The 72,089-nt window shown below is 35.2% G+C and overlaps 1 pseudogene; it reads left to right on the top strand.

The window, feature by feature from the left end:
• Window positions 1-44,482: 44,482 nt before the first annotated feature.
• Window positions 44,483-45,313, top strand: LOC148789155 (organic cation/carnitine transporter 1 pseudogene; annotated as a pseudogene).
• The last annotated feature ends 26,776 nt before the right edge of the window (window positions 45,314-72,089 follow it).

Raw genomic sequence — 72,089 nt, 5'->3', positions numbered from 1 at the left:
ACAAGTTACTATAAAAGGGAAACAAACTTGTTTTAATATAACCGTGAAAACTGCTAAATTTTGAACGTTCTCAGAATTCGACGAAACTTGACCCAAACGTTGGTCTAGACCCAAGCTGTGTTGTAAATTTGCTAAGCGTAATAATAACTACAAGTTAGTATAAAAGGGAAGCAAACTTGTTTTAATAAAACCGTGCAAAACAGTTAATTTTTGAGCATTCTCAGCATTGGACGAACTTGACCCAAACGTTGGTCTAGACCCAAGAGTTTGTGTGTTTAATTTTCTAAGCGTAATAATAACTACAAGTTACTATAAAAGGGAAACAAACTTGTTTTAATAAAACCGTGCAAAACAGCTAACTTTTGGACGTTCTCAGAATTCAACGAAACTTGACCCAATCGCAGGACTAGACCCATCCATTTGTGTTGTAAATATGCTAAGCGTAATAATAACTAGAAGTTAGTATAAAAGCGAAACAAACTTGCTTTAATAAAACCGTGCCAAATAGCTAAATTTTGAACGTTCTCAGAATTCGACGAAACTTGACCCAAACGTTGGTCTAGACCCAAGCATTTGTGTTGTAAATTTGCTAAGCGTAATAATAACTACAAGTTAGTATAAAAGGGAAACAAACTTGTTTTAATGAAACTGTGCAAAACAGCTAAATATTGAGCATTCTCAGAATTCGACGAAACTTGACCCAAATAGGTCTAGACCCAAGAGTTTGTGTGTTAAATTTTCTAAGCGTAATAATAACTACAAGTTACTATAAAAGGGAAACAAACTTGTTTTAATATAACCGTGAAAACAGCTAAATTTTGAACGTTCTCAGAATTCGACGAAACTTGACCCAAACGTTGGTCTAGACCCAAGCATTTGTGTTGTAAATTTGCTAAGCGTAATAATAACTACAAGTTAGTATAAAAGGCAAACAAACTTGTTTCAATAAAACCGTGAAAACAGCTAAATTTTGGACGTTCTCAGAATTCGACGAAACTTGACCCAAACGTTGGTCTAGACCCAAGCATTTGTGTTTTAAATTTGCTAAGCGTAATAATAACTACAAGTTAGTATAAAAGGGAAACAAACAAGTTTTAATAAAACCGTGCAAAACAGCTAATTTTTGAGCATTCTCAGGATTGGATGAAACTTGACCCAAACGTTGGTCTAGACCCAAGGGTTTGTGTGTTAAATTTTCTAAGCGTAATAATAACTACAAGTTACTATAAAAGGAAAACAACCTTGTTTTAATCAAACCGTGCAAAACAGCTAACTTTTGGACGTTCTCAGAATTCAACGAAACTTGACCCAATCGCAGGACTAGACCCATCCATTTGTGTTGTAAATTTGCTAAGCGTAATAATAACTAGAAGTTAGTATAAAAGCGAAACAAACTTGCTTTAATAAAACCGTGCAAAATAGCTAAATTTTGAACGTTCTCAGAATTCGACGACACTTGACCCAAACGTTGGTCTAGACCCAAGCATTTGTGTTGTAAATTTGCTAAGCGTAATAATAACTACAAGTTAGTATAAAAGGGAAACAAACTTGTTTTAATAAAACTGTGCAAAACAGCTAAATATTGAGCATTCTAAGAATTCGACGAAACTTGACCCAAACGTAGGTCTAGACCCAAGAGTTTGTGTGTTAAATTTTCTAAGCGTAATACTAACTACAAGTTACTATAAAAGGGAAACAAACTTGTTTTAATGAAACTGTGCAAAACAGCTAAATATTGAGCATTCTCAGAATTCGACGAAACTTGAACCAAAGGTCGGTCTAGACCCAAGCATTTGTGTTGTAAATTTGCTAAGCGTATTAATAACTACAAGTTAGTATAAAAGGTTAACAAACTTGTTTTAATAAAACCTGTGCAAAACAGCTAATTTTTGAGCATTCTCAGCATTGGACGAAACTTGACCCAAACGTAGGTCTAGACCCAAGATTTTGTATGTTAAATTTGAAGCGTAATAATAACTACAAGTTAGTATAAAAGGGAAACAAACTTGTTTTAATAAAACCGTGCAAAACAGTTAATTTTTGAGCATTCTCAGCAATGGACGAACTTGACCTAAACGTTGGTCTAGACCCAAGAGTTTGTGTGTTTAATTTTCTAAGCGTAATAATAACTACAAGTTACTATAAAAGGGAAACAAACTTGTTTTAATAAAACCGTGCAAAACAGCTAACTTTTGGATGTTCTCAGAATTCAACGAAACTTGACCCAATCGCAGGACTAGACCCATCCATTTGTGTTGTAAATATGCTAAGCGTAATAATAACTAGAAGTTAGTATAAAAGCGAAACAAACTTGCTTTAATAAAACCGTGCAAAATAGCTAAATTTTGAACGTTCTCAGAATTCGACGAAACTTGAACCAAACGTTGGTCTAGACCCAAGCATTTGTGTTGTAAATTTGCTAAGCGTAATAATAACTACAAGTTAGTATAAAAGGGAAACAAACTTGTTTTAATGAAACTGTGCAAAACAGCTAAATATTGAGCATTCTCAGAATTCGACGAAACTTGACCCAAACGTAGGTCTAGACCGAAGAGTTTGTGTGTTAAATTTTCTAAGCTTAATACTAACTACAAGTTACTATAAAAGGGAAACAAACTTGTTTTAATATAACCGTGAAAACAGCTAAATTTTGAACGTTCTCAGAATTCGACGAAACTTGACCCAAACGTTGGTCTAGACCCAAGCTGTGTTGTAAATTTGCTAAGCGTAATAATAACTACAAGTTAGTATAAAAGGGAAGCAAACTTGTTTTAATAAAACCGTGCAAAACAGTTAATTTTTGAGCATTCTCAGCATTGGACGAACTTGACCCAAACGTTGGTCTAGACCCAAGAGTTTGTGTGTTTAATTTTCTAAGCGTAATAATAACTACAAGTTACTATAAAAGGGAAACAAACTTGTTTTAATAAAACCGTGCAAAACAGCTAACTTTTGGATGTTCTCAGAATTCAACGAAACTTGACCCAATCGCAGGACTAGACCCATCCATTTGTGTTGTAAATATGCTAAGCGTAATAATAACTAGAAGTTAGTATAAAAGCGAAACAAACTTGCTTTAATAAAACCGTGCAAAATAGCTAAATTTTGAACGTTCTCAGAATTCGACGAAACTTGAACCAAACGTTGGTCTAGACCCAAGCATTTGTGTTGTAAATTTGCTAAGCGTAATAATAACTACAAGTTAGTATAAAAGGGAAACAAACTTGTTTTAATGAAACTGTGCAAAACAGCTAAATATTGAGCATTCTCAGAATTCGACGAAACTTGACCCAAACGTAGGTCTAGACCGAAGAGTTTGTGTGTTAAATTTTCTAAGCGTAATACTAACTACAAGTTACTATAAAAGGGAAACAAACTTGTTTTAATATAACCGTGAAAACTGCTAAATTTTGAACGTTCTCAGAATTCGACGAAACTTGACCCAAACGTTGGTCTAGACCCAAGCTGTGTTGTAAATTTGCTAAGCGTAATAATAACTACAAGTTAGTATAAAAGGGAAGCAAACTTGTTTTAATAAAACCGTGCAAAACAGTTAATTTTTGAGCATTCTCAGCATTGGACGAACTTGACCCAAACGTTGGTCTAGACCCAAGAGTTTGTGTGTTTAATTTTCTAAGCGTAATAATAACTACAAGTTACTATAAAAGGGAAACAAACTTGTTTTAATAAAACCGTGCAAAACAGCTAACTTTTGGACGTTCTCAGAATTCAACGAAACTTGACCCAATCGCAGGACTAGACCCATCCATTTGTGTTGTAAATATGCTAAGCGTAATAATAACTAGAAGTTAGTATAAAAGCGAAACAAACTTGCTTTAATAAAACCGTGCCAAATAGCTAAATTTTGAACGTTCTCAGAATTCGACGAAACTTGACCCAAACGTTGGTCTAGACCCAAGCATTTGTGTTGTAAATTTGCTAAGCGTAATAATAACTACAAGTTAGTATAAAAGGGAAACAAACTTGTTTTAATGAAACTGTGCAAAACAGCTAAATATTGAGCATTCTCAGAATTCGACGAAACTTGACCCAAATAGGTCTAGACCCAAGAGTTTGTGTGTTAAATTTTCTAAGCGTAATAATAACTACAAGTTACTATAAAAGGGAAACAAACTTGTTTTAATATAACCGTGAAAACAGCTAAATTTTGAACGTTCTCAGAATTCGACGAAACTTGACCCAAACGTTGGTCTAGACCCAAGCATTTGTGTTGTAAATTTGCTAAGCGTAATAATAACTACAAGTTAGTATAAAAGGCAAACAAACTTGTTTCAATAAAACCGTGAAAACAGCTAAATTTTGGACGTTCTCAGAATTCGACGAAACTTGACCCAAACGTTGGTCTAGACCCAAGCATTTGTGTTTTAAATTTGCTAAGCGTAATAATAACTACAAGTTAGTATAAAAGGGAAACAAACAAGTTTTAATAAAACCGTGCAAAACAGCTAATTTTTGAGCATTCTCAGGATTGGATGAAACTTGACCCAAACGTTGGTCTAGACCCAAGGGTTTGTGTGTTAAATTTTCTAAGCGTAATAATAACTACAAGTTACTATAAAAGGAAAACAACCTTGTTTTAATCAAACCGTGCAAAACAGCTAACTTTTGGACGTTCTCAGAATTCAACGAAACTTGACCCAATCGCAGGACTAGACCCATCCATTTGTGTTGTAAATTTGCTAAGCGTAATAATAACTAGAAGTTAGTATAAAAGCGAAACAAACTTGCTTTAATAAAACCGTGCAAAATAGCTAAATTTTGAACGTTCTCAGAATTCGACGACACTTGACCCAAACGTTGGTCTAGACCCAAGCATTTGTGTTGTAAATTTGCTAAGCGTAATAATAACTACAAGTTAGTATAAAAGGGAAACAAACTTGTTTTAATAAAACTGTGCAAAACAGCTAAATATTGAGCATTCTAAGAATTCGACGAAACTTGACCCAAACGTAGGTCTAGACCCAAGAGTTTGTGTGTTAAATTTTCTAAGCGTAATACTAACTACAAGTTACTATAAAAGGGAAACAAACTTGTTTTAATGAAACTGTGCAAAACAGCTAAATATTGAGCATTCTCAGAATTCGACGAAACTTGAACCAAAGGTCGGTCTAGACCCAAGCATTTGTGTTGTAAATTTGCTAAGCGTATTAATAACTACAAGTTAGTATAAAAGGTTAACAAACTTGTTTTAATAAAACCTGTGCAAAACAGCTAATTTTTGAGCATTCTCAGCATTGGACGAAACTTGACCCAAACGTAGGTCTAGACCCAAGATTTTGTATGTTAAATTTGAAGCGTAATAATAACTACAAGTTAGTATAAAAGGGAAACAAACTTGTTTTAATAAAACCGTGCAAAACAGTTAATTTTTGAGCATTCTCAGCAATGGACGAACTTGACCTAAACGTTGGTCTAGACCCAAGAGTTTGTGTGTTTAATTTTCTAAGCGTAATAATAACTACAAGTTACTATAAAAGGGAAACAAACTTGTTTTAATAAAACCGTGCAAAACAGCTAACTTTTGGATGTTCTCAGAATTCAACGAAACTTGACCCAATCGCAGGACTAGACCCATCCATTTGTGTTGTAAATATGCTAAGCGTAATAATAACTAGAAGTTAGTATAAAAGCGAAACAAACTTGCTTTAATAAAACCGTGCAAAATAGCTAAATTTTGAACGTTCTCAGAATTCGACGAAACTTGAACCAAACGTTGGTCTAGACCCAAGCATTTGTGTTGTAAATTTGCTAAGCGTAATAATAACTACAAGTTAGTATAAAAGGGAAACAAACTTGTTTTAATGAAACTGTGCAAAACAGCTAAATATTGAGCATTCTCAGAATTCGACGAAACTTGACCCAAACGTAGGTCTAGATCGAAGAGTTTGTGTGTTAAATTTTCTAAGCGTAATACTAACTACAAGTTACTATAAAAGGGAAACAAACTTGTTTTAATATAACCGTGAAAACAGCTAAATTTTGAACGTTCTCAGAATTCGACGAAACTTGACCCAAACGTTGGTCTAGACCCAAGCTGTGTTGTAAATTTGCTAAGCGTAATAATAACTACAAGTTAGTATAAAAGGGAAGCAAACTTGTTTTAATAAAACCGTGCAAAACAGTTAATTTTTGAGCATTCTCAGCATTGGACGAACTTGACCCAAACGTTGGTCTAGACCCAAGAGTTTGTGTGTTTAATTTTCTAAGCGTAATAATAACTACAAGTTACTATAAAAGGGAAACAAACTTGTTTTAATAAAACCGTGCAAAACAGCTAACTTTTGGACGTTCTCAGAATTCAACGAAACTTGACCCAATCGCAGGACTAGACCCATCCATTTGTGATGTAAATATGCTAAGCGTAATAATAACTAGAAGTTAGTATAAAAGCGAAACAAACTTGCTTTAATAAAACCGTGCAAAATAGCTAAATTTTGAACGTTCTCAGAATTCGACGAAACTTGACCCAAACGTTGGTCTAGACCCAAGCATTTGTGTTGTAAATTTGCTAAGCGTAATAATAACTACAAGTTAGTATAAAAGGGAAACAAACTTGTTTTAATGAAACTGTGCAAAACAGCTAAATATTGAGCATTCTCAGAATTCGACGAAACTTGACCCAAATAGGTCTAGACCCAAGAGTTTGTGTGTTAAATTTTCTAAGCGTAATAATAACTACAAGTTACTATAAAAGGGAAACAAACTTGTTTTAATATAACCGTGAAAACAGCTAAATTTTGAACGTTCTCAGAATTCGACGAAACTTGACCCAAACGTTGGTCTAGACCCAAGCATTTGTGTTGTAAATTTGCTAAGCGTAATAATAACTACAAGTTAGTATAAAAGGGAAACAAACAAGTTTTAATAAAACCGTGCAAAACAGCTAATTTTTGAGCATTCTCAGGATTGGATGAAACTTGACCCAAACGTTGGTCTAGACCCAAGGGTTTGTGTGTTAAATTTTCTAAGCGTAATAATAACTACAAGTTACTATAAAAGGAAAACAAACTTGTTTTAATCAAACCGTGCAAAACAGCTAACTTTTGGACGTTCTCAGAATTCAACGAAACTTGACCCAATCGCAGGACTAGACCCATCCATTTGTGTTGTAAATTTGCTAAGCGTAATAATAACTAGAAGTTAGTATAAAAGCGAAACAAACTTGCTTTAATAAAACCGTGCAAAATAGCTAAATTTTGAACGTTCTCAGAATTCGACGACACTTGACCCAAACGTTGGTCTAGACCCAAGCATTTGTGTTGTAAATTTGCTAAGCGTAATAATAACTACAAGTTAGTATAAAAGGGAAACAAACTTGTTTTAATAAAACTGTGCAAAACAGCTAAATATTGAGCATTCTAAGAATTCGACGAAACTTGACCCAAACGTAGGTCTAGACCCAAGAGTTTGTGTGTTAAATTTTCTAAGCGTAATACTAACTACAAGTTACTATAAAAGGGAAACAAACTTGTTTTAATGAAACTGTGCAAAACAGCTAAATATTGAGCATTCTCAGAATTCGACGAAACTTGAACCAAAGGTCGGTCTAGACCCAAGCATTTGTGTTGTAAATTTGCTAAGCGTATTAATAACTACAAGTTAGTATAAAAGGTTAACAAACTTGTTTTAATAAAACCTGTGCAAAACAGCTAATTTTTTAGCATTCTCAGCATTGGACGAAACTTGACCCAAACGTAGGTCTAGACCCAAGATTTTGTATGTTAAATTTGAAGCGTAATAATAACTACAAGTTAGTATAAAAGGGAAACAAACTTGTTTTAATAAAACCGTGCAAAACAGTTAATTTTTGAGCATTCTCAGCAATGGACGAACTTGACCTAAACGTTGGTCTAGACCCAAGAGTTTGTGTGTTTAATTTTCTAAGCGTAATAATAACTACAAGTTACTATAAAAGGGAAACAAACTTGTTTTAATAAAACCGTGCAAAACAGCTAACTTTTGGATGTTCTCAGAATTCAACGAAACTTGACCCAATCGCAGGACTAGACCCATCCATTTGTGTTGTAAATATGCGAAGCGTAATAATAACTAGAAGTTAGTATAAAAGCGAAACAAACTTGCTTTAATAAAACCGTGCAAAATAGCTAAATTTTGAACGTTCTCAGAATTCGACGAAACTTGAACCAAACGTTGGTCTAGACCCAAGCATTTGTGTTGTAAATTTGCTAAGCGTAATAATAACTACAAGTTAGTATAAAAGGGAAACAAACTTGTTTTAATGAAACTGTGCAAAACAGCTAAATATTGAGCATTCGCAGAATTCGACGAAACTTGACCCAAACGTAGGTCTAGATCGAAGAGTTTGTGTGTTAAATTTTCTAAGCGTAATACTAACTACAAGTTACTATAAAAGGGAAACAAACTTGTTTTAATATAACCGTGAAAACAGCTAAATTTTGAACGTTCTCAGAATTCGACGAAACTTGACCCAAACGTTGGTCTAGACCCAAGCTGTGTTGTAAATTTGCTAAGCGTAATAATAACTACAAGTTAGTATAAAAGGGAAGCAAACTTGTTTTAATAAAACCGTGCAAAACAGTTAATTTTTGAGCATTCTCAGCATTGGACGAACTTGACCCAAACGTTGGTCTAGACCCAAGAGTTTGTGTGTTAAATTTTCTAAGCGTAATAATAACTACAAGTTACTATAAAAGGGTAACAAACTTGTTTTAATATAACCGTGAAAACAGCTAAATTTTGAACGTTCTCAGAATTCGACGAAACTTGACCCAAACGTTGGTCTAGACCCAAGCATTTGTGTTGTAAATTTGCTAAGCGTAATAATAACTACAAGTTAGTATAAAAGGCAAACAAACTTGTTTCAATAAAACCGTGAAAACAGCTAAATTTTGGACGTTCTCAGAATTCGACGAAACTTGACCCAAACGTTGGTCTAGACCCAAGCATTTGTGTTGTAAATTTGCTAAGCGTAATAATAACTACAAGTTAGTATAAAAGGGAAACAAACAAGTTTTAATAAAACCGTGCAAAACAGCTAATTTTTGAGCATTCTCAGGATTGGATGAAACTTGACCCAAACGTTGGTCTAGACCCAAGGGTTTGTGTGTTAAATTTTCTAAGCGTAATAATAACTACAAGTTACTATAAAAGGAAAACAAACTTGTTTTAATCAAACCGTGCAAAACAGCTAACTTTTGGACGTTCTCAGAATTCAACGAAACTTGACCCAATCGCAGGACTAGACCCATCCATTTGTGTTGTAAATTTGCTAAGCGTAATAATAACTAGAAGTTAGTATAAAAGCGAAACAAACTTGCTTTAATAAAACCGTGCAAAATAGCTAAATTTTGAACGTTCTCAGAATTCGACGACACTTGACCCAAACGTTGGTCTAGACCCAAGCATTTGTGTTGTAAATTTGCTAAGCGTAATAATAACTACAAGTTAGTATAAAAGGGAAACAAACTTGTTTTAATAAAACTGTGCAAAACAGCTAAATATTGAGCATTCTAAGAATTCGACGAAACTTGACCCAAACGTAGGTCTAGACCCAAGAGTTTGTGTGTTAAATTTTCTAAGCGTAATACTAACTACAAGTTACTATAAAAGGGAAACAAACTTGTTTTAATGAAACTGTGCAAAACAGCTAAATATTGAGCATTCTCAGAATTCGACGAAACTTCAACCAAAGGTCGGTCTAGACCCAAGCATTTGTGTTGTAAATTTGCTAAGCGTATTAATAACTACAAGTTAGTATAAAAGGTTAACAAACTTGTTTTAATAAAACCTGTGCAAAACAGCTAATTTTTGAGCATTCTCAGCATTGGACGAAACTTGACCCAAACGTAGGTCTAGACCCAAGATTTTGTATGTTAAATTTGAAGCGTAATAATAACTACAAGTTAGTATAAAAGGGAAACAAACTTGTTTTAATAAAACCGTGCAAAACAGTTAATTTTTGAGCATTCTCAGCAATGGACGAACTTGACCTAAACGTTGGTCTAGACCCAAGAGTTTGTGTGTTTAATTTTCTAAGCGTAATAATAACTACAAGTTACTATAAAAGGGAAACAAACTTGTTTTAATAAAACCGTGCAAAACAGCTAACTTTTGGATGTTCTCAGAATTCAACGAAACTTGACCCAATCGCAGGACTAGACCCATCCATTTGTGTTGTAAATATGCGAAGCGTAATAATAACTAGAAGTTAGTATAAAAGCGAAACAAACTTGCTTTAATAAAACCGTGCAAAATAGCTAAATTTTGAACGTTCTCAGAATTCGACGAAACTTGAACCAAACGTTGGTCTAGACCCAAGCATTTGTGTTGTAAATTTGCTAAGCGTAATAATAACTACAAGTTAGTATAAAAGGGAAACAAACTTGTTTTAATGAAACTGTGCAAAACAGCTAAATATTGAGCATTCTCAGAATTCGACGAAACTTGACCCAAACGTAGGTCTAGATCGAAGAGTTTGTGTGTTAAATTTTCTAAGCGTAATACTAACTACAAGTTACTATAAAAGGGAAACAAACTTGTTTTAATATAACCGTGAAAACAGCTAAATTTTGAACGTTCTCAGAATTCGACGAAACTTGACCCAAACGTTGGTCTAGACCCAAGCTGTGTTGTAAATTTGCTAAGCGTAATAATAACTACAAGTTAGTATAAAAGGGAAGCAAACTTGTTTTAATAAAACCGTGCAAAACAGTTAATTTTTGAGCATTCTCAGCATTGGACGAACTTGACCCAAACGTTGGTCTAGACCCAAGAGTTTGTGTGTTTAATTTTCTAAGCGTAATAATAACTACAAGTTACTATAAAAGGGAAACAAACTTGTTTTAATAAAACCGTGCAAAACAGCTAACTTTTGGACGTTCTCAGAATTCAACGAAACTTGACCCAATCGCAGGACTAGACCCATCCATTTGTGTTGTAAATATGCTAAGCGTAATAATAACTAGAAGTTAGTATAAAAGCGAAACAAACTTGCTTTAATAAAACCGTGCAAAATAGCTAAATTTTGAACGTTCTCAGAATTCGACGAAACTTGACCCAAACGTTGGTCTAGACCCAAGCATTTGTGTTGTAAATTTGCTAAGCGTAATAATAACTACAAGTTAGTATAAAAGGGAAACAAACTTATTTTAATGAAACTGTGCAAAACAGCTAAATATTGAGCATTCTGAGAATTCGACGAAACTTGACCCAAATAGGTCTAGACCCAAGAGTTTGTGTGTTAAATTTTCTAAGCGTAATAATAACTACAAGTTACTATAAAAGGGAAACAAACTTGTTTTAATATAACCGTGAAAACAGCTAAATTTTGAACGTTCTCAGAATTCGACGAAACTTGACCCAAACGTTGGTCTAGACCCAAGCATTTGTGTTGTAAATTTGCTAAGCGTAATAATAACTACAAGTTAGTATAAAAGGCAAACAAACTTGTTTCAATAAAACCGTGAAAACAGCTAAATTTTGGACGTTCTCAGAATTCGACGAAACTTGACCCAAACGTTGGTCTAGACCCAAGCATTTGTGTTGTAAATTTGCTAAGCGTAATAATAACTACAAGTTAGTATAAAAGGGAAACAAACTTGTTTTAATGAAACTGTGCAAAACAGCTAAATATTGAGCATTCTCAGAATTCGACGAAACTTGACCCAAACGTAGGTCTAGATCGAAGAGTTTGTGTGTTAAATTTTCTAAGCGTAATACTAACTACAAGTTACTATAAAAGGGAAACAAACTTGTTTTAATATAACCGTGAAAACAGCTAAATTTTGAACGTTCTCAGAATTCGACGAAACTTGACCCAAACGTTGGTCTAGACCCAAGCTGTGTTGTAAATTTGCTAAGCGTAATAATAACTACAAGTTAGTATAAAAGGGAAGCAAACTTGTTTTAATAAAACCGTGCAAAACAGTTAATTTTTGAGCATTCTCAGCATTGGACGAACTTGACCCAAACGTTGGTCTAGACCCAAGAGTTTGTGTGTTTAATTTTCTAAGCGTAATAATAACTACAAGTTACTATAAAAGGGAAACAAACTTGTTTTAATAAAACCGTGCAAAACAGCTAACTTTTGGACGTTCTCAGAATTCAACGAAACTTGACCCAATCGCAGGACTAGACCCATCCATTTGTGTTGTAAATATGCTAAGCGTAATAATAACTAGAAGTTAGTATAAAAGCGAAACAAACTTGCTTTAATAAAACCGTGCAAAATAGCTAAATTTTGAACGTTCTCAGAATTCGACGAAACTTGACCCAAACGTTGGTCTAGACCCAAGCATTTGTGTTGTAAATTTGCTAAGCGTAATAATAACTACAAGTTAGTATAAAAGAGAAACAAACTTGTTTTAATGAAACTGTGCAAAACAGCTAAATATTGAGCATTCTCAGAATTCGACGAAACTTGACCCAAATAGGTCTAGACCCAAGAGTTTGTGTGTTAAATTTTCTAAGCGTAATAATAACTACAAGTTACTATAAAAGGGAAACAAACTTGTTTTAATATAACCGTGAAAACAGCTAAATTTTGAACGTTCTCAGAATTCGACGAAACTTGACCCAAACGTTGGTCTAGACCCAAGCATTTGTGTTGTAAATTTGCTAAGCGTAATAATAACTACAAGTTAGTATAAAAGGCAAACAAACTTGTTTCAATAAAACCGTGAAAACAGCTAAATTTTGGACGTTCTCAGAATTCGACGAAACTTGACCCAAACGTTGGTCTAGACCCAAGCATTTGTGTTGTAAATTTGCTAAGCGTAATAATAACTACAAGTTAGTATAAAAGGGAAACAAACAAGTTTTAATAAAACCGTGCAAAACAGCTAATTTTTGAGCATTCTCAGGATTGGATGAAACTTGACCCAAACGTTGGTCTAGACCCAAGGGTTTGTGTGTTAAATTTTCTAAGCGTAATAATAACTACAAGTTACTATAAAAGGAAAACAAACTTGTTTTAATCAAACCGTGCAAAACAGCTAACTTTTGGACGTTCTCAGAATTCAACGAAACTTGACCCAATCGCAGGACTAGACCCATCCATTTGTGTTCTAAATTTGCTAAGCGTAATAATAACTAGAAGTTAGTATAAAAGCGGTACAAACTTGCTTTAATAAAACCGTGCAAAATAGCTAAATTTTGAACGTTCTCAAAATTCGACGAAACTTGAACCAAACGTTGGTCTAGACCCAAGCATTTGTGTTGTAAATTTGCTAAGCGTAATAATAACTACAAGTTAGTATAAAAGGGAAACAAACTTGTTTTAATGAAACTGTGCAAAACAGCTAAATATTGAGCATTCTCAGAATTCGACGAAACTTGACCCAAACGTAGGTCTAGATCGAAGAGTTTGTGTGTTAAATTTTCTAAGCGTAATACTAACTACAAGTTACTATAAAAGGGAAACAAACTTGTTTTAATATAACCGTGAAAACAGCTAAATTTTGAACGTTCTCAGAATTCGACGAAACTTGACCCAAACGTTGGTCTAGACCCAAGCTGTGTTGTAAATTTGCTAAGCGTAATAATAACTACAAGTTAGTATAAAAGGGAAGCAAACTTGTTTTAATAAAACCGTGCAAAACAGTTAATTTTTGAGCATTCTCAGCATTGGACGAACTTGACCCAAACGTTGGTCTAGACCCAAGAGTTTGTGTGTTTAATTTTCTAAGCGTAATAATAACTACAAGTTACTATAAAAGGGAAACAAACTTGTTTTAATAAAACCGTGCAAAACAGCTAACTTTTGGACGTTCTCAGAATTCAACGAAACTTGACCCAATCGCAGGACTAGACCCATCCATTTGTGTTGTAAATATGCTAAGCGTAATAATAACTAGAAGTTAGTATAAAAGCGAAACAAACTTGCTTTAATAAAACCGTGCAAAATAGCTAAATTTTGAACGTTCTCAGAATTCGACGAAACTTGACCCAAACGTTGGTCTAGACCCAAGCATTTGTGTTGTAAATTTGCTAAGCGTAATAATAACTACAAGTTAGTATAAAAGGGAAACAAACTTGTTTTAATGAAACTGTGCAAAACAGCTAAATATTGAGCATTCTCAGAATTCGACGAAACTTGACCCAAATAGGTCTAGACCCAAGAGTTTGTGTGTTAAATTTTCTAAGCGTAATAATAACTACAAGTTACTATAAAAGGGAAACAAACTTGTTTTAATATAACCGTGAAAACAGCTAAATTTTGAACGTTCTCAGAATTCGACGAAACTTGACCCAAACGTTGGTGTAGACCCAAGCATTTGTGTTGTAAATTTGCTAAGCGTAATAATAACTACAAGTTAGTATAAAAGGCAAACAAACTTGTTTCAATAAAACCGTGAAAACAGCTAAATTTTGGACGTTCTCAGAATTCGACGAAACTTGACCCAAACGTTGGTCTAGACCCAAGCATTTGTGTTGTAAATTTGCTAAGCGTAATAATAACTACAAGTTAGTATAAAAGGGAAACAAACAAGTTTTAATAAAACCGTGAAAACAGCTAAATTTTGGACGTTCTCAGAATTCGACGAAACTTGACCCAAACGTTGGTCTAGACCCAAGCATTTGTGTTGTAAATTTGCTAAGCGTAATAATAACTACAAGTTAGTATAAAAGGGAAACAAACTTGTTTTAATGAAACTGTGCAAAACAGCTAAATATTGAGCATTCTCAGAATTCGACGAAACTTGACCCAAACGTAGGTCTAGATCGAAGAGTTTGTGTGTTAAATTTTCTAAGCGTAATACTAACTACAAGTTACTATAAAAGGGAAACAAACTTGTTTTAATATAACCGTGAAAACAGCTAAATTTTGAACGTTCTCAGAATTCGACGAAACTTGACCCAAACGTTGGTCTAGACCCAAGCTGTGTTGTAAATTTGCTAAGCGTAATAATAACTACAAGTTAGTATAAAAGGGAAGCAAACTTGTTTTAATAAAACCGTGCAAAACAGTTAATTTTTGAGCATTCTCAGCATTGGACGAACTTGACCCAAACGTTGGTCTAGACCCAAGAGTTTGTGTGTTTAATTTTCTAAGCGTAATAATAACTACAAGTTACTATAAAAGGGAAACAAACTTGTTTTAATAAAACCGTGCAAAACAGCTAACTTTTGGACGTTCTCAGAATTCAACGAAACTTGACCCAATCGCAGGACTAGACCCATCCATTTGTGTTGTAAATATGCTAAGCGTAATAATAACTAGAAGTTAGTATAAAAGCGAAACAAACTTGCTTTAATAAAACCGTGCAAAATAGCTAAATTTTGAACGTTCTCAGAATTCGACGAAACTTGACCCAAACGTTGGTCTAGACCCAAGCATTTGTGTTGTAAATTTGCTAAGCGTAATAATAACTACAAGTTAGTATAAAAGAGAAACAAACTTGTTTTAATGAAACTGTGCAAAACAGCTAAATATTGAGCATTCTCAGAATTCGACGAAACTTGACCCAAATAGGTCTAGACCCAAGAGTTTGTGTGTTAAATTTTCTAAGCGTAATAATAACTACAAGTTACTATAAAAGGGAAACAAACTTGTTTTAATATAACCGTGAAAACAGCTAAATTTTGAACGTTCTCAGAATTCGACGAAACTTGACCCAAACGTTGGTCTAGACCCAAGCATTTGTGTTGTAAATTTGCTAAGCGTAATAATAACTACAAGTTAGTATAAAAGGCAAACAAACTTGTTTCAATAAAACCGTGAAAACAGCTAAATTTTGGACGTTCTCAGAATTCGACGAAACTTGACCCAAACGTTGGTCTAGACCCAAGCATTTGTGTTGTAAATTTGCTAAGCGTAATAATAACTACAAGTTAGTATAAAAGGGAAACAAACAAGTTTTAATAAAACCGTGCAAAACAGCTAATTTTTGAGCATTCTCAGGATTGGATGAAACTTGACCCAAACGTTGGTCTAGACCCAAGGGTTTGTGTGTTAAATTTTCTAAGCGTAATAATAACTACAAGTTACTATAAAAGGAAAACAAACTTGTTTTAATCAAACCGTGCAAAACAGCTAACTTTTGGACGTTCTCAGAATTCAACGAAACTTGACCCAATCGCAGGACTAGACCCATCCATTTGTGTTCTAAATTTGCTAAGCGTAATAATAACTAGAAGTTAGTATAAAAGCGGTACAAACTTGCTTTAATAAAACCGTGCAAAATAGCTAAATTTTGAACGTTCTCAAAATTCGACGAAACTTGAACCAAACGTTGGTCTAGACCCAAGCATTTGTGTTGTAAATTTGCTAAGCGTAATAATAACTACAAGTTAGTATAAAAGGGAAACAAACTTGTTTTAATGAAACTGTGCAAAACAGCTAAATATTGAGCATTCTCAGAATTCGACGAAACTTGACCCAAACGTAGGTCTAGATCGAAGAGTTTGTGTGTTAAATTTTCTAAGCGTAATACTAACTACAAGTTACTATAAAAGGGAAACAAACTTGTTTTAATATAACCGTGAAAACAGCTAAATTTTGAACGTTCTCAGAATTCGACGAAACTTGACCCAAACGTTGGTCTAGACCCAAGCTGTGTTGTAAATTTGCTAAGCGTAATAATAACTACAAGTTAGTATAAAAGGGAAGCAAACTTGTTTTAATAAAACCGTGCAAAACAGTTAATTTTTGAGCATTCTCAGCATTGGACGAACTTGACCCAAACGTTGGTCTAGACCCAAGAGTTTGTGTGTTTAATTTTCTAAGCGTAATAATAACTACAAGTTACTATAAAAGGGAAACAAACTTGTTTTAATAAAACCGTGCAAAACAGCTAACTTTTGGACGTTCTCAGAATTCAACGAAACTTGACCCAATCGCAGGACTAGACCCATCCATTTGTGTTGTAAATATGCTAAGCGTAATAATAACTAGAAGTTAGTATAAAAGCGAAACAAACTTGCTTTAATAAAACCGTGCAAAATAGCTAAATTTTGAACGTTCTCAGAATTCGACGAAACTTGACCCAAACGTTGGTCTAGACCCAAGCATTTGTGTTGTAAATTTGCTAAGCGTAATAATAACTACAAGTTAGTATAAAAGGGAAACAAACTTGTTTTAATGAAACTGTGCAAAACAGCTAAATATTGAGCATTCTCAGAATTCGACGAAACTTGACCCAAATAGGTCTAGACCCAAGAGTTTGTGTGTTAAATTTTCTAAGCGTAATAATAACTACAAGTTACTATAAAAGGGAAACAAACTTGTTTTAATATAACCGTGAAAACAGCTAAATTTTGAACGTTCTCAGAATTCGACGAAACTTGACCCAAACGTTGGTGTAGACCCAAGCATTTGTGTTGTAAATTTGCTAAGCGTAATAATAACTACAAGTTAGTATAAAAGGCAAACAAACTTGTTTCAATAAAACCGTGAAAACAGCTAAATTTTGGACGTTCTCAGAATTCGACGAAACTTGACCCAAACGTTGGTCTAGACCCAAGCATTTGTGTTGTAAATTTGCTAAGCGTAATAATAACTACAAGTTAGTATAAAAGGGAAACAAACAAGTTTTAATAAAACCGTGAAAACAGCTAAATTTTGGACGTTCTCAGAATTCGACGAAACTTGACCCAAACGTTGGTCTAGACCCAAGCATTTGTGTTGTAAATTTGCTAAGCGTAATAATAACTACAAGTTAGTATAAAAGGGAAACAAACTTGTTTTAATGAAACTGTGCAAAACAGCTAAATATTGAGCATTCTCAGAATTCGACGAAACTTGACCCAAACGTAGGTCTAGATCGAAGAGTTTGTGTGTTAAATTTTCTAAGCGTAATACTAACTACAAGTTACTATAAAAGGGAAACAAACTTGTTTTAATATAACCGTGAAAACAGCTAAATTTTGAACGTTCTCAGAATTCGACGAAACTTGACCCAAACGTTGGTCTAGACCCAAGCTGTGTTGTAAATTTGCTAAGCGTAATAATAACTACAAGTTAGTATAAAAGGGAAGCAAACTTGTTTTAATAAAACCGTGCAAAACAGTTAATTTTTGAGCATTCTCAGCATTGGACGAACTTGACCCAAACGTTGGTCTAGACCCAAGAGTTTGTGTGTTTAATTTTCTAAGCGTAATAATAACTACAAGTTACTATAAAAGGGAAACAAACTTGTTTTAATAAAACCGTGCAAAACAGCTAACTTTTGGACGTTCTCAGAATTCAACGAAACTTGACCCAATCGCAGGACTAGACCCATCCATTTGTGTTGTAAATATGCTAAGCGTAATAATAACTAGAAGTTAGTATAAAAGCGAAACAAACTTGCTTTAATAAAACCGTGCAAAATAGCTAAATTTTGAACGTTCTCAGAATTCGACGAAACTTGACCCAAACGTTGGTCTAGACCCAAGCATTTGTGTTGTAAATTTGCTAAGCGTAATAATAACTACAAGTTAGTATAAAAGAGAAACAAACTTGTTTTAATGAAACTGTGCAAAACAGCTAAATATTGAGCATTCTCAGAATTCGACGAAACTTGACCCAAATAGGTCTAGACCCAAGAGTTTGTGTGTTAAATTTTCTAAGCGTAATAATAACTACAAGTTACTATAAAAGGGAAACAAACTTGTTTTAATATAACCGTGAAAACAGCTAAATTTTGAACGTTCTCAGAATTCGACGAAACTTGACCCAAACGTTGGTCTAGACCCAAGCATTTGTGTTGTAAATTTGCTAAGCGTAATAATAACTACAAGTTAGTATAAAAGGCAAACAAACTTGTTTCAATAAAACCGTGAAAACAGCTAAATTTTGGACGTTCTCAGAATTCGACGAAACTTGACCCAAACGTTGGTCTAGACCCAAGCATTTGTGTTGTAAATTTGCTAAGCGTAATAATAACTACAAGTTAGTATAAAAGGGAAACAAACAAGTTTTAATAAAACCGTGCAAAACAGCTAATTTTTGAGCATTCTCAGGATTGGATGAAACTTGACCCAAACGTTGGTCTAGACCCAAGGGTTTGTGTGTTAAATTTTCTAAGCGTAATAATAACTACAAGTTACTATAAAAGGAAAACAAACTTGTTTTAATCAAACCGTGCAAAACAGCTAACTTTTGGACGTTCTCAGAATTCAACGAAACTTGACCCAATCGCAGGACTAGACCCATCCATTTGTGTTCTAAATTTGCTAAGCGTAATAATAACTAGAAGTTAGTATAAAAGCGGTACAAACTTGCTTTAATAAAACCGTGCAAAATAGCTAAATTTTGAACGTTCTCAAAATTCGACGAAACTTGAACCAAACGTTGGTCTAGACCCAAGCATTTGTGTTGTAAATTTGCTAAGCGTAATAATAACTACAAGTTAGTATAAAAGGGAAACAAACTTGTTTTAATGAAACTGTGCAAAACAGCTAAATATTGAGCATTCTCAGAATTCGACGAAACTTGACCCAAACGTAGGTCTAGATCGAAGAGTTTGTGTGTTAAATTTTCTAAGCGTAATACTAACTACAAGTTACTATAAAAGGGAAACAAACTTGTTTTAATATAACCGTGAAAACAGCTAAATTTTGAACGTTCTCAGAATTCGACGAAACTTGACCCAAACGTTGGTCTAGACCCAAGCTGTGTTGTAAATTTGCTAAGCGTAATAATAACTACAAGTTAGTATAAAAGGGAAGCAAACTTGTTTTAATAAAACCGTGCAAAACAGTTAATTTTTGAGCATTCTCAGCATTGGACGAACTTGACCCAAACGTTGGTCTAGACCCAAGAGTTTGTGTGTTTAATTTTCTAAGCGTAATAATAACTACAAGTTACTATAAAAGGGAAACAAACTTGTTTTAATAAAACCGTGCAAAACAGCTAACTTTTGGACGTTCTCAGAATTCAACGAAACTTGACCCAATCGCAGGACTAGACCCATCCATTTGTGTTGTAAATATGCTAAGCGTAATAATAACTAGAAGTTAGTATAAAAGCGAAACAAACTTGCTTTAATAAAACCGTGCAAAATAGCTAAATTTTGAACGTTCTCAGAATTCGACGAAACTTGACCCAAACGTTGGTCTAGACCCAAGCATTTGTGTTGTAAATTTGCTAAGCGTAATAATAACTACAAGTTAGTATAAAAGGGAAACAAACTTGTTTTAATGAAACTGTGCAAAACAGCTAAATATTGAGCATTCTCAGAATTCGACGAAACTTGACCCAAATAGGTCTAGACCCAAGAGTTTGTGTGTTAAATTTTCTAAGCGTAATAATAACTACAAGTTACTATAAAAGGGAAACAAACTTGTTTTAATATAACCGTGAAAACAGCTAAATTTTGAACGTTCTCAGAATTCGACGAAACTTGACCCAAACGTTGGTGTAGACCCAAGCATTTGTGTTGTAAATTTGCTAAGCGTAATAATAACTACAAGTTAGTATAAAAGGCAAACAAACTTGTTTCAATAAAACCGTGAAAACAGCTAAATTTTGGACGTTCTCAGAATTCGACGAAACTTGACCCAAACGTTGGTCTAGACCCAAGCATTTGTGTTGTAAATTTGCTAAGCGTAATAATAACTACAAGTTAGTATAAAAGGGAAACAAACAAGTTTTAATAAAACCGTGCAAAACAGCTAATTTTTTAGCATTCTCAGGATTGGATGATACTTGACCCAAACGTTGGTCTAGACCCAAGGGTTTGTGTGTTAAATTTTCTAAGCGTAATAATAACTACAAGTTACTATAAAAGGAAAACAAACTTGTTTTAATCAAACCGTGCAAAACAGCTAACTTTTGGACGTTCTCAGAATTCAACGAAACTTGACCCAATCGCAGGACTAGACCCATCCATTTGTGTTGTAAATTTGCTAAGCGTAATAATAACTAGAAGTTAGTATAAAAGCGAAACAAACTTGCTTTAATAAAACCGTGCAAAATAGCTAAATTTTGAACGTTCTCAGAATTCGACGACACTTGACCCAAACGTTGGTCTAGACCCAAGCATTTGTGTTGTAAATTTGCTAAGCGTAATAATAACTACAAGTTAGTATAAAAGGGAAACAAACTTGTTTTAATAAAACTGTGCAAAACAGCTAAATATTGAGCATTCTAAGAATTCGACGAAACTTGACCCAAACGTAGGTCTAGACCCAAGAGTTTGTGTGTTAAATTTTCTAAGCGTAATACTAACTACAAGTTACTATAAAAGGGAAACAAACTTGTTTTAATGAAACTGTGCAAAACAGCTAAATATTGAGCATTCTCAGAATTCGACGAAACTTCAACCAAAGGTCGGTCTAGACCCAAGCATTTGTGTTGTAAATTTGCTAAGCGTATTAATAACTACAAGTTAGTATAAAAGGTTAACAAACTTGTTTTAATAAAACCTGTGCAAAACAGCTAATTTTTGAGCATTCTCAGCATTGGACGAAACTTGACCCAAACGTAGGTCTAGACCCAAGATTTTGTATGTTAAATTTGAAGCGTAATAATAACTACAAGTTAGTATAAAAGGGAAACAAACTTGTTTTAATAAAACCGTGCAAAACAGTTAATTTTTGAGCATTCTCAGCAATGGACGAACTTGACCTAAACGTTGGTCTAGACCCAAGAGTTTGTGTGTTTAATTTTCTAAGCGTAATAATAACTACAAGTTACTATAAAAGGGAAACAAACTTGTTTTAATAAAACCGTGCAAAACAGCTAACTTTTGGATGTTCTCAGAATTCAACGAAACTTGACCCAATCGCAGGACTAGACCCATCCATTTGTGTTGTAAATATGCGAAGCGTAATAATAACTAGAAGTTAGTATAAAAGCGAAACAAACTTGCTTTAATAAAACCGTGCAAAATAGCTAAATTTTGAACGTTCTCAGAATTCGACGAAACTTGAACCAAACGTTGGTCTAGACCCAAGCATTTGTGTTGTAAATTTGCGAAGCGTAATAATAACTACAAGTTAGTATAAAAGGGAAACAAACTTGTTTTAATGAAACTGTGCAAAACAGCTAAATATTGAGCATTCTCAGAATTCGACGAAACTTGACCCAAACGTAGGTCTAGATCGAAGAGTTTGTGTGTTAAATTTTCTAAGCGTAATACTAACTACAAGTTACTATAAAAGGGAAACAAACTTGTTTTAATATAACCGTGAAAACAGCTAAATTTTGAACGTTCTCAGAATTCGACGAAACTTGACCCAAACGTTGGTCTAGACCCAAGCTGTGTTGTAAATTTGCTAAGCGTAATAATAACTACAAGTTAGTATAAAAGGGAAGCAAACTTGTTTTAATAAAACCGTGCAAAACAGTTAATTTTTGAGCATTCTCAGCATTGGACGAACTTGACCCAAACGTTGGTCTAGACCCAAGAGTTTGTGTGTTTAATTTTCTAAGCGTAATAATAACTACAAGTTACTATAAAAGGGAAACAAACTTGTTTTAATAAAACCGTGCAAAACAGCTAACTTTTGGACGTTCTCAGAATTCAACGAAACTTGACCCAATCGCAGGACTAGACCCATCCATTTGTGTTGTAAATATGCTAAGCGTAATAATAACTAGAAGTTAGTATAAAAGCGAAACAAACTTGCTTTAATAAAACCGTGCAAAATAGCTAAATTTTGAACGTTCTCAGAATTCGACGAAACTTGACCCAAACGTTGGTCTAGACCCAAGCATTTGTGTTGTAAATTTGCTAAGCGTAATAATAACTACAAGTTAGTATAAAAGGGAAACAAACTTGTTTTAATGAAACTGTGCAAAACAGCTAAATATTGAGCATTCTCAGAATTCGACGAAACTTGACCCAAACGTAGGTCTAGACCCAAGAGTTTGTGTGTTAAATTTTCTAAGCGTAATAATAACTACAAGTTACTATAAAAGGGAAACAAACTTGTTTTAATATAACCGTGAAAACAGCTAAATTTTGAACGTTCTCAACATTCGACGAAACTTGAACCAAAGGTCGGTCTAGACCCAAGCATTTGTGTTGTAAATTTGCTAAGCGTATTAATAACTACAAGTTAGTATAAAAGGTTAACAAACTTGTTTTAATAAAACCTGTGCAAAACAGCTAATTTTTGAGCATTCTCAGCATTGGACGAAACTTGACCCAAATGTAGGTCTAGACCCAAGATTTTGTATGTTAAATTTGAAGCGTAATAATAACTACAAGTTAGTATAAAAGGGAAACAAACTTGTTTTAATAAAACCGTGCAAAACAGTTAATTTTTGAGCATTCTCAGCAATGGACGAACTTGACCTAAACGTTGGTCTAGACCCAAGAGTTTGTGTGTTTAATTTTCTAAGCGTAATAATAACTACAAGTTACTATAAAAGGGAAACAAACTTGTTTTAATAAAACCGTGCAAAACAGCTAACTTTTGGATGTTCTCAGAATTCAACGAAACTTGACCCAATCGCAGGACTAGACCCATCCATTTGTGTTGTAAATATGCTAAGCGTAATAATAACTAGAAGTTAGTATAAAAGCGAAACAAACTTGCTTTAATAAAACCGTGCAAAATAGCTAAATTTTGAACGTTCTCAGAATTCGACGAAACTTGAACCAAACGTTGGTCTAGACCCAAGCATTTGTGTTGTCAATTTGCTAAGCGTAATAATAACTACAAGTTAGTATAAAAGGGAAACAAACTTGTTTTAATGAAACTGTGCAAAACAGCTAAATATTGAGCATTCTCAGAATTCGACGAAACTTGACCCAAACGTAGGTCTAGACCCAAGAGTTTGTGTGTTAAATTTTCTAAGCGTAATAATAACTACAAGTTACTATAAAAGGGAAACAAACTTGTTTTAATATAACCGTGAAAACAGCTAAATTTTGAACGTTCTCAACATTCGACGAAACTTGAACCAAAGGTCGGTCTAGACCCAAGCATTTGTGTTGTAAATTTGCTAAGTGTATTAATAACTACAAGTTAGTATAAAAGGTTAACAAACTTGTTTTAATAAAACCTGTGCAAAACAGCTAATTTTTTAGCATTCTCAGCATTGGACGAAACTTGACCCAAACGTAGGTCTAGACCCAAGATTTTGTATGTTAAATTTGAAGCGTAATAATAACTACAAGTTAGTATAAAAGGGAAACAAACTTGTTTTAATAAAACCGTGCAAAACAGTTAATTTTTGAGCATTCTCAGCAATGGACGAACTTGACCTAAACGTTGGTCTAGACCCAAGAGTTTGTGTGTTTAATTTTCTAAGCGTAATAATAACTACAAGTTACTATAAAAGGGAAACAAACTTGTTTTAATAAAACCGTGCAAAACAGCTAACTTTTGGATGTTCTCAGAATTCAACGAAACTTGACCCAATCGCAGGACTAGACCCATCCATTTGTGTTGTAAATATGCGAAGCGTAATAATAACTAGAAGTTAGTATAAAAGCGAAACAAACTTGCTTTAATAAAACCGTGCAAAATAGCTAAATTTTGAACGTTCTCAGAATTCGACGAAACTTGAACCAAACGTTGGTCTAGACCCAAGCATTTGTGTTGTAAATTTGCTAAGCGTAATAATAACTACAAGTTAGTATAAAAGGGAAACAAACTTGTTTTAATGAAACTGTGCAAAACAGCTAAATATTGAGCATTCTCAGAATTCGACGAAACTTGACCCAAACGTAGGTCTAGATCGAAGAGTTTGTGTGTTAAATTTTCTAAGCGTAATACTAACTACAAGTTACTATAAAAGGGAAACAAACTTGTTTTAATATAACCGTGAAAACAGCTAAATTTTGAACGTTCTCAGAATTCGACGAAACTTGACCCAAACGTTGGTCTAGACCCAAGCTGTGTTGTAAATTTGCTAAGCGTAATAATAACTACAAGTTAGTATAAAAGGGAAGCAAACTTGTTTTAATAAAACCGTGCAAAACAGTTAATTTTTGAGCATTCTCAGCATTGGACGAACTTGACCCAAACGTTGGTCTAGACCCAAGAGTTTGTGTGTTTAATTTTCTAAGCGTAATAATAACTACAAGTTACTATAAAAGGGAAACAAACTTGTTTTAATAAAACCGTGCAAAACAGCTAACTTTTGGACGTTCTCAGAATTCAACGAAACTTGACCCAATCGCAGGACTAGACCCATCCATTTGTGTTGTAAATATGCTAAGCGTAATAATAACTAGAAGTTAGTATAAAAGGGAAGCAAACTTGTTTTAATAAAACCGTGCAAAACAGTTAATTTTTGAGCATTCTCAGCATTGGACGAACTTGACCCAAACGTTGGTCTAGACCCAAGAGTTTGTGTGTTTAATTTTCTAAGCGTAATAATAACTACAAGTTACTATAAAAGGGAAACAAACTTGTTTTAATAAAACCGTGCAAAACAGCTAACTTTTGGACGTTCTCAGAATTCAACGAAACTTGACCCAATCGCAGGACTAGACCCAAGCTGTGTTGTAAATATGCTAAGCGTAATAATAACTAGAAGTTAGTATAAAAGCGAAACAAACTTGCTTTAATAAAACCGTGCAAAATAGCTAAATTTTGAACGTTCTCAGAATTCGACGAAACTTGACCCAAACGTTGGTCTAGACCCAAGCATTTGTGTTGTAAATTTGCTAAGCGTAATAATAACTACAAGTTAGTATAAAAGGGAAACAAACTTGTTTTAATGAAACTGTGCAAAACAGCTAACTTTTGGACGTTCTCAGAATTCAACGAAACTTGACCCAATCGCAGGACTAGACCCATCCATTTGTGTTGTAAATATGCTAAGCGTAATAATAACTAGAAGTTAGTATAAAAGCGAAACAAACTTGCTTTAATAAAACCGTGCAAAACAGCTAAATTTTGAACGTTCTCAGAATTCGACGAAACTTGACCCAAACGTTGGTCTAGACCCAAGCATTTGTGTTGTAAATTTGCTAAGCGTAATAATAACTACAAGTTAGTATAAAAGGGAAACAAACTTGTTTTAATAAAACTGTGCAAAACAGCTAAATATTGAGCATTCTCAGAATTCGACGAAACTTGACCCAAACGTAGGTCTAGACCCAAGAGTTTGTGTGTTAAATTTTCTAAGCGTAATACTAACTACAAGTTACTATAAAAGGGAAACAAACTTGTTTTAATATAACCGTGAAAACAGCTAAATTTTGAACGTTCTCAACATTCGACGAAACTTGAACCAAAGGTCGGTCTAGACCCAAGCATTTGTGTTGTAAATTTGCTAAGCGTATTAATAACTACAAGTTAGTATAAAAGGTTAACAAACTTGTTTTAATAACACCTGTGCAAAACAGCTAATTTTTGAACATTCTCAGCATTGGACGAAACTTGACCCAAACGTAGGTCTAGACCCAAGATTTTGTATGTTAAATTTGAAGCGTAATAATAACTACAAGTTAGTATAAAAGGGAAACAAACTTGTTTTAATAAAACCGTGCAAAACAGTTAATTTTTGAGCATTCTCAGCATTGGACGAACTTGACCTAAACGTTGGTCTAGACCCAAGAGTTTGTGTGTTTAATTTTCTAAGCGTAATAATAACTACAAGTTACTATAAAAGGGAAACAAACTTGTTTTAATAAAACCGTGCAAAACAGCTAACTTTTGGATGTTCTCAGAATTCAACGAAACTTGACCCAATCGCAGGACTAGACCCATCCATTTGTGTTGTAAATATGCTAAGCGTAATAATAACTAGAAGTTAGTATAAAAGCGAAACAAACTTGCTTTAATAAAACCGTGCAAAATAGCTAAATTTTGAACGTTCTCAGAATTCGACGAAACTTGAACCAAACGTTGGTCTAGACCCAAGCATTTGTGTTGTAAATTTGCTAAGCGTAATAATAACTACAAGTTAGTATAAAAGGGAAACAAACTTGTTTTAATGAAACTGTGCAAAACAGCTAAATATTGAGCATTCTCAGAATTCGACGAAACTTGACCCAAACGTAGGTCTAGACCCAAGAGTTTGTGTGTTAAATTTTCTAAGCGTAATAATAACTACAAGTTACTATAAAAGGGAAACAAACTTGTTTTAATATAACCGTGAAAACAGCTAAATTTTGAACGTTCTCAACATTCGACGAAACTTGAACCAAAGGTCGGTCTAGACCCAAGCATTTGTGTTGTAAATTTGCTAAGTGTATTAATAACTACAAGTTAGTATAAAAGGTTAACAAACTTGTTTTAATAAAACCTATGCAAAACAGCTAATTTTTGAGCATTCTCAGCATTGGACGAAACTTGACCCAAACGTAGGTCTAGACCCAAGATTTTGTATGTTAAATTTGAAGCGTAATAATAACTACAAGTTAGTATAAAAGGGAAACAAACTTATTTTAATAAAACCGTGCAAAATAGTTAATTTTTGAGCATTCTCAGCATTGGACGAACTTGACCTAAACGTTGGTCTAGACCCAAGAGTTTGTGTGTTTAATTTTCTAAGCGTAATAATAACTACAAGTTACTATAAAAGGGAAACAAACTTGTTTTAATAAAACCGTGCAAAACAGCTAACTTTTGGATGTTCTCAGAATTCAACGAAACTTGACCCAATCGAAGGACTAGACCCATCCATTTGTGTTGTAAATATGCTAAGCGTAATAATAACTAGAAGTTAGTATAAAAGCGAAACAAACTTGCTTTAATAAAACCGTGCAAAATAGCTAAATTTTGAACGTTCTCAGAATTCGACGAAACTTGAACCAAACGTTGGTCTAGACCCAAGCATTTGTGTTGTAAATTTGCTAAGCGTAATAATAACTACAAGTTAGTATAAAAGGGAAACAAACTTGTTTTAATGAAACTGTGCAAAACAGCTAAATATTGAGCATTCTCAGAATTCGACGAAACTTGACCCAAACGTAGGTCCAGACCGAAGAGTTTGTGTGTTAAATTTTCTAAGCGTAATACTAACTACAAGTTACTATAAAAGGGAAACAAACTTGTTTTAATATAACCGTGAAAACAGCTAAATTTTGAACGTTCTCAGAATTCGACGAAACTTGACCCAAACGTTGGTCTAGACCAAAGCTGTGTTGTAAATTTGCTAAGCGTAATAATAACTACAAGTTAGTATAAAAGGGAAGCAAACTTGTTTTAATAAAACCGTGCAAAACAGTTAATTTTTGAGCATTCTCAGCATTGGACGAACTTGACCCAAACGTTGGTCTAGACCCAAGAGTTTGTGTGTTTAATTTTCTAAGCGTAATAATAACTACAAGTTACTATAAAAGGGAAACAAACTTGTTTTAATAAAACCGTGCAAAACAGCTAACTTTTGGATGTTCTCAGAATTCAACGAAACTTGACCCAATCGCAGGACTAGACCCATCCATTTGTGTTGTAAATATGCTAAGCGTAATAATAACTAGAAGTTAGTATAAAAGCGAAACAAACTTGCTTTAATAAAACCGTGCAAAATAGCTAAATTTTGAACGTTCTCAGAATTCGACGAAACTTGAACCAAACGATGGTCTAGACCCAAGCATTTGTGTTGTAAATTTGCTAAGCGTAATAATAACTACAAGTTAGTATAAAAGGGAAACAAACTTGTTTTAATGAAACTGTGCAAAACAGCTAAATATTGAGCATTCTCAGAATTCGACGAAACTTGACCCAAACGTAGGTCTAGACCCAAGAGTTTGTGTGTTAAATTTTCTAAGCGTAATAATAACTGCAAGTTACTATAAAAGGGAAACAAACTTGTTTTAATATAACCGTGAAAACAGCTAAATTTTGAACGTTCTCAACATTCGACGAAACTTGAACCAAAGGTCGGTCTAGACCCAAGCATTTGTGTTGTAAATTTGCTAAGTGTATTAATAACTACAAGTTAGTATAAAAGGTTAACAAACTTGTTTTAATAAAACCTGTGCAAAACAGCTAATTTTTGAGCATTCTCAGCATTGGACGAAACTTGACCCAAACGTAGGTCTAGACCCAAGATTTTGTATGTTAAATTTGAAGCGTAATAATAACTACAAGTTAGTATAAAAGGGAAACAAACTTGTTTTAATAAAACCGTGCAAAATAGTTAATTTTTGAGCATTCTCAGCATTGGACGAACTTGACCTAAACGTTGGTCTAGACCCAAGAGTTTGTGTGTTTAATTTTCTAAGCGTAATAATAACTACAAGTTACTATAAAAGGAAAACAAACTTGTTTTAATAAAACCGTGCAAAACAGCTAACTTTTGGATGTTCTCAGAATTCAACGAAACTTGACCCAATCGAAGGACTAGACCCATCCATTTGTGTTGTAAATATGCTAAGCGTAATAATAACTAGAAGTTAGTATAAAAGCGAAACAAACTTGCTTTAATAAAACCGTGCAAAATAGCTAAATTTTGAACGTTCTCAGAATTCGACGAAACTTGAACCAAACGTTGGTCTAGACCCAAGCATTTGTGTTGTAAATTTGCTAAGCGTAATAATAACTACAAGTTAGTATAAAAGGGAAACAAACTTGTTTTAATGAAACTGTGCAAAACAGCTAAATATTGAGCATTCTCAGAATTCGACGAAACTTGACCCAAACGTAGGTCTAGACCGAAGAGTTTGTGTGTTAAATTTTCTAAGCGTAATACTAACTACAAGTTACTATAAAAGGGAAACAAACTTGTTTTAATATAACCGTGAAAACAGCTAAATTTTGAACGTTCTCAGAATTCGACGAAACTTGATCCAAACGTTGGTCTAGACCCAAGCTGTGTTGTAAATTTGCTAAGCGTAATAATAACTACAAGTTAGTATAAATGAGAAGCAAACTTGTTTTAATAAAACCGTGCAAAACAGTTAATATTTGAGCATTCTCAGCATTGGACGAACTTGACCCAAACGTTGGTCTAGACCCAAGAGTTTGTGTGTTTAATTTTCTAAGCGTAATAATAACTACAAGTTACTATAAAAGGGAAACAAACTTGTTTTAATAAAACCGTGCAAAACAGCTAACTTTTGGATGTTCTCAGAATTCAACGAAACTTGACCCAATCGCAGGACTAGACCCATCCATTTGTGTTGTAAATATGCTAAGCGTAATAATAACTAGAAGTTAGTATAAAAGCGAAACAAACTTGCTTTAATAAAACCGTGCAAAATAGCTAAATTTTGAACGTTCTCAGAATTCGACGAAACTTGAACCAAACGTTGGTCTAGACCCAAGCATTTGTGTTGTCAATTTGCTAAGCGTAATAATAACTACAAGTTAGTATAAAAGGGAAACAAACTTGTTTTAATGAAACTGTGCAAAACAGCTAAATATTGAGCATTCTCAGAATTCGACGAAACTTGACCCAAACGTAGGTCTAGACCCAAGAGTTTGTGTGTTAAATTTTCTAAGCGTAATAATAACTACAAGTTACTATAAAAGGGAAACAAACTTGTTTTAATATAACCGTGAAAACAGCTAAATTTTAAACGTTCTCAACATTCGACGAAACTTGAACCAAAGGTCGGTCTAGACCCAAGCATTTGTGTTGTAAATTTGCTAAGTGTATTAATAACTACAAGTTAGTATAAAAGGTTAACAAACTTGTTTTAATAAAACCTGTGCAAAACAGCTAATTTTTGAGCATTCTCAGCATTGGACGAAACTTGACCCAAACGTAGGTCTAGACCCAAGATTTTGTATGTTAAATTTGAAGCGTAATAATAACTACAAGTTAGTATAAAAGGGAAGCAAACTTGTTTTAATAAAACCGTGCAAAACAGTTAATTTTTGAGCATTCTCAGCATCGGACGAACTTGACCCAAACGTTGGTCTAGACCCAAGAGTTTGTGTGTTTAATTTTCTAAGCTTAATAATAACTACAAGTTACTATAAAAGGGAAACAAACTTGTTTTAATAAAACCGTGCAAAACAGCTAACTTTTGGACGTTCTCAGAATTCAACGAAACTTGACCCAATCGCAGGACTAGACCCATCCATTTGTGTTGTAAATATGCTAAGCGTAATAATAACTAGAAGTTAGTATAAAAGCGAAACAAACTTGCTTTAATAAAACCGTGCAAAATAGCTAAATTTTGAACGTTCTCAGAATTCGACGAAACTTGACCCAAACGTTGGTCTAGACCCAAGCATTTGTGTTGTAAATTTGCTAAGCGTAATAATAACTACAAGTTAGTATAAAAGGGAAACAAACTTGTTTTAATGAAACTGTGCAAAACAGCTAAATATTGAGCATTCTCAGAATTCGACGAAACTTGACCCAAATAGGTCTAGACCCAAGAGTTTGTGTGTTAAATTTTCTAAGCGTAATAATAACTACAAGTTACTATAAAAGGGAAACAAACTTGTTTTAATTTAACCGTGAAAACAGCTAAATTTTGAACGTTCTCAGAATTCGACGAAACTTGACCCAAATGTTGGTCTAGACCCAAGCATTTGTGTTGTAAATTTGCTAAGCGTAATAATAACTACAAGTTAGTATAAAAGGCAAACAAACTTGTTTCAATAAAACCGTGAAAACAGCTAAATTTTGGACGTTCTCAGAATTCGACGAAACTTGACCCAAACGTTGGTCTAGACCCAAGCATTTGTGTTGTAAATTTGCTAAGCGTAATAATAACTACAAGTTAGTATAAAAGGGAAACAAACAAGTTTTAATAAAACCGTGCAAAACAGCTAATTTTTGAGCATTCTCAGCATTGGATGAAACTTGACCCAAACGTTTGTCTAGACCCAAGGGTTTGTGTGTTAAATTTTCTAAGCGTAATAATAACTACAAGTTACTATAAAAGGAAAACAAACTTGTTTTAATCAAACCGTGCAAAACAGCTAACTTTTGGACGTTCTCAGAATTCAACGAAACTTAACCCAATCGCAGGACTAGACCCATCCATTTGTGTTGTAAATTTGCTAAGCGTAATAATAACTAGAAGTTAGTATAAAAGCGAAACAAACTTGCTTTAATAAAACCGTGCAAAATAGCTAAATTTTGAACGTTCTCAGAATTCGACGACACTTGACCCAAACGTTGGTCTAGACCCAAGCATTTGTGTTGTAAATTTGCTAAGCGTAATAATAACTACAAGTTAGTATAAAAGGGAAACAAACTTGTTTTAATAAAACTGTGCAAAACAGCTAAATATTGAGCATTCTCAGAATTCGACGAAACTTGACCCAAACGTAGGTCTAGACCCAAGAGTTTGTGTGTTAAATTTTCTAAGCGTAATACTAACTACAAGTTACTATAAAAGGGAAACAAACTTGTTTTAATATAACCGTGAAAACAGCTAAATTTTGAACGTTCTCAGAATTCGACGAAACTAGACCCAAACGTTGGTCTAGACCCAAGCATTTGTGTTGTAAATTTGCTAAGCGTAATAATAACTACAAGTTAGTATAAAAGGGAAACAAACTTGTTTTAATAAAACTGTGCAAAACAGCTAAATATTGAGCATTCTCAGAATTCGACGAAACTTGAACCAAATGTAGGTCTAGACCCAAGAGTTTGTGTGTTAAATTTTCTAAGCGTAATAATAACTACAAGTTACTATAAAAGGGAAACAAACTTGTTTTAATATAACCGTGAAAACAGCGAAATTTTGAACGTTCTCAAAATTCGACGAAACTTGAACCAAAGGTTGGTCTAGACCCAAGCATTTGTGTTGTAAATTTGCTAAGCGTAATAATAACTACAAGTTTGTATAAAAGGTTAACAAACTTGTTTTAATAAAACCTGTGCAAAACAGCTAATTTTTGAGCATTCTCAGCATTGGACGAAACTTGACCCAAACGTAGGTCTAGACCCAAGAGTTTGTATGTTAAATTTGAAGCGTAATAATGACTAAAAGTTAGTATAAAAGGGAAACAAACTTGTTTTCATAAAACCGTGCAAAACAGTTAATTTTTGAGCATTCTCAGCATTGGACGAACTTGACCCAAATGTTGGTCTAGACCCAAGAGTTTGTGTGTTTAATTTTCTAAGCGTAATAATAACTACAAGTTACTATAAAAGGGAAACAAACTTGTTTTAATATAACCGTGAAAACAGCTAAATTTTGAACGTTCTCAACATTCGACGAAACTTGAACCAAAGGTCGGTCTAGACCCAAGCATTTGTGTTGTAAATTTGCTAAGCGTATTAATAACTAAAAGTTAGTATAAAAGGTTAACAAACTTGTTTTAATAAAACCTGTGCAAAACAGCTAATTTTTGAGCATTCTCAGCATTGGACGAAACTTGACCCAAACGTAGGTCTAGACCCAAGAGTTTGTGTGTTAAATTTTCTAAGCGTAATACTAACTACAAGTTACTATAAAAGGGAAACAAACTTGTTTTAATATAACCGTGAAAACAGCTAAATTTTGAACGTTCTCAACATTCGACGAAACTTGAACCAAAGGTCGGTCTAGACCCAAGCATTTGTGTTGTAAATTTGCTAAGCGTATTAATAACTACAAGTTAGTATAAAAGGTTAACAAACTTGTTTTAATAAAACCTGTGCAAAACAGCTAATTTTTGAGCATTCTCAGCATTGGACGAAACTTGACCCAAACGTAGGTCTAGACCCAAGATTTTGTATGTTAAATTTGAAGCGTAATAATAACTACAAGTTAGTATAAAAGGGAAACAAACTTGTTTTAATAAAACCGTGCAAAACAGTTAATTTTTGAGCATTCTCAGCATTGGACGAACTTGACCTAAACGTTGGTCTAGACCCAAGAGTTTGTGTGTTTAATTTTCTAAGCGTAATAATAACTACAAGTTACTATAAAAGGGAAACAAACTTGTTTTAATAAAACCGTGCAAAACAGCTAACTTTTGGATGTTCTCAGAATTCAACGAAACTTGACCCAATCGCAGGACTAGACCCATCCATTTGTGTTGTAAATATGCTAAGCGTAATAATAACTAGAAGTTAGTATAAAAGCGAAACAAACTTGCTTTAATAAAACCGTGCAAAATAGCTAAATTTTGAACGTTCTCAGAATTCGACGAAACTTGAACCAAACGTTGGTCTAGACCCAAGCATTTGTGTTGTAAATTTGCTAAGCGTAATAATAACTACAAGTTAGTATAAAAGGGAAACAAACTTGTTTTAATGAAACTGTGCAAAACAGCTAAATATTGAGCATTCTCAGAATTCGACGAAACTTGACCCAAACGTAGGTCTAGACTGAAGAGTTTGTGTGTTAAATTTTCTAAGCGTAATACTAACTACAAGTTACTATAAAAGGGAAACAAACTTGTTTTAATATAACCGTGAAAACAGCTAAATTTTGAACGTTCTCAGAATTCGACGAAACTTGACCCAAACGTTGGTCTAGACCCAAGCTGTGTTGTAAATTTGCTAAGCGTAATAATAACTACAAGTTAGTATAAAAGGGAAGCAAACTTGTTTTAATAAAACCGTGCAAAACAGTTAATTTTTGAGCATTCTCAGCATTGGACGAACTTGACCCAAACGTTGGTCTAGACCCAAGAGTTTGTGTGTTTAATTTTCTAAGCGTAATAATAACTACAAGTTACTATAAAAAGGAAACAAACATGTTTTAATAAAACCGTGCAAAACAGCTAACTTTTGGACGTTCTCAGAATTCAACGAAACTTGACCCAATCGCAGGACTAGACCCATCCATTTGTGTTGTAAATATGCTAAGCGTAATAATAACTAGAAGTTAGTATAAAAGCGAAACAAACTTGCTTTAATAAAACCGTGCAAAATAGCTAAATTTTGAACGTTCTCAGAATTCGACGAAACTTGACCCAAACGTTGGTCTAGACCCAAGCATTTGTGTTGTAAATTTGCTAAGCGTAATAATAACTACAAGTTAGTATAAAAGGGAAACAAACTTGTTTTAATGAAACTGTGCAAAACAGCTAAATATTGAGCATTCTCAGAATTCGACGAAACTTGACCCAAACGTTGGTCTAGACCAAAGAGTTTGTGTGTTAAATTTTCTAAGCGTAATAATAACTACAAGTTACTATAAAAGGGAAACAAACTTGTTTTAATATAACCGTGAAAACAGCTAAATTTTGAACGTTCTCAACATTCGACGAAACTTGAACCAAAGGTCGGTCTAGACCCAAGCATTTGTGTTGTAAATTTGCTAAGTGTATTAATAACTACAAGTTAGTATAAAAGGTTAACAAACTTGTTTTAATAAAACCTGTGCAAAACAGCTAATTTTTTAGCATTCTCGGCATTGGACGAAACTTGACCCAAACGTAGGTCTAGACCCAAGATTTTGTATGTTAAATTTGAAGCGTAATAATAACTACAAGTTAGTATAAAAGGGAAACAAACTTGTTTTAATAAAACCGTGCAAAACAGTTAATTTTTGAGCATTCTCAGCATTGGACGAACTTGACCTAAACGTTGGTCTAGACCCAAGAGTTTGTGTGTTTAATTTTCTAAGCGTAATAATAACTACAAGTTACTATAAAAGGGAAACAAACTTGTTTTAATAAAACCGTGCAAAACAGCTAACTTTTGGATGTTCTCAGAATTCAACGAAACTTGACCCAATCGCAGGACTAGACCCATCCATTTGTGTTGTAAATATGCTAAGCGTAATAATAACTAGAAGTTAGTATAAAAGCGAAACAAACTTGCTTTAATAAAACCGTGCAAAATAGCTAAATTTTGAACTTTCTCAGAATTCGACGAAACTTGAACCAAACGTTGGTCTAGACCCAAGCATTTGTGTTGTAAATTTGCTAAGCGTAATAATAACTACAAGTTAGTATAAAAGGGAAACAAACTTGTTTTAATGAAACTGTGCAAAACAGCTAAATATTGAGCATTCTCAGAATTCGACGAAACTTGAACCAAACGTACGTCTAGACTGAAGAGTTTGTGTGTTAAATTTTCTAAGCGTAATACTAACTACAAGTTACTATAAAAGGGAAACAAACTTGTTTTAATATAACCGTGAAAACAGCTAAATTTTGAACGTTCTCAGAATTCGACGAAACTTGACCCAAACGTTGGTCTAGACCCAAGCTGTGTTGTAAATTTGCTAAGCGTAATAATAACTACAAGTTAGTATAAAAGGGAAGCAAACTTGTTTTAATAAAACCGTGCAAAACAGTTAATTTTTGAGCATTCTCAGCATTGGACGAACTTGACCCAAACGTTGGTCTAGACCCAAGAGTTTGTGTGTTTAATTTTCTAAGCGTAATAATAACTACAAGTTACTATAAAAGGGAATCAAACTTGTTTTAATAAAATCGTGCAAAACAGCTAACTTTTGGACGTTCTCAGAATTCAACGAAACTTGACCCAATCGCAGGACTAGACCCATCCATTTGTGTTGTAAATATGCTAAGCGTAATAATAACTAGAAGTTAGTATAAAAGCGAAACAAACTTGCTTTAATAAAACCGTGCAAAATAGCTAAATTTTGAACGTTCTCAGAATTCGACGAAACTTGACCCAAACGTTGGTCTAGACCCAAGCATTTGTGTTGTAAATTTGCTAAGCGTAATAATAACTACAAGTTAGTATAAAAGGGAAACAAACTTGTTTTAATGAAACTGTGCAAAACAGCTAAATATTGAGCATTCTCAGAATTCGACGAAACTTGACCCAAATAGGTCTAGACCCAAGAGTTTGTGTGTTAAATTTTCTAAGCGTAATAATAACTACAAGTTACTATAAAAGGGAAACAAACTTGTTTTAATATAACCGTGAAAACAGCTAAATTTTGAACGTTCTCAGAATTCGACGAAACTTGACCCAAACGTTGGTCTAGACCCAAGCATTTGTGTTGTAAATTTGCTAAGCGTAATAATAACTACAAGTTAGTATAAAAGGCAAACAAACTTGTTTCAATAAAACCGTGAAAACAGCTAAATTTTGGACGTTCTCAGAATTCGACGAAACTTGACCCAAACGTTGGTCTAGACCCAAGCATTTGTATTGTAAATTTGCTAAGCGTAATAATAACTACAAGTTAGTATAAAAGGGAAACAAACAAGTTTTAATAAAACCGTGCAAAACAGCTAATTTTTGAGCATTCTCAGCATTGGATGAAACTTGACCCAAACGTTGGTCTAGACCCAAGGGTTTGTGTGTTAAATTTTCTAAGCGTAATAATAACTACAAGTTACTATAAAAGGAAAACAAACTTGTTTTAATCAAACCGTGCAAAACAGCTAACTTTTGGACGTTCTCAGAATTCAACGAAACTTGACCCAATCGCAGGACTAGACCCATCCATTTGTGTTGTAAATTTGCTAAGCGTAATAATAACTAGAAGTTAGTATAAAAGCGAAACAAACTTGCTTTAATAAAACCGTGCAAAATAGCTAAATTTTGAACGTTCTCAGAATTCGATGACACTTGACCCAAACGTTGGTCTAGACCCAAGCATTTGTGTTGTAAATTTGCTAAGCGTAATAATAACTACAAGTTAGTATAAAAGGGAAACAAACTTGTTTTAATAAAACTGTGCAAAACAGCTAAATATTGAGCATTCTCAGAATTCGACGAAACTTGACCCAAACGTAGGTCTAGACCCAAGAGTTTGTGTGTTAAATTTTCTAAGCGTAATACTAACTACAAGTTACTATAAAAGGGAAACAAACTTGTTTTAATATAACCGTGAAAACAGCTAAATTTTGAACGTTCTCAACATTCGACGAAACTTGAACCAAAGGTCGGTCTAGACCCAAGCATTTGTGTTGTAAATTTGCTAAGCGTATTAATAACTACAAGTTAGTATAAAAGGTTAACAAACTTGTTTTAATAACACCTGTGCAAAACAGCTAATTTTTGAGCATTCTCAGCATTGGACGAAACTTGACCCAAACGTAGGTCTAGACCCAAGATTTTGTATGTTAAATTTGAAGCGTAATAATAACTACAAGTTAGTATAAAAGGGAAACAAACTTGTTTTAATAAAACCGTGCAAAATAGTTAATTTTTGATCATTCTCAGCATTGGACGAACTTGACCTAAACGTTGGTCTAGACCCAAGAGTTTGTGTGTTTAATTTTCTAAGCGTAATAATAACTACAAGTTACTATAAAAGGGAAACAAACTTGTTTTAATAAAACCGTGCAAAACAGCTAACTTTTGGATGTTCTCAGAATTCAACGAAACTTGACCCAATCGAAGGACTAGACCCATCCATTTGTGTTGTAAATATGCTAAGCGTAATAATAACTAGAAGTTAGTATAAAAGCGAAACAAACTTGCTTTAATAAAACCGTGCAAAATAGCTAAATTTTGAACGTTCTCAGAATTCGACGAAACTTGAACCAAACGTTGGTCTAGACCCAAGCATTTGTGTTGTAAATTTGCTAAGCGTAATAATAACTACAAGTTAGTATAAAAGGGAAACAAACTTGTTTTAATGAAACTGTGCAAAACAGCTAAATATTGAGCATTCTCAGAATTCGACGAAACTTGACCCAAACGTAGGTCTAGACCGAAGAGTTTGTGTGTTAAATTTTCTAAGCTTAATACTAACTACAAGTTACTATAAAAGGGAAACAAACTTGTTTTAATATAACCGTGAAAACAGCTAAATTTTGAACGTTCTCAGAATTCGACGAAACTTGACCCAAACGTTGGTCTAGACCCAAGCTGTGTTGTAAATTTGCTAAGCGTAATAATAACTACAAGTTAGTATAAAAGGGAAGCAAACTTGTTTTAATAAAACCGTGCAAAACAGTTAATTTTTGAGCATTCTCAGCATTGGACGAACTTGACCCAAACGTTGGTCTAGACCCAAGAGTTTGTGTGTTTAATTTTCTAAGCGTAATAATAACTACAAGTTACTATAAAAGGGAAACAAACTTGTTTTAATAAAACCGTGCAAAACAGCTAACTTTTGGATGTTCTCAGAATTCAACGAAACTTGACCCAATCGCAGGACTAGACCCATCCATTTGTGTTGTAAATATGCTAAGCGTAATAATAACTAGAAGTTAGTATAAAAGCGAAACAAACTTGCTTTAATAAAACCGTGCAAAATAGCTAAATTTTGAACGTTCTCAGAATTCGACGAAACTTGAACCAAACGTTGGTCTAGACCCAAGCATTTGTGTTGTAAATTTGCTAAGCGTAATAATAACTACAAGTTAGTATAAAAGGGAAACAAACTTGTTTTAATGAAACTGTGCAAAACAGCTAAATATTGAGCATTCTCAGAATTCGACGAAACTTGACCCAAACGTAGGTCTAGACCCAAGAGTTTGTGTGTTAAATTTTCTAAGCGTAATAATAACTACAAGTTACTATAAAAGGGAAACAAACTTGTTTTAATATAACCGTGAAAACAGCTAAATTTTGAACGTTCTCAACATTCGACGAAACTTGAACCAAAGGTCGGTCTAGACCCAAGCATTTGTGTTGTAAATTTGCTAAGTGTATTAATAACTACAAGTTAGTATAAAAGGTTAACAAACTTGTTTTAATAAAACCTGTGCAAAACAGCTAATTTTTGAGCATTCTCAGCATTGGACGAAACTTGACCCAAACGTAGGTCTAGACCCAAGATTTTGTATGTTAAATTTGAAGCGTAATAATAACTACAAGTTAGTATAAAAGGGAAACAAACTTGTTTTAATAAAACCGTGCAAAACAGTTAATTTTTGAGCATTCTCAGCATTGGACGAACTTGACCTAAACGTTGGTCTAGACCCAAGAGTTTGTGTGTTTAATTTTCTAAGCGTAATAATAACTACAAGTTACTATAAAAGGGAAACAAACTTGTTTTAATAAAACCTTGCAAAACAGCTAACTTTTGGATGTTCTAAGAATTCAACGACACTTGACCCAATCGCAGGACTAGACCCATCCATTTGTGTTGTAAATATGCTAAGCGTAATAATAACTAGAAGTTAGTATAAAAGCGAAACAAACTTGCTTTAATAAAACCGTGCAAAATAGCTAAATTTTGAACGTTCTCAGAATTCGACGAAACTTGAACCAAATGTTGGTCTAGACCCAAGCATTTGTGTTGTAAATTTGCTAAGCGTAATAATAACTACAAGTTAGTATAAAAGGGAAACAAACTTGTTTTAATGAAACTGTGCAAAACAGCTAAATATTGAGCATTCTCAGAATTCGACGAAACTTGACCCAAACGTAGGTCTAGACCGAAGAGTTTGTGTGTTAAATTTTCTAAGCTTAATACTAACTACAAGTTACTATAAAAGGGAAACAAACTTGTTTTAATATAACCGTGAAAACAGCTAAATTTTGAACGTTCTCAGAATTCGACGAAACTTGACCCAAACGTTGGTCTAGACCCAAGCTGTGTTGTAAATTTGCTAAGCGTAATAATAACTACAAGTTAGTATAAAAGGGAAGCAAACTTGTTTTAATAAAACCGTGCAAAACAGTTAATTTTTGAGCATTCTCAGCATTGGACGAACTTGACCCAAACGTTGGTCTAGACCCAAGAGTTTGTGTGTTTAATTTTCTAAGCGTAATAATAACTACAAGTTACTATAAAAGGGAAACAAACTTGTTTTAATAAAACCGTGCAAAACAGCTAACTTTTGGATGTTCTCAGAATTCAACGAAATTTGACCCAATCGCAGGACTAGACCCATCCATTTGTGTTGTAAATATGCTAAGCGTAATAATAACTAGAAGTTAGTATAAAAGCGAAACAAACTTGCTTTAATAAAACCGTGCAAAATAGCTAAATTTTGAACGTTCTCAGAATTCGACGAAACTTGAACCAAACGTTGGTCTAGACCCAAGCATTTGTGTTGTAAATTTGCTAAGCGTAATAATAACTACAAGTTAGTATAAAAGGGAAACAAACTTGTTTTAATGAAACTGTGCAAAACAGCTAAATATTGAGCATTCTCAGAATTCGACGAAACTTGACCCAAACGTAGGTCTAGACCCAAGAGTTTGTGTGTTAAATTTTCTAAGCGTAATAATAACTACAAGTTACTATAAAAGGGAAACAAACTTGTTTTAATATAACCGTGAAAACAGCTAAATTTTGAACGTTCTCAACATTCGACGAAACTTGAACCAAAGGTCGGTCTAGACCCAAGCATTTGTGTTGTAAATTTGCTAAGTGTATTAATAACTACAAGTTAGTATAAAAGGTTAACAAACTTGTTTTAATAAAACCTGTGCAAAACAGCTAATTTTTGAGCATTCTCAGCATTGGACGAAACTTGACCCAAACGTAGGTCTAGACCCAAGATTTTGTATGTTAAATTTGAAGCGTAATAATAACTACAAGTTAGTATAAAAGGGAAACAAACTTGTTTTAATAAAACCGTGCAAAACAGTTAATTTTTGAGCATTCTCAGCATTGGACGAACTTGACCTAAACGTTGGTCTAGACCCAAGAGTTTGTGTGTTTAATTTTCTAAGCGTAATAATAACTACAAGTTACTATAAAAGGGAAACAAACTTGTTTTAATAAAACCTTGCAAAACAGCTAACTTTTGGATGTTCTAAGAATTCAACGACACTTGACCCAATCGCAGGACTAGACCCATCCATTTGTGTTGTAAATATGCTAAGCGTAATAATAACTAGAAGTTAGTATAAAAGCGAAACAAACTTGCTTTAATAAAACCTTGCAAAATAGCTAAATTTTGAACGTTCTCAGAATTCGACGAAACTTGAACCAAATGTTGGTCTAGACCCAAGCATTTGTGTTGTAAATTTGCTAAGCGTAATAATAACTACAAGTTAGTATAAAAGGGAAACAAACTTGTTTTAATGAAACTGTGCAAAACAGCTAAATATTGAGCATTCTCAGAATTCGACGAAACTTGACCCAAACGTAGGTCTAGACCGAAGAGTTTGTGTGTTAAATTTTCTAAGCGTAATACTAACTACAAGTTACTATAAAAGGGAAACAAACTTGTTTTAATATAACCGTGAAAACAGCTAAATTTTGAACGTTCTCAGAATTCGACGAAACTTGACCCAAACGTTGGTCTAGATCCAAGCTGTGTTGTAAATTTGCTAAGCGTAATAATAACTACAAGTTAGTATAAAAGGGAAGCAAACTTGTTTTAATAAAACCGTGCAAAACAGTTAATTTTTGAGCATTCTCAGCATCGGACGAACTTGACCCAAACGTTGGTCTAGACCCAAGAGTTTGTGTGTTTAATTTTCTAAGCTTAATAATAACTACAAGTTACTATAAAAGGGAAACAAACTTGTTTTAATAAAACCGTGCAAAACAGCTAACTTTTGGACGTTCTCAGAATTCAACGAAACTTGACCCAATCGCAGGACTAGACCCATCCATTTGTGTTGTAAATATGCTAAGCGTAATAATAACTAGAAGTTAGTATAAAAGCGAAACAAACTTGCTTTAATAAAACCGTGCAAAATAGCTAAATTTTGAACGTTCTCAGAATTCGACGAAACTTGACCCAAACGTTGGTCTAGACCCAAGCATTTGTGTTGTAAATTTGCTAAGCGTAATAATAACTACAAGTTAGTATAAAAGGGAAACAAACTTGTTTTAATGAAACTGTGCAAAACAGCTAAATATTGAGCATTCTCAGAATTCGACGAAACTTGACCCAAATAGGTCTAGACCCAAGAGTTTGTGTGTTAAATTTTCTAAGCGTAATAATAACTACAAGTTACTATAAAAGGGAAACAAACTTGTTTTAATATAACCGTGAAAACAGCTAAATTTTGAACGTTCTCAGAATTCGACGAAACTTGACCCAAACGTTGGTCTAGACCCAAGCATTTGTGTTGTAAATTTGCTAAGCGTAATAATAACTACAAGTTAGTATAAAAGGCAAACAAACTTGTTTCAATAAAACCGTGAAAACAGCTAAATTTTGGACGTTCTCAGAATTCGACGAAACTTGACCCAAACGTTGGTCTAGACCCAAGCATTTGTGTTGTAAATTTGCTAAGCGTAATAATAACTACAAGTTAGTATAAAAGGGAAACAAACAAGTTTTAATAAAACCGTGCAAAACAGCTAATTTTTGAGCATTCTCAGCATTGGATGAAACTTGACCCAAACGTTTGTCTAGACCCAAGGGTTTGTGTGTTAAATTTTCTAAGCGTAATAATAACTACAAGTTACTATAAAAGGAAAACAAACTTGTTTTAATCAAACCGTGCAAAACAGCTAACTTTTGGACGTTCTCAGAATTCAACGAAACTTGACCCAATCGCAGGACTAGACCCATCCATTTGTGTTGTAAATTTGCTAAGCGTAATAATAACTAGAAGTTAGTATAAAAGCGAAACAAACTTGCTTTAATAAAACCGTGCAAAATAGCTAAATTTTGAACGTTCTCAGAATTCGACGACACTTGACCCAAACGTTGGTCTAGACCCAAGCATTTGTGTTGTAAATTTGCTAAGCGTAATAATAACTACAAGTTAGTATAAAAGGGAAACAAACTTGTTTTAATAAAACTGTGCAAAACAGCTAAATATTGAGCATTCTCAGAATTCGACGAAACTTGACCCAAACGTAGGTCTAGACCCAAGAGTTTGTGTGTTAAATTTTCTAAGCGTAATACTAACTACAAGTTACTATAAAAGGGAAACAAACTTGTTTTAATATAACCGTGAAAACAGCTAAATTTTGAACGTTCTCAGAATTCGACGAAACTTGACCCAAACGTTGGTCTAGACCCAAGCATTTGTGTTGTAAATTTGCTAAGCGTAATAATAACTACAAGTTAGTATAAAAGGGAAACAAACTTGTTTTAATAAAACTGTGCAAAACAGCTAAATATTGAGCATTCTCAGAATTCGACGAAACTTGACCCAAATGTAGGTCTAGACCCAAGAGTTTGTGTGTTAAATTTTCTAAGCGTAATAATAACTACAAGTTACTATAAAAGGGAAACAAACTTGTTTTAATATAACCGTGAAAACAGCGAAATTTTGAACGTTCTCAAAATTCGACGAAACTTGAACCAAAGGTTGGTCTAGACCCAAGCATTTGTGTTGTAAATTTGCTAAGCGTAATAATAACTACAAGTTTGTATAAAAGGTTAACAAACTTGTTTTAATAAAACCTGTGCAAAACAGCTAATTTTTGAGCATTCTCAGCATTGGACGAAACTTGACCCAAACGTAGGTCTAGACCCAAGAGTTTGTATGTTAAATTTGAAGCGTAATAATAACTAAAAGTTAGTATAAAAGGGAAACAAACTTGTTTTCATAAAACCGTGCAAAACAGTTAATTTTTGAGCATTCTCAGCATTGGACGAACTTGACCCAAATGTTGGTCTAGACCCAAGAGTTTGTGTGTTTAATTTTCTAAGCGTAATAATAACTACAAGTTACTATAAAAGGGAAACAAACTTGTTTTAATATAACCGTGAAAACAGCTAAATTTTGAACGTTCTCAACATTCGACGAAACTTGAACCAAAGGTCGGTCTAGACCCAAGCATTTGTGTTGTAAATTTGCTAAGCGTATTAATAACTACAAGTTAGTATAAAAGGTTAACAAACTTGTTTTAATAAAACCTGTGCAAAACAGCTAAGCCTTATGTTTGGGTTCGTTTTTGGGCCATCTCAGAGATGGCCCAAAAACAATGTAATGTTTGGCATGCATTGTTTTGCCCATTTCTATTTTATTTTTAGTTGTTTTTGTAAAAATATGGGGAACAAAACTGACTTTTTTATTTACAGCCGTACATTTTCTCTTTCCTCTTCTCTTTCCTCTATCGCAGACATCGGCTTTCCTCGCAGAAATCGCCCCTCTGTTCATCGTCTTCCTCCTTCTTCAGATCGATACTCGCAGAAATCGCCCTTCATCTCTGTTCATCGTCTTCCTTCTTCTTCAGATCTATACCTCTGTTCATCGTCTTCCTTCATCGGCTTTCCTCGCAGAAATCGTACAAATTGGATGATTATCTTTGTTTTTCAGCCCATTTTTCTCCAAATAGAGAAAAGGGTTTCAAGAAGTGAGAAAATTCCCTTGATTGCAGCAGGGTTCCTTTCAATTCCCTTGATTGCTTATCCAACCAGAACTTGCTGGAGAAACTTGTACAAGATTATCTCATTTATCCCTCTTGTTTACTCAATCTTTATACTTCTACCCTTTGTATCAGAGTCCCCAAGGTGGCTTCTTCGCAGAGGTCGAAGTGAGGAGGCTCTTGAAGTGTTGAAAAGATATGCAAGAATCAATGGGAAGGAATTGCCTCTAAATATCTCTCTCCTAGAACCATCTGGCAATGAGAAAAACTTGGCTGCAGGTGAAGGAGAAAATAACACCTCCACCATTGAGAAACTGTGGAATACTAGATGGGCTGCCAAGAGGATGTCCATGGTCATGCTCACAGGTTTTGGGATTGGTTTCGTGTATTATGGGGTTCAACTCAATGTTGAGAACCTCAACTTCAACCTCTATTTCGCCGTTGCCATAAATGCAATGATGGAGATTCCAGCCGTTTTCATAGGCAGCATGCTGTTGATGAAATTTTATTAAACCACCTGGAATGCATATGATATATCTTCCATATTCTGATGATATCAGACCTGTTGAAGAGGTAAGAGTAACTTTTTAACTTCACTAATTTCTTAACTGAAGAATTTAGAATTAAAAACAATATGGTGGATCTACAGCTTCACACTGATACAAATCCCATGGCACCTCGAGCAACTGAAGACCAAATAAAGAGCGCCTCTTTGTTAGTGAAGCGTGTTGATCTAAAAAACTTTTCAGTTTGCCAATTTGCGAAGCCTGGTATGTTCCATATTCTAAAGGAATCGCTCTGTGGATTTTCTTACAGTAAATATCATAACAGTAGTAGATGGATAACAAGTATTTGGAATGGTGCTAACTTCAACGTTAATTTGGTGATGTAGGAGACCTGCTTTCTGAAAAGAATGCATCAATTAGAATTTAAGAATGCTATTTCTCTTGGAGGACCTTGATACAAGCATCCAAGGAACATATTGAATCATGAGATGAAAATTATGGCAAATATAAGAAATGGTTGGTGAAATCTTTTCATAATTATTGATGGCTACTGTTTTTCCATCAATAATTGCTGCCATTGCATGTGGTGCTTTGTATCATTGCAGAAACTTTTCAGTCAATTTCTGTATACTCTGTACTCTTCTGAAACATTTGTCGGCTATTTACTTTTTCTGCACTTAGTCACTTGGAGATATAATGAAAGAAATTACTATTTACCCGTGAATTGTACTCTCCTCTCTCTATATAATGTGTTACAACTCTTTATGCAATTTGCACTTTCATTCTATCTGTTGAGCTTATTCTGTCGAAGTAAAGTATTGCATTGCAATTGTTGACACATTATTGGTCGAGTACTCTCATCCATCTAACATTTGGCTTTACCATTTTCTTGTTATTAAGGTATGTATCTTAATTTTCGCTCACTAATCTTGATCTTAAATGTTATATTCTTCAAAATTTTAAGATAAAAATGCTTAATTTGGTTTTGCTTCTTGTTGACCTTAGCATGATGAATTACTTCGACTTGTTTGTCATTGTCCTCTGTTTGGCTGGTTAATTTCTTGATGGCCTTCAATATATTGTATTTCTCTTTCTTAAAAAAAAGGTTTTTTTAATTCTGTTGAAAAAAATGTATGTTAAGTGCTTTTTTATGTGCTTATATATATATATGTTCATAAAAATTAAATATTAAAGAAATTATATATCGTAGTTCTTGAATGTTTGCTTAGGAATTGAGATTCTGAGTACTGGTTTTTCACATGCAGTCACATCTAGGCGCTGCTTAACAAAACTGATTTAGTTAAATGATGTAAATCTATTCTGCACCACCCACAATGTATGTAGCATATAATAAGTTATAGCACATTCTACTTTGCGGGTCTTTATTTTCAGTGTCAAATATTATAACTGTGCTGAGTGAGAGTGAGACACAGTTGTGCACAAATTGGTTTAAATCCTAATGGGTTGATGCTTTTGGCATTCTATGTGTTTCCATTACTAGGTTGCATCACATGCAAATGTAGACTGGCATGTGAGAGGTTGTTTAGAGAATATCTCAGTCTTATGTATACCTCTGTGCTTCTGCACTCAATTTACTGGTCATCAAGCTATGGAACACATAACTTATTAAGAAAAAATGATTTTATCTTTGGACTTCTTTCTATCAATTACATATATTCAGATTCTTTTGGTTTTTTGTCTTCATTTCTTTTGAGGGAATGGATGGTTATCTGAGTCATGAACCATAATTTGCCAAGGTCCCTGGTGATAGACTTTCTTTCTGTGTCTCTTTGCTTCTGCTCCTCTTTCTCTCTCCTAGAAATGTGAATTCAGATGTACACCATCACATATGTTGGTTGTTTTCAAGCTAAAGGTTTCTTCTTGGTATACCAGAATATTTTTTTAATTTCTTTAATATTTAATTTTTATGAACATATTTTTTTTGTATTAAATATTTTTATCATTTTATTTATTATCTAAAAACTAAATAAATTTAATTATTATTTTTAGAATGTAAGTTTAAAATAATTTTTATATCTTGACAAAGAATCTACTAGATAAACAAACATTAATAATCACCAAAACTGACCTGATATGGATTTAATTCAATATTCAATAAAACATTGCACATACCAAATTTTTTAGTTTAAGTCTTCTACTCAATCAACAGTTACCGGTGCATAAACCCAAAATTGTCCAAATTTAATATTAGAATTTGTTATTTATTTGTTTGTTTTATATTATTATTATTATTATTATTATTATTATTATTATTATTATTATTATTATTATTATTATTATTACTATTATTATTATTATTATTATTATTATTGTTTTGTTAAATTTTTGGTTGAGAGAGTTTTTAAATTAATGTAGTTACTGAATTCATCAACTCTCTTTCAACGCTATCTGTCACCCCACCTGCAGTGCACGATCTATGCAGCAGTTGCTTCAACATTAAAAAAAAAAAAAAGAAAAAAAATTGGGCACCGCTATTACCTAAGCATATTTATATTTATAATTTTATTGTATGATATGAACGACATTAATTGCAAACACCGTAGAACTGATTAACTTGTTCAATGTCGTAGCGAAGATATAAGCACCGCTATTCTGTGCTTATCTATTTCATGTCTCCATCGCCTCAATATTTAAACATTCGTTGTTATATTAAATGAATGATTTTGATCGATTGGCTCAAATACCCAATATTATTTGTGCTAATTCATCAAAGTAAACACCACCGAAAGTAATAATAATCTGTAGAGTGTCTTTGAAAATATGAACCTATAAATATTTTTTAATTGTTATTTTTAAATAAGATTTATTTTTAATATATGTATAATGATAGTTTCGAGAAATTTGAATGATATATTAGGGCGTGTATTTGTCATTTTGGGGGTTTATCATATGCTTGTATGCATACCCAATCAACCATTTTGTTCAACCCCAAGCCCAGGGGGAGAGCTCAATCATTATAGTTAGAAAAGTATTTCCATAGTTTGAAGGACTTAAAAATTTTCATGACGTTAGGATTAGATTCAAATACAATAATATGTTTTATTTTATTTTGTTTAAATTATAAATGTATTTCTTATAGAGTATTAACTTAATATAATTTAGGGATATTTGTGTAATTTTTACTATTGAATTAGAGATATATTTATAATTAAAATTGCATCATTAAAAATGTACTTGTAATTTTATAAAATATAATAAATATTTGTGCATTTAAAACACTCTCGAGAATTGTCAATGTAATTTAATTTAAATTTAGGTTTATTGGATTTGTATGAGATGGGCTAGTCGGACGAATGATTTATGGGCCTTAAATTCATCATAATGAGAACAACGTCACTTGTAGATACTAACAGTTAGTTAATTATTAGAAATAAGAATCTGTAATTAATATGGTTGTCAATGAAAAAAATTATTAAAAGTTGTTTTGCATCACCATATAGATGCATCGATCGGACGACATAGGTTCTTCGCATACGTCTCGCGTGGAAAAAATTGTATGGACCCAGTACATGGAACGAATTTTCATCGAGTTTATGCACGAAGAGTTTGTAAGTCATCGTCTGCAATCATCAACTTTTTCACCCTCTGTCTGGGCTCGTATAACCGGTAGGATGAATTCGACATTCGGCCAAAGCTATGTATTTAACCCGGAACAACTCAAGGGTAAGCTAAACAGGATGCGTCGTGCATGGTGCCTTTTGAATGACCTTGTTAACAGGGGAACTGGGTGGGGATGGGACTATGAGCGGAACACTGTTACAGATGAGTTTGGACGTTTGGAGGAGCTCTGTCGGGTATTAATCTTTTTGTCTTAAATTTACATATAATGCGGACTATACCGAACATCTTGTTTTAATTTGGTGAAGAAACATTCCACGTTGCTCAAATAAAAATTCAGATTAAACCTGCCTATGTAGGAAAATTCGGAGTACAAAAAAATTGTTGAACATGGGATACCGCACTTTGACCTGTGCACCCAAATGTTCGCAAGGAACACCGCAACGGGAGGCATTGCACGGTCCTCCGGACAACCCACCCGAGGAGGTCAGACTGTATCTATCGGCGACGATGAACATATGACGGGTGAGAATTCGGGTAGTCGCCGTTCACGTGAGGACTACGAGGATACAGCATTCTCCGAGTCACAATCGATACCGACACCTGGCGGGTACTTACCTACTGGTGCGGCACAGAGTTTTACTTCACCATCTAGTAGCAAACGTCCAACAAGGCGCGGGATGAGCGAATTGCAAAGCAAGAAGTTCGAGACAATGGACAAGTTGCAAGAGTCACTGCAGGGAAAGATTGATAGAACTGGTGTTAAAGCTACAGAGTCTATCGAGTGTTGCGTAGATGAGTTAACAAAATTTAAGGATCTGCCTGACGTAATCTTCACAACAGCGTTGGAGCGTTTTCATAGTCATAGCACGCGAACGATATTCCTCCGTTTAGATGATGACAACAAATTGCGCTGGTTGTTCTCATTGGGAAAGTAATTCATGCCTGTCATAGGGGATTGACTATGGGTTAAATAGCTATGTGTGTTATTGTTCAACTTTATAATCGGTGTGTTGTCGCACTCACCATGGGGTTGCACATCTGTACTTTGTTAGTTTAAAGTATTCGTCTATTTAATATGATTGCTGATGCTTATTGTCTCAACTCGAGATTCCATATTGTGTCCCTTTTTTTTTCTTTTTCATATACTCGTGCAGAACTATGGCGAGTGCAAGCGAGAGAGCTGTTGAAGACACAAATTCATCTACTGGCAGCCCGGGGACACCCGGGACTCCAGGCAGCAACGAATCTGTTGTCCCTGAAGAGTTTTATGCTTTTAGAGATATGATCTGCCCGGAGCTATTTAGAGAAAATGTCCCTCGTAATACTAGTTCGTTGCAAGGCGAAGGATGGGTAGCTGAGATAATGACAACTCCACACACGGGCAGGTTTTACGACAATATTCGCATGACAAAACCATGCTTCTACTCTTTAGTTGATGCGCTAACTTCTAGGGGATTGTTGCCTCATGGTCAGACCTCGAGAGTTAGCTCCGTTGAGGAGGTTGCACTCTTCATGCAGACGGTCGGCATGCATAAACGACAACGCGACAATATGGAGCGATTCCAACACTCACTTGAGACTATTCACCGTAGATTCCACCGAGTGCTATCCGCATTGTGCGCTATGGCACCCGAACTAATCACTCGCCCAAATTTTACAGACACTCATCCTATTGTGGCTACCAATTCAGATTTCTACCCTTACTTTAAGGTAAACGTTGTATCTTAATTATCTACAAGAAGCCGCCTTGCATTGTCAACTAATTACTAAGCAATTCATAGGCATATAACTATTATCAATTATTACTTTAATATTTTTTTCAACGAACCATAGGATTGTGTCGGAGCGATGGATGGGACTTTGGTGCCGGCATGGGTCCCGCGGATAGATCAAAATCGATATTGATCTCGTAAAGGACGACTAGCACAAAACGTTTTGGCTATCTGTGACTTCGATATGAATTTTACATACGTGTATGCTGGGTGGGAAGGGAGTGCGGCTGACGCACGTGTCTTGAATCATGCTATATCACAGGACCAAAATTTCCCTTTTCCTCCAAATGGTGAGTAAACAAGTTAACATAGTTCCATTATACTCCATAGTTATTAAGAAAGAAGCAATTCTTATATTATCAATGCTGATAATAATTTATGAAGTACTGCAGGCAAGTATTATCTAGTGGATGCTGGATTTACAAACTATCAATGTTTTCTTGCGCCTTACAGAGGTACTCGATACCACCTAGCCGAGTATAGGGGCCATGGTCGCCGATATCGAACCCCACAGGACCTATTTAACCATGCCCATTCTCGTTTAAGAAATGTAATTGAGCGTTGCTTTGGAGTACTGAAGAAGCGGTTTCCAATATTACAGTGGGGGATGCCGAGCTACCTTCTTCAGCACCAAGTGGATTTAGTTATCGCTTGTTGTACACTTCATAACTTCATCCGTAGGTTCAGTCATGATGACATTATTTTCAACGAACCAGAAGATGAAATTCCTCCCGATATGGATTCATTCTACCATAGAGAACATCCTACCGTGACTGAACTAGAAGCACAACGCATATTCCGCGACAACATAGCAATGCAGATGTGGGCATCTTATAATCCAACCTAGGCATTGGTAAACGTAAAGTAGACAATCCGAATGTAATGTTAATGTGCAACTTGTGACTAGTGTGTAACAAGTACGAAATGAGGATTGTGATCCAAAATTGGTTAATGTCGTTACATTCAGCCTATTTTACTACCTTTAAATGTGTTCGACATATAATTTAGATGTTCATAAGATTTTAATTATGATATCAGCTTGGTGTATACATGTTTTATATTTTATACTTTAAGATTAGTTTTTGCAGACATGGCATATCGTAGATACTTGGAACGGGCTGGCTTTCCACAGGAGGAGCATTGGACATTAAATGTTGAGCAGCGCTTAATGTGGATGATTGTGGATGACAACACCCAAGTCCCCATGAGAGATGATCGACGTGCGGAGGCACACATGAACCAGTGGGTTCGTGGATTACGACGGCATTTTGGGTATCATTACACACGAGATCAGGTCCGTCAGAAATTTTATGAATTGAAAGAGCGATTTCGTCAGTTCCACGAAATCACTCAGATACCAGGAATTTATTATGATGTTGAAACATTTTGTATGGATTTTCCTGATGAGCTACGACCACATACGACACGGGTATGTCATGTTATCGCTTTAATTAAATTATTGCAACCTAGTAACTGTTTATTCCGAATTACTATTTATTTTTCATTGATTGATTGTCAATATGAACCTGTTGTAGATCTACCCGTTGGCTAGACGATACTACCAGTATCCAGAGCCTCATTACCCCAGCATGCTCGAGATATGGGGCCCAATTAGACTACCGCTTGGGCCAGCTGAGTTGCACAGTGACGGGGGGCATACGGGGGGCATAGCCGAGATAACCCACCGCGTAGTTTTGTGAGAGGTGGCGAAGAAGCCCCCATTATCATATCGGGATCCACTGCACCAACTCACCAAACGCATACCCATATTGCCAGTTGGGATGTTGAGGAACAGGTAGCTCGTGGGGATGGTGGCCCACGATTGGCGCGCAATATTTCATTAGCGCCACGTAGAAGTCTGGACATGGGTTCGGGAGTTGGTGGGATCGGGTCATGGACAGATTACATTCGTCGCTTTGGCGTGCAATCCGACCGTGGAGGCCATTCGCATAGTGAGGGAGACAGTACAGCACGCTCGCGGCGACCAACCGGAATTCCACCACGTCGACGTGACGGTCCTTAAGTATTAGTGGTGTTGTAGAATATGTGAGCCAGTCACTTGTTGTCATATGTTAATTATAAAGTTAACGGGAACATGATTGTGTGCGTCATTTATCATTCAATGACTTAAGGGTTTCATTGTCATACTTTAATTAGACAATACGCCGTATTAATCCAAAATATATTTTTCAAACCATTGGAATCTGTAGTTATAAATTATATTTAGTTAATATTGGATTATGTGGATCTTCAAATTATAAAAAATTGAAGGATGCATTAGAGAGTTGATATACATGTTAGATGTATAATATTTTCTTTGGTGATGTTTGTATTTTTTATTTTTAAATGCAAATACATTTTATTTTAACCACTTAATATTTTGTACATAATATTTTCTACATCATTGGAATAATTAAAAAATTTTAAAAAATACAAAATAATAGAAAAATTCTATGCGATTAATTCATATATTACATTATTTGAATAATATATTTAAATTTATCACCTCGAACAGAACGTCTAACAAAAAATATTGTTAATCCATTACTAGAGTGCATTAATTATTTATAAAAGTGTATCTACATAAATTATTTTTTTTACATTTCCATACATATATAATTAGAAAATAAAATTTATTTTAATCCATTCACAACTAAATAAATTAAATATATTTTTATACATATATATATATATAAATATATACAAAAGAGACATGATTTGACAATGAACAGTACTTTTTGTCTCCCACTACCCAACATCAAACATACCATACTTATTTTATATTATCTCCAAAAACAAATCCAAACATACACACTATCTCTAACTTATTTTTATTTATCTTTGTTTTTCTCTCTCTATCTCCACAAAATACCCTAAAACAAGTTAAAAACAAAACCAAACATTATGCTAATTTTTTAGCATTCTCAGCATTGGACGAAACTTGACCCAAACGTAGGTCTAGACCCAAGAGTTTGTATGTTAAATTTGAAGCGTAATAATAACTACAAGTTAGTATAAAAGGGAAACAAACTTATTTTAATAAAACCGTGCAAAACAGTTAATTTTTGAGCATTCTCAGCATTGGACGAACTTGACCTAAACGTTGGTCTAGACCCAAGAGTTTGTGTGTTTAATTTTCTAAGCGTAATAATAACTACAAGTTACTATAAAAGGGAAACAAACTTGTTTTAATAAAACCGTGCAAAACAGCTAACTTTTGGATGTTCTCAGAATTCAACGAAACTTGACCCAATCGCAGGACTAGACCCATCCATTTGTGTTGTAAATATGCTAAGCGTAATAATAACTAGAAGTTAGTATAAAAGCGAAACAAACTTGCTTTAATAAAACCGTGCAAAATAGCTAAATTTTGAACGTTCTCAGAATTCGACGAAACTTGAACCAAACGTTGGTCTAGACCCAAGCATTTGTGTTGTAAATTTGCTAAGCGTAATAATAACTACAAGTTAGTATAAAAGGGAAACAAACTTGTTTTAATGAAACTGTGCAAAACAGCTAAATATTGAGCATTCTCAGAATTCGACGAAACTTGACCCAAACGTAGGTCTAGACCCAAGAGTTTGTGTGTTAAATTTTCTAAGCGTAATACTAACTACAAGTTACTATAAAAGGGAAACAAACTTGTTTTAATATAACCGTGAAAACAGCTAAATTTTGAACGTTCTCAGAATTCGACGAAACTTGACCCAAACGTTGGTCTAGACCCAAGCATTTGTGTTGTAAATTTGCTAAGCGTAATAATAACTACAAGTTAGTATAAAAGGGAAGCAAACTTGTTTTAATAAAACCGTGCAAAACAGTTAATTTTTGAGCATTCTCAGCATTGGACGAACTTGACCCAAACGTTGGTCTAGACCCAAGAGTTTGTGTGTTTAATTTTCTAAGCGTAATAATAACTACAAGTTACTATAAAAGGGAAACAAACTTGTTTTAATAAAACCGTGCAAAACAGCTAACTTTTGGACGTTCTCAGAATTCAACGAAACTTGACCCAATCGCAGGACTAGACCCATCCATTTGTGTTGTAAATATGCTAAGCGTAATAATAACTAGAAGTTAGTATAAAAGCGAAACAAACTTGCTTTAATAAAACCGTGCAAAATAGCTAAATTTTGAACTTTCTCAGAATTCGACGAAACTTGACCCAAACGTTGGTCTAGACCCAAGCATTTGTGTTGTAAATTTGCTAAGCGTAATAATAACTACAAGTTAGTATAAAAGGGAAACAAACTTGTTTTAATAAAACCGTGCAAAACAGTTAATTTTTTAGCATTCTCAGCATTGGACGAACTTGACCCAAATGTAGGTCTAGACCCAAGAGTTTGTGTGTTTAATTTTCTAAGCGTAATAATAACTACAAGTTACTATAAAAGGGAAACAAACTTGTTTTAATATAACCGTGAAAACAGCTAAATTTTGAACGTTCTCAGAATTCGACGAAACTTGACCCAAACGTTGGTCTAGACCCAAGCATTTGTGTTGTAAATTTGCTAAGCGTAATAATAACTACAAGTTAGTATAAAAGGCAAACAAACTTGTTTCAATAAAACCGTGAAAACAGCTAAATTTTGAACGTTCTCAGAATTCGACGAAACTTGACCCAAACGTTGGTCTAGACCCAAGCATTTGTGTTGTAAATTTGCTAAGCGTAATAATAACTACAAGTTAGTATAAAAGGGAAACAAACAAGTTTTAATAAAACCGTGCAAAACAGCTAATTTTTCAGCATTCTCAGCATTGGATGAAACTTGACCCAAACGTTGGTCTAGACCCAAGGGTTTGTGTGTTAAATTTTCTAAGCGTAATAATAACTACAAGTTACTATAAAAGGAAAACAAACTTGTTTTAATCAAACCGTACAAAACAGCTAACTTTTGGACGTTCTCAGAATTCAACGAAACTTGACCCAATCGCAGGACTAGACCCATCCATTTGTGTTGTAAATATGCTAAGCGTAATAATAACTAGAAGTTAGTATAAAAGCGAAACAAACTTGCTTTAATAAAACCGTGCAAAATAGCTAAATTTTGAACGTTCTCAGAATTCGACGAAACTTGGACCAAACGTTGGTTAGACCCAAGCATTTGTGTTGTAAATTTGCTAAGCGTAATAATAACTACAAGTTAGTATAAAAGGGAAACAAACTTGTTTTAATGAAACTGTGCAAAACAGCTAAATATTGAGCATTCTCAGAATTCGACGAAACTTGACCCAAACGTAGGTCTAGACCCAAGAGTTTGTGTGTTAAATTTTCTAAGCGTAATACTAACTACAAGTTACTATAAAAGGGAAACAAACTTGTTTTAATATAACCGTGAAAACAGCTAAATTTTGAACGTTCTCAGAATTCGAAGAAACTTGACCCAAACGTTGGTCTAGACCCAAGCATTTGTGTTGTAAATTTGCTAAGCGTAATAATACCTACAAGTTAGTATAAAAGGGAAGCAAACTTGTTTTAATAAAACCGTGCAATACAGTTAATTTTTGAGCATTCTCAGCATTGGACGAACTTGACCCAAACGTTGGTCTAGACCCAAGAGTTTGTGTGTTTAATTTTCTAAGCGTAATAATAACTACAAGTTATTATAAAAGGGAAACAAACTTGTTTTAATAAAACCGTGCAAAACAGCTAACTTTTGGACGTTCTCAGAATTCAACGAAACTTGACCCAATCGCATGACTAGACCCATCCATTTGTGTTGTAAATATGCTAAGCGTAATAATAACTAGAAGTTAGTATAAAAGCGAAACAAACTTGCTTTAATAAAACCGTGCAAAATAGCTAAATTTTGAACGTTCTCAGAATTCGACGAAACTTGACCCAAACGTTGGTCTAGACCCAAGCATTTGTGTTGTAAATTTGCTAAGCGTAATAATAACTACAAGTTAGTATAAAAGGGAAACAAACTTGTTTTAATGAAACTGTGCAAAACAGCTAAATATTGAGCATTCTCAGAATTCGACGAAACTTGACCCAAACGTAGGTCTAGACCCAAGAGTTTGTGTGTTAAATTTTCTAAGCGTAATACTAACTACAAGTTACTATAAAAGGGAAACAAACTTGTTTTAATATAACCGTGAAAACAACTAAATTTTGAACGTTCTCAGAATTCGACGAAACTTGACCCAAACGTTGGTCTAGACCCAAGCATTTGTGTTGTAAATTTGCTAAGCGTAATAATAACTACAAGTTAGTATAAAAGGGAAGCAAACTTGTTTTAATAAAACCGTGCAAAACAGTTAATTTTTGAGCATTCTCAGCATTGGACGAACTTGACCCAAACGTTGGTCTAGACCCAAGAGTTTGTGTGTTTAATTTTCTAAGCGTAATAATAACTACAAGTTACTATAAAAGGGAAACAAACTTGTTTTAATAAAACCGTGCAAAACAGCTAACTTTTGGACGTTCTCAGAATTCAACAAAACTTGACCCAATCGCAGGACTAGACCCATCCATTTGTGTTGTAAATATGCTAAGCGTAATAATAACTAGAAGTTAGTATAAAAGCGAAACAAACTTGCTTTAATAAAACCGTGCAAAATAGCTAAATTTTGAACTTTCTCAGAATTCGACGAAACTTGACCCAAACGTTGGTCTAGACCCAAGCATTTGTGTTGTAAATTTGCTAAGCGTAATAATAACTACAAGTTAGTATAAAAGGGAAACAAACTTGTTTTAATGAAACTGTGCAAAACAGCTAAATATTGAGCATTCTCAGAATTCGACGAAACTTGACCCAAACGTAGGTCTAGACCCAAGAGTTTGTGTGTTAAATTTTCTAAGCGTAATAATAACTACAAGTTACTATAAAAGGGAAACAAACTTGTTTTAATATAACCGTGAAAACAGCTAAATTTTGAACGTTCTCAGAATTCGACGAAACTTGACCCAAACGTTGGTCTAGACCCAAGCATTTGTGTTGTAAATTTGCTAAGCGTAATAATAACTACAAGTTAGTATAAAAGGGAAGCAAACTTGTTTTAATAAAACCGTGCAAAACAGTTAATTTTTGAGCATTCTCAGCATTGGACGAACTTGACCCAAACGTTGGTCTAGACCCAAGAGTTTGTGTGTTTAATTTTCTAAGCGTAATAATAACTACAAGTTACTATAAAAGGGAAACAAACTTGTTTTAATAAAACCGTGCAAAACAGCTAACTTTTGGACGTTCTCAGAATTCAACGAAACTTGACCCAATCGCAGGACTAGACCCATCCATTTGTGTTGTAAATATGCTAAGCGTAATAATAACTAGAAGTTAGTATAAAAGCGAAACAAACTTGCTTTAATAAAACCGTGCAAAATAGCTAAATTTTGAACTTTCTCAGAATTCGACGAAACTTGACCCAAACGTTGGTCTAGACCCAAGCATTTGTGTTGTAAATTTGCTAAGCGTAATAATAACTACAAGTTAGTATAAAAGGGAAACAAACTTGTTTTAATAAAACCGTGCAAAACAGTTAATTTTTTAGCATTCTCAGCATTGGACGAACTTGACCCAAATGTAGGTCTAGACCCAAGAGTTTGTGTGTTTAATTTTCTAAGCGTAATAATAACTACAAGTTACTATAAAAGGGAAACAAACTTGTTTTAATATAACCGTGAAAACAGCTAAATTTTGAACGTTCTCAGAATTCGACGAAACTTGACCCAAACGTTGGTCTAGACCCAAGCATTTGTGTTGTAAATTTGCTAAGCGTAATAATAACTACAAGTTAGTATAAAAGGCAAACAAACTTGTTTCAATAAAACCGTGAAAACAGCTAAATTTTGAACGTTCTCAGAATTCGACGAAACTTGACCCAAACGTTGGTCTAGACCCAAGCATTTGTGTTGTAAATTTGCTAAGCGTAATAATAACTACAAGTTAGTATAAAAGGGAAACAAACAAGTTTTAATAAAACCGTGCAAAACAGCTAATTTTTCAGCATTCTCAGCATTGGATGAAACTTGACCCAAACGTTGGTCTAGACCCAAGGGTTTGTGTGTTAAATTTTCTAAGCGTAATAATAACTACAAGTTACTATAAAAGGAAAACAAACTTGTTTTAATCAAACCGTACAAAACAGCTAACTTTTGGACGTTCTCAGAATTCAACGAAACTTGACCCAATCGCAGGACTAGACCCATCCATTTGTGTTGTAAATATGCTAAGCGTAATAATAACTAGAAGTTAGTATAAAAGCGAAACAAACTTGCTTTAATAAAACCGTGCAAAATAGCTAAATTTTGAACGTTCTCAGAATTCGACGAAACTTGGACCAAACGTTGGTTAGACCCAAGCATTTGTGTTGTAAATTTGCTAAGCGTAATAATAACTACAAGTTAGTATAAAAGGGAAACAAACTTGTTTTAATGAAACTGTGCAAAACAGCTAAATATTGAGCATTCTCAGAATTCGACGAAACTTGACCCAAACGTAGGTCTAGACCCAAGAGTTTGTGTGTTAAATTTTCTAAGCGTAATACTAACTACAAGTTACTATAAAAGGGAAACAAACTTGTTTTAATATAACCGTGAAAACAGCTAAATTTTGAACGTTCTCAGAATTCGAAGAAACTTGACCCAAACGTTGGTCTAGACCCAAGCATTTGTGTTGTAAATTTGCTAAGCGTAATAATACCTACAAGTTAGTATAAAAGGGAAGCAAACTTGTTTTAATAAAACCGTGCAATACAGTTAATTTTTGAGCATTCTCAGCATTGGACGAACTTGACCCAAACGTTGGTCTAGACCCAAGAGTTTGTGTGTTTAATTTTCTAAGCGTAATAATAACTACAAGTTATTATAAAAGGGAAACAAACTTGTTTTAATAAAACCGTGCAAAACAGCTAACTTTTGGACGTTCTCAGAATTCAACGAAACTTGACCCAATCGCATGACTAGACCCATCCATTTGTGTTGTAAATATGCTAAGCGTAATAATAACTAGAAGTTAGTATAAAAGCGAAACAAACTTGCTTTAATAAAACCGTGCAAAATAGCTAAATTTTGAACGTTCTCAGAATTCGACGAAACTTGACCCAAACGTTGGTCTAGACCCAAGCATTTGTGTTGTAAATTTGCTAAGCGTAATAATAACTACAAGTTAGTATAAAAGGGAAACAAACTTGTTTTAATGAAACTGTGCAAAACAGCTAAATATTGAGCATTCTCAGAATTCGACGAAACTTGACCCAAACGTAGGTCTAGACCCAAGAGTTTGTGTGTTAAATTTTCTAAGCGTAATACTAACTACAAGTTACTATAAAAGGGAAACAAACTTGTTTTAATATAACCGTGAAAACAACTAAATTTTGAACGTTCTCAGAATTCGACGAAACTTGACCCAAACGTTGGTCTAGACCCAAGCATTTGTGTTGTAAATTTGCTAAGCGTAATAATAACTACAAGTTAGTATAAAAGGGAAGCAAACTTGTTTTAATAAAACCGTGCAAAACAGTTAATTTTTGAGCATTCTCAGCATTGGACGAACTTGACCCAAACGTTGGTCTAGACCCAAGAGTTTGTGTGTTTAATTTTCTAAGCGTAATAATAACTACAAGTTACTATAAAAGGGAAACAAACTTGTTTTAATAAAACCGTGCAAAACAGCTAACTTTTGGACGTTCTCAGAATTCAACAAAACTTGACCCAATCGCAGGACTAGACCCATCCATTTGTGTTGTAAATATGCTAAGCGTAATAATAACTAGAAGTTAGTATAAAAGCGAAACAAACTTGCTTTAATAAAACCGTGCAAAATAGCTAAATTTTGAACTTTCTCAGAATTCGACGAAACTTGACCCAAACGTTGGTCTAGACCCAAGCATTTGTGTTGTAAATTTGCTAAGCGTAATAATAACTACAAGTTAGTATAAAAGGGAAACAAACTTGTTTTAATGAAACTGTGCAAAACAGCTAAATATTGAGCATTCTCAGAATTCGACGAAACTTGACCCAAACGTAGGTCTAGACCCAAGAGTTTGTGTGTTAAATTTTCTAAGCGTAATAATAACTACAAGTTACTATAAAAGGGAAACAAACTTGTTTTAATATAACCGTGAAAACAGCTAAATTTTGAACGTTCTCAGAATTCGACGAAACTTGACCCAAACGTTGGTCTAGACCCAAGCATTTGTGTTGTAAATTTGCTAAGCGTAATAATAACTACAAGTTAGTATAAAAGGCAAACAAACTTGTTTCAATAAAACCGTGAAAACAGCTAAATTTTGAACGTTCTCAGAATTCGACGAAACTTGACCCAAACGTTGGTCTAGACCCAAGCATTTGTGCTGTAAATTTGCTAAGCGTAATAATAACTACAAGTTAGTATAAAAGGGAAACAAACAAGTTTTAATAAAACCGTGCAAAACAGCTAAATTTTGAGCATTCTCAGCATTAGATGAAACTTGACCCAAACGTTGGTCTAGACCCAAGGGTTTGTGTGTTAAATTTTCTAAGCGTAATAATAACTACAAGTTACTATAAAAGGAAAACAAACTTGTTTTAATCAAACCGTGCAAAACAGCTAACTTTTGGACGTTCTCAGAATTCAACGAAACTTGACCCAATCGCAGTACTAGACCCATCCATTTGTGTTGTAAATTTGCTAAGCGTAATAATAACTAGAAGTTAGTATAAAAGCGAAACAAACTTGCTTTAATAAAACCGTGCAAAATTGCTAAATTTTGAACGTTCTCAGAATTCGACGACACTTGACCCAAACGTTGGTCTAGACCCAAGCATTTGTGTTGTAAATTTGCTAAGCGTAATAATAACTACAAGTTAGTATAAAAGGGAAACAAACTTGTTTTAATAAAACTGTGCAAAACAGCTAAATATTGAGCATTCTCAGAATTCGACGAAACTTGACCCAAACGTAGGTCTAGACCCAAGAGTTTGTGTGTTAAATTTTCTAAGCGTAATAATAACTACAAGTTACTATAAAAGGAAAACAAACTTGTTTTAATATAACCGTGAAAACAGCGAAATTTTGAACGTTCTCAAAATTCGACCAAACTTGAACCAAAGGTTGGTCTAGACCCAAGCATTTGTGTTGTAAATTTGCTAAGCGTAATAATAACTACAAGTTAGTATAAAAGGTTAACAAACTTGTTTTAATAAAACCTGTGCAAAACAGCTAATTTTTGAGCATTCTCAGCATTGGACGAAACTTGACCCAAACGTAGGTCTAGACCCAAGAGTTTGTATGTTAAATTTGAAGCGTAATAATCACTACAAGTTAGTATAAAAGGGAAACAAACTTGTTTTAATAAAACCGTGCAAAACAGTTAATTTTTGAGCATTCTCAGCATTGGCGAACTTGACCCAAATGTAGGTCTAGACCCAAGAGTTTGTGTGTTTAATTTTCTAAGCGTAATAATAACTACAAGTTACTATAAAAGGGAAACAAACTTGTTTTAATATAACCGTGAAAACAGCTAAATTTTGAACGTTCTCAACATTCGACGAAACTTGAACCAAAGGTCGGTCTAGACCCAAGCATTTGTGTTGTAAATTTGCTAAGCGTATTAATAACTACAAGTTAGTATAAAAGGTTAACAAACTTGTTTTAATAAAACCTGTGCAAAACAGCTAATTTTTGAGCATTCTCAGCATTGGACGAAACTTGACCCAAACGTAGGTCTAGACCCAAGAGTTTGTATGTTAAATTTGAAGCGTAATAATAACTACAAGTTAGTATAAAAGGGAAACAAACTTGTTTTAATAAAACCGTGCAAAACAGTTAATTTTTGAGCATTCTCAGCATTGGACGAACTTGATCTAAACGTTTGTCTAGACCCAAGAGTTTGTGTGTTTAATTTTCTAAGCGTAATAATAACTACAAGTTACTATAAAAGGGAAACAAACTTGTTTTAATAAAACCGTGCAAAACAGCTAACTTTTGGATGTTCTCAGAATTCAACGAAACTTGACCCAATCGCAGGACTAGACCCATCCATTTGTGTTGTAAATATGCTAAGCGTAATAATAACTAGAAGTTAGTATAAAAGCGAAACAAACTTGCTTTAATAAACCGTGCAAAATAGCTAAATTTTGAACGTTCTCAGAATTCGACGAAACTTGAACCAAACGTTGGTCTAGACCCAAGCATTTGTGTTGTAAATTTGCTAAGCGTAATAATAACTACAAGTTAGTATAAAAGGGAAAGAAACTTGTTTTAATGAAACTGTGCAAAACAGCTAAATATTGAGCATTCTCAGAATTCGACGAAACTTGTCCCAAACGTAGGTCTAGACCCAAGAGTTTGTGTGTTAAATTTTCTAAGCGTAATACTAACTACAAGTTACTATAAAAGGGAAACAAACTTTTTTTAATATAACCGTGAAAACAGCTAAATTTTGAACGTTCTCAGAATTCGACGAAACTTGACCCAAACGTTAGTCTAGACCCAAGCATTTGTGTTGTAAATTTGCTAAGCGTAATAATAACTACAAGTTAGTATAAAAGGGAAACAAACAAGTTTTAATAAAACCGTGCAAAACAGCTAAATTTTGAGCATTCTTAGAATTCGACGAAACTTGACCCAAACGTAGGTCTAGACCCAAGAGTTTGTGTGTTAAATTTTCTAAGCGTAATAATAACTACAAGTTAGTATAAAAGGCAAACAAACTTGTTTCAATAAAACCGTGAAAACAACTAAATTTTGAACGTTTTCAGAATTCGACGAAACTGGACCCAAACGTTGGTCTAGACCCAAGCATTTGTGTTGTAAATTTGCTAAGCGTAATAATAACTACAAGTTAGTATAAAAGGGAAACAAACAAGTTTTAATAAAACCGTGCAAAACAGCTAATTTTTGAGCATTCTCAGCATTGGATGAAACTTGACCCAAACGTTGGTCTAGACCCAAGGGTTTGTGTGTTAAATTTTCTAAGCGTAATAATAACTACAAGTTACTATAAAAGGAAAACAAACTTGTTTTAATAAAACCGTGCAAAACAGCTAACTTTTGGACGTTCTCAGAATTCAACGAAACTTGACCCAATCGCAGGACTAGACCCATCCATTTGTGTTGTAAATTTGCTAAGGGTAATAATAACTAGAAGTTATTATAAAAGCGAAACAAACTTGCTTTAATAAAACCGTGCAAAATAGCTAAATTTTGAACGTTTTCAGAATTCGACGACACTTGACCCAAACGTTGGTCTAGACCCAAGCATTTGTGTTGTAAATTTGCTAAGCGTAATAATAACTACAAGTTAGTATAAAAGGGAAACAAACTTGTTTTAATAAAACAGTGCAAAACATCTAAATATTGAGCATTCTCAGAATTCGACGAAACTTGACCCAAACGTAGGTCTAGACCCAAGATTTTGTGTGTTAAATTTTCTAAGCGTAATAATAACTACAAGTTACTATAAAAGGGAAACAAACTTGTTTTAATATAACCGTGAAAACAGCTAAAGTTTGATCGTTCTCAAAATTCGACGAAACTTGAACCAAAGGTTGGTCTAGACCCAAGCATTTGTGTTGTAAATTTGCTAAGCGTAATAATAACTGCAAGTTAGTATAAAAGGTTAACAAACTTGTTTTAATAAAACCTGTGCAAAACAGCTAATTTTTGAGCATTCTCAGCATTGGACGAAACTTGACCCAAACGTTGGTCTAGACCCAAGAGTTTGTATGTTAAATTTGAAGCGTAATAATAACTACAAGTTAGTATAAAAGGGAAACAAACTTTTTTTAATAAAACCGTGCAAAACAGCTAATTTTTGAGCATTCTCAGCATTGGATGAAACTTGACCCAAACGTTGGTCTAGACCCAAGGGTTTGTGTGTTAAATTTTCTAAGCGTAATAATAATTACAAGTTACTATAAAAGGAAAACAAACTTATTTTAATAAAACCGTGCAAAACATCTAACTTTTGGACGTTCTCAGAATTCAACGAAACTTGACCCAATCGCAGGACTAGACCCATCCATTTGTGTTGTAAATTTGCTAAGCGTAATAATAACTAGAAGTTATTATAAAAGCGAAATAAACTTGCTTCAATAAAACCGTGCAAAATAGCTAAATTTTGAACGTTCTCAGAATTCGACGACACTTGACCCAAACGTTGGTCTAGACCCAAGCATTTGTGTTGTAAATTTGCTAAGCGTAATAATAACTACAAGTTAGTATAAAAGGGAAACAAACTTGTTTTAATAAAACCGTGCAAAACAGCTAAATTTTGAGCATTCTCAGAATTCGACGAAACTTGACCCAAACGTAGGTCTAGACCCAAGAGTTTGTGTGTTAAATTTTCTAAGCGTAATAATAACTACAAGTTAGTATAAAAGGCAAACAAACTTGTTTCAATAAAACCGTGAAAACAACTAAATTTTGAACGTTCTCAGAATTCGACGAAACTTGACCCAAACGTTGGTCTAGACCCAAGCATTTGTGTTGTAAATTTGCTAAACGTAATAATAACTACAAGTTAGTACAAAAGGGAAACAAACTTGTTTTAATAACTGTGCAAAACAGCTAAATTTTGAGCATTCTCAGAATTCGACGAAACTTGACCCAAACGTAGGCCTAGACCCAAGAGTTTGTGTGTTAAATTTTCTAAGCGTAATAATAACTACAAGTTAGTATAAAAGGCAAACAAACTTGTTTCAATAAAACCGTGAAAACAACTAAATTTTGAACGTTCTCACAATTCGACGAAACTTGACCTAAACGTTGGTCTAGACCCAAGCATTTGTGTTGTAAATTTGCTAAGCGTAGTCTCTAAAATTTTCCAAAAGTAAGATGCAAAAATTCTCTCACTAAAAATTCTCTCCCTACTACACACACTACTACACCACCAATAACACATACTATTGTCTTCCCCATGAAAACTCCGACCGGCGATGGTGGAGAAGCGCCGGCCGGCGACGACTTTGGTGGCGAGGACGACGACAGCCGTCCGGTGGCCGGAGATGGAGGGGAGGAAGATGAAAAGTTGCTGCGCGAAGAAGAACTCGCCATGGAAGAAGAAGAGCCGGCCGCCTCCGTTCCGGCGACTGAAGGTATCTCCCATGGCAGCCCATCGCCTGTGGAGGTGGAAGGAACGTCGGTGACGAGAAATGGAGAAGAAATGGGCGGTGAACAGCCGGATCTGGAACTGAGGTCTCGCGCCGCCAACAATGGCGAAAATGGGTCTTCGTCTTCGTCTCCACGCGACTTCAACTTGGACGAGTTCCTCACTCTCGCACACAAGGTACTCGACCATGGCGACTCACAGGCCATGGAGGCTTTGAGCGAACTGAAACGACGATGGGAGGCTCGTTTTGGGATTGAGAAGTCGCGGCTGCCGGCGGAAAGATTGGACGAACACCCGTTTGCTCGCGAGCTGAAACAGGTATGCCGGAGACGCACAACTCAGGCGACGACGAGTCTTGGAACCGGAATGGCAGCGACATTTCAGCGTCGACCGGCTGTGCGTGGGAGAATTATCACACCTCCTCCTCCTCCGCCGGCGGTTTTGCACAGCAACAACCCTAACCATTTCTCGGCGGCGGCTTTGAGTAACACGAACCAGACCTCGCCGGAGGTTTTGCACAGCAGCGACGCGAACCTCCCCTCGCCGGTGGCTTTGCACAGCAGCATCGCGAACCTGCCTTTGCCTTCGCCGGCGGCTTTGCACAACAGCAACGAGAACCAGCTCTCGCCGGCGACTGCTGGAGCTCCGACGAATAATGACGTGTGCAATATTGCTGACATGGACGCCACGGTGGACAATGTCGGCGCTGATGTGGCGGGGAAGGTGAGTGACATGGAGGCTTGCTTGGAACACAATGCTGACATCAGCCCTAGTAGGGCTGACATCATCGCTGCTGCTAGGGCTGACATCATCACTGATGTTAGGGCTGACATCATCGCTGCTGCTAGGGCTGACATCATCGCTGCAGCTAGGGCTGACATCATCGCTGCTTCTAGGGCTGACATCATCGCTGCTGCTAGGGCTGACATCATCGCTGCAGCTAGGGCTGACATCATCGCTGCTTCTAGGGCTGACATCATCGCTGCTGCTAGGGCTGACATCATCGCTGCTGCTAGGGCTGACATCATCGCTGACACAGGTGCATCTAGGGCTGATGTCAGCAATTACACTATCAATGCTAGGGCTGACATCATCGATGATACAAGGAAAGCTAGGGCTGACATCAACACTGACACATGCAAAAATAGGGCTGATGTCAGCAATTCTGTGGAAAGAAATCAAGCTATGCATGATGCTCCTCTTCCAACGGGACTGTACGTTGGAAACATCCCGTTGCACGCATACCCGGATACAATTATCGACGACAAAATAGCGCATGCATTTAATCATTCGACCCGGAAAACCTTATCATTCATTGCCCCAACAATGCAGAACGGAGAGGTTGTCGTGCGACCTTCTTTAGATGCGGTACGTAATGGGTCTAAACGTTGGAAATCTACTGCAGTTGGCTATTTCTTGGGCAAACGGCCATATTATCATCACCTTAAGGAGTTTGCACATTCGGTCTGGCCAGCACTAAGGGAGGTGACAGCGACCACAAACGGATTCTTCTTTTTTCAGTTTAAAACAGTTTTTGATATGGAGGAGATAATTGAGGGAGGCCCGGGGTTGTTCCAAGGGCAGCCGATAGTTCTTCAAAAGTGGGAACCGGGGATGGCCATGAGAAAATTGAAGCATACACAAGTGCCCGTCTGGATTAAACTACGACACCTTCCGATGGAATTTTGGACGACAGAAGGATTGAGCACTGTAGCAAGTGGTGTGGGGAAGCCCCTTTACCCCGACGCGATTACAAGAGCATGCACGAGACTGGACTTTGCTCGTGTATGTGTGATGATTGATGCCACACAAAAGTTGCATAAACATATTATTGTCATGGCACCTGATGAAGAAGGAGGGGAGACACCTTGCAAAGTTGACATTGAGTATGAATGGCTCCCACCAAAGTGCACAGCGTGCATGTCATTGGGACATTCGAACAAGGATTGTGCACTAAACAAAACCCGCAAACCGACGAAGCCAACAGTAAATGTGTATGTGCCGAAAGTCAATGTAGCACAACCGCAACTTCCGACTAAGGGACGTGAGACGATGAAACCAGTGGTTGAAGAAATACCCAAAGCACATGCGGGAAATAGACATGTGGACCAGAACCACTCCAAGCAAGAAGAGAGAGGTAAGGCAATTGTTATTTATAATGCTTTTGACGCTTTGCATTTAATTGATGATGCAGGTGAGCATTCAGGGGGTCCTAACACAAGCAGCCCCAAGGTCGATGATCCATGTTGAACATCGCTGTGTGGAATGTCCGTGGGCTGAACAAACGAGACCATCAGCTCGCTTTGAAGGACTTGGTCTCTGAATACAGGTTACACTTCCTTGGCATTCTTGAAACTCGTGTTCGTTTGAATAATGTTATGCATATTCAATCGTTTTTACTTCCACATTGGAAATGGTTTGTCGATTATTCTTCTGTTGGTAATCGCATCTGGATAGCTTGGGACGAGAATATTGTTGATGTCCATATCTTAGACTCGGCAGATCAATTTATTCACTGTCGGGTTACTAATATGGCTGACAATGAATCTGTTATTATCACTGTTGTTTATGGGGCATCTGAGGTGATTGATCGTCGGAATTTATGGACGGCACTGGAGACGCTATCTCAGCAATGCTCTGACATCCCGTGGATGGTGGGAGGGGATTTTAATGCAGTACGTGACCTTAACGAAGTATGTGGCATCTCAGGAGATATAAGGATGGCCACCGAAGAATTTAATGCTGGTATTCTGGAGGCGGGGCTGATCCCACTTCCTATGCAAGGTGAATGGTTCACGTGGCATAATTGCAGTACGTCTATGAGGAGTTTATGGAAGCGGCTGGATCGGATTCTTATTAATGACCGCTGGCTGGCAAGGTTCCCGAGCGCATATTATCACAGCCTTACTCCACGGACATCTGACCACTCTCCACTGGTCTTACATGGGGATATACAACAACATAATGGAGGCATGTTTCGATTTGATAACTATCTGGCCCATTCACCCGAGTTTATCCACAATGTGCAGAATATTTGGCATCATGAGATTGTGGGTATTCCTATGTATGCTGTGACACGTAAACTGAAGGCACTTAAACCAGTCTTTAGACTACAAAGGAGAAATAAGGGAGATCTGACGATGAATGTCCAACTAGCCAAAGGTTTTCTTGATGAGGCACAACAGTTGGTGAGCTCTGATAGACAAAATGAGCTATATTTACTCCTGGAGCATTGTTGTCGAGTCGTTTATGCTAAAGCGGCAAAACTCGAACAAATTATGCTGCAGCAGAGAGCCAAAATGCAGTGGATGAAAGACGGAGACCAATGTTCCCGGGTTTTCTTTCGTAAAATTGCACAGAGACGAGTAAGGAGGAGAATCTTACAGATTAATGATGAGAATGGTTTCACACACACGGATCTAGGGGAAATCGCCCATGAGTTTGTCTCATACTATCAGAACCTATTAGGAGGCACCATAAGACGGCTGTCAGTGGATATTCGTTATCTTAGACCGTGGGCAAGGCACTGTATCACTGATGAGGAAGCTAATCAATTACTCCTTCCAATCTCGGCGGATGATGTGAAGCAAGCAATGTTCGATATTGCTGATGACAAGGCACCGGGACCTGATGGCTACTCGTCAAGGTTTTTCAAGGCGGCTTGGCCTGTGGTTGGGGAAGAAGTTACGAGGGCGGTACTAGACTTCTTTTCTACCGGAAAACTTCTGAAGCAGGTCAACTCCACGATCTTGGCCCTGATCCCAAAGGTACATACGCCTATGTCGGTTAATGATTTTAGACCAATTTCATGCTGCAATGTTTTATACAAGATCATTGCGAAACTTCTTGTCCAAAAAATTAGTGTGCTACTAGACAAGATAGTTAGCCCATGTCAGACAGCTTTTATTCCGGGAAGAAGCATTGGGGACAACATTATGTTAGCCCAGGAATTATTCTCCAGATATAACCAGATGCGCCTACCCCCGAGATGCGCACTTAAAGTGGATATCAGGAAGGCCTATGATACGGTGGAGTGGGACTTCCTGTTAGCAGTTTTGCAGCTGTTCGGGTTTCCACCTACGTTTACAAGGTGGATTGAGGAGTGTGTTACCACGACATCATTCTCGATTGGGCTCAATGGAAAACCTCATGGGTTCTTTGCTGGAGCGAGAAGACTACGACAGGGAGACCCACTTTCTCCTTATCTGTTTGTTCTTGTTATGGAAGCCTTACATCTGGGATTCTTGCAACGAATTGAACAGGACATGCAATTCACTTATCATTGGAAGTGTGAGAGTTCTAAGGTTTTTCAGATGGGATTTGCAGACGACCTCCTCTTACTGTGCAAAGCTGACTTAGACTCCATCAGAGTCTTCAAAGAGGGATTGGACTGGTTTGCGGAGTTGTCGGGCCTTCGGCTGAATGTCCAAAAAAGTCACTTAATCATTTCACGTTCGGCTCAAAATTTGAAGGACCAGATGCTGGATATTTTGGGCTTTCAGGAGGGCCACCTTCCAATGAGGTACCTGGGTCTTCCCTTAATCTCGTCTAGGCTGACCATCTCTGATTGCCAACCGCTTATCTCAAAAATTGATGCACGTATTAATGGATGGGAAGGGATTTCATTATCATATGCTGGGCGGGTACAAATCATCAAATCTGTGCTCTCAGCATTGAGCTTATATTGGGCTTCTGCATTCATATTACCTAAGAAAGTCATCAGTGAAATTGAGAAGAGGTTGAGGACTTTCCTATGGAAGGGTACGACGTCCAGTGGGTACGCTAAGGTAGCCTGGAAAGATGTGTGTCGACCGATGGATGAGGGGGGACTTGGGTTCAAGGATATCTCCACCTTGAATCGCGCATTAATGAGCAAGAAACTATGTGATGTTATCCAGTGTGACAGGACATCCATATGGGTTCAGTGGCTCTACCAAGACCGATTACGTGAGAGATCGATTTGGACTATTCGTGAACATGGAGGTTCTTGGGGATGGCGAAAAATACTCAGGCTACGTCCTTTCCTTCGCACTATCGTGGATTACCAGATTGGAAATGGAGACAGATTCTTTGTTTGGCAGGACCCGTGGCATCACTTGGGTCCACTTATCGAGCGATTCCCTCAAGGTCCCCGCCATCTTAGACTTGAAGAATCAGCAAAACTCAGCTTGGTGATTTCAGCAGGAGAATGGCAATGGCCTACCATCACTGACTTTGAATGTTTGGAAATCACACATAACCTACCGCTTATTTTCGGAGGAGAGGATCGGGTGGTGTGGAGATGTGACGAAGGGCAACCTACTACTCAGGCCCTCTACCGATTATTCACTCACCCCGAGCCGAAAGTAGGATGGTCTTCACTACTTTTGGGCTCCTTGAAGATTCCTCGCCATTCGTTCATCTTATGGCTAGCAATCCTTGGCAAACTTCCTACCACAGACAAATCATGGCTATCCCACCTGGGGGTGTGCATACTGTGCGATGAGGGAGCTACGGAATCTCATCCACATTTATTCTTCCAATGCAGATTTAGTCGTCAGTGCCTTTATGAGATTCGCAGAAGGATTCGCTTTCACTGGCCCAATAGAGATTGGGCAACAGATATCGAATGGGCGACACGGAAATGGAGAGGGGAGCACATTATTAATAGAGCTTACCGTACACTACTGGCGGCGTGCGTCTACCACATATGGAAGGAGAGGAACTTGAGGAGATTTGATCATACTGAGCGGACACCGGCCACATTGAGCATACTAATCATCAATGACGTCAGACAGAGGATTCTTAGCGTTGACTTAGCATCGTCAGTCAGTACACGAGCATTGTATAGATTATGGCGTATCCCTTGGGTAGAGGGAGAAACCAGTTGATAATCCCATGTTGTACCATGTTGTACTGTACCATTACTCTTTATTAATGAAATTTACATTTACCGAAAAAAAAATTTGCTAAGCGTAATAATAACTACAAGTTAGTATAAAAGGGAAACAAACAAGTTTTAATAAAACCGTGCAAAACAGCTAATTTTTGAGCATTCTCAGCATTGGATGAAACTTGACCCAAACGTTGGTCTAGACCCAAGGGTTTGTGTGTTAAATTTTCTAAGCGTAATAATAACTACAAGTTACTATAAAAGGAAAACAAACTTGTTTTAATAAAACCGTGCAAAACAGCTAGCTTTTGGACGTTCTCAGAATTCAACGAAACTTGACCCAATCGCAGGACTAGACCCATCCATTTGTGTTGTAAATTTGCTAAGCGTAATAATAACTAGAAGTTATTATAAAAGCGAAACAAACTTGCTTTAATAAAACCGTGCAAAATAGCTAAATTTTGAACATTTTCAGAATTCGACGACACTTGACCCAAACGTTGGTCTAGACCCAAGCATT

Source organism: Sesamum indicum, linkage group LG2 (genome assembly GCF_026168435.1).
Source record: "Sesamum indicum cultivar Baizhima isolate 11 linkage group LG2, ASM2616843v1, whole genome shotgun sequence".
Classification (NCBI taxonomy): Eukaryota; Viridiplantae; Streptophyta; class Magnoliopsida; order Lamiales; family Pedaliaceae; genus Sesamum; species Sesamum indicum.
The sequence above is the reverse complement of the archived record's forward strand: the minus strand, read 5'-3'. Positions and strand labels throughout refer to the sequence as shown.